Source organism: Talpa occidentalis, unplaced genomic scaffold, assembly GCF_014898055.3.
Source record: "Talpa occidentalis isolate TD23 unplaced genomic scaffold, MPIMG_talOcc4v2.1 talOcc4.15, whole genome shotgun sequence".
NCBI classification, from domain to species: Eukaryota; Metazoa; Chordata; class Mammalia; order Eulipotyphla; family Talpidae; genus Talpa; species Talpa occidentalis.
Window position 1 is genome coordinate 42,944,942 of NW_023601543.1, and position 72,089 is coordinate 43,017,030.

Consider the following 72,089-nt stretch of genomic DNA (forward strand, 5'->3'; position numbering starts at 1 on the left):
TACTTCTGCAGATACCAAACACTTTGTAATAATTTTAACTTCCTCATCTGGTTCAAAGAATAAGCCAGTGCCTAGCAGAGAGATGATGTGGCTCTTGAAAAACTGTACTTTTCCAAAAGAGAAATAAAGCACATCTTTCAATTCATCAGACCAATGAACTTCTCTGAGGACAATTCATAGGCCTAGGTAGGAGACATGTGGTATTTGCAAGTCCAAAACTTCTCAGACTATCAGTTCAGAATTCCTACATTCCAAGGAAGTAAAGATGTCCAATTCTGTAACTCCTTTCCAACTTTGCTTATGGTCAAAATGGTGCTACCAAGTAAACCATTTTTATTTCACAGCTTAGTTGTTTTTAGCAAGAAGCAGTTGACTTAGTCTGACAAGCAATCAAGTCCATTAAAAAATAATTAAGAGACTGCCAAGGGAATTTGGAAAGATGGGGGAAGGGAAGAGAGAAAATCATCGGAGCCCTTCTCCCCTCCCCCACCCACAAAGCTGGCCCACATGTAGAAGTAAGGGAGGAAAAGCTTGAAGACAAGAAGTCAGGAGAATCCTGAGACATCTGAAGGGTCAGGTCAACGAAAGGTGAGCAAGTGGGGCCTTCCCACAGACATACAGCACTGGGACAGGGCCCCTATTGTGATGCCTTCCTCTCCACCCCGTCCTGGAGACCAGTGGGACCATTTAACAGGTCGGTCGCATGGTCACACTTAAGCAGGAGGGATATCAGGGGGAACCTAATAGGGTTGGTCCCTATATTGGGGACATCTTGGTACCCCAAGCCTTCAGGTGAGGGAGGCTGCAGGAGCCCCATCACTCACCCAACTACTTCATGGGCCCAGAAAGTGTGCCCATCATCCCATACCCACAGCTGCAGTTCATTCCGGTCCCCCCTTTTGTGCTTCTTTTTTTCTCTCTCTTTGTCTACCGACCCTGGGGAGACTATCTTACTCAGCCCTACAGTGGTCCCCAGCAGACCAGACTAAAACAGCAACAACTAGCTCACTGGGAGCCACCAGATTCCAGAGAAGTAATTCTACTCCCATCTGTTTGTGCGTGCGTGTGTTTGTTTATCAGTCAGTTGGTTGTCTGTAATTCGTTTCCCTCTCTATTATTTCTGTTTTTTGTTTCTTCTATCTTTCTTCTTTCTCCCCTTCAACATTACTATCACTACTTTCTCTTCTCCTGCTACACCCCCCACCTCTTCCTCCTCTTCTTTCCTCTTCCCCCTATTTAGCCCCCTCCTCCTTCTCTCACCTTTGTTCCTTCCATATTTCCATATCATCTTCCCTTTCCTCTTATCCCTTCTTTCTCTCCTTATTCTCTTTTGATCCTGGGACATGCCTAGAGGGACCTAGCAGTTCAAGAGAGAAATACATCCCACCCAGACTGCAGGCACTTCCCAGTCGACTTGGGCTCAGCATGTGTCTGGAGGTGCAATATTCCACATAAGACTCTTGACTACCACAAGCTGAGATATCAGATTCCATCCTACACAGTTGGGGCTGGAAAAGCAGGAACTCCTGATGTAAATCACAGCTCAGAACAACACCTACCATAATAGAAGAGTGTCCAGATGTGTATTCAGCCACAGCAGCTCAGACACTAGGCAGACACATCCACGTCTCAGCAAGAGAAATCAGAAGTTATGCCTACCAGCACCAGAGGTACAGGGACACTATGAACAGAACAAAGCCAAAGGCTAACAACGGGAAGAAAGAAAATTACAAATGATCAAGCAGGCCCTTCCGGGATCAATACACCACAGAAAGAAAGACCACCTCCAGAACCCGATAACATGGACATGGAAGAAAATCTCTACCTAACAGACAAAGATTTCAAAAAGGCCATAATGAAAACAATTAAGGAGTTAAGAGAAAGAGCAGAAAGTGATAAGAATATAATCAATGAACTGAGGAAGAAATTGAAGGAACTGTAGGATTAGCACATGACAGGATTAGCTGTAGGATTAACTGTAGGATTAACAGAATTAACTGTAGGATTAGTACAGCCAGAGGTTAGCACAGGACCTCAAGAATTTGGAGAAAAGCCATGAAAGTAGAATGGAAGAATGAATCAGTATTCTCAAAGATACAGACATACAAAGAACCAAAAAAAAAAAAAAAAAAAAGGAAAGAGAAGTACAAATGAAAAAGAATAAAGAATTTCTTTGAGAAAAATCTGACACTATGAGGAAAAGAAATATGAGTCATATTGTAACAGGGTAGTCCCCAGGAAAAGGGGAGGTTCCAGGTTTCCTGCCCCACCCAAAAGGAGGATTGAGCTGAGCAGAGAGGAGAAGCTGAAGAGGAGACTGAGGAAGGATGCAGGATGGAGCCAGAAAGAGACCTGGAGATGGCGCATGGAGCCTAGAGACACGTGAAGAAACTGTGCTTGTCTTTTGGTCGTGGACTGGGTGACACAGATGTGGGTGAGATCCGTGGGGAGGTGACAATGGCAGCTTTTATCTTGATTTTGATTTTGCTCTTTTCCTTCCAGGCTTGTCTGGTTGTTTCTGACCCTTTTCTGTGGGTCCCCACTGGAAGATGCTTTAAACTTGTGGCATGCTTTGGGGCCTTGCTCTGGGCCAATACCATTTGGATGGAGTTTTACCCACGAGGGGACAAGTAACTTTGGGTGCTTGATTTAGAAACTAGATTCTTTGCCTTTCCTGTCTTGTTTCCTAGTTGTATTAAAGTTCCTTCCCATTAAAGTCTCATATGTTTTGTGTTGATGCGGCAGATGGCAGAACCCATTTACAATAGGCAGGTTTGCGGGGTTTGGGCTGCCCCTCTCCCTGCCCTGTAACAATAGGAATCCCAGAAGGTGAGGAGAAAGACAAAGGAACTGAGAAACTATTCAAGGACATAATTGAAGAGAACTTCCCAAGCATAAAGAAGAAAATGAAAACAGACATACAGGAAGCTAGAAGAACACCAAATTACCACAATGAAAGGAAAACTATAGCAACACACATAATAGTAAAGTTTTCAAAGGTCCAAGACAAGGAAAAAAATAATGAAACTGACAAGGGCAAAGAAACAGATAACCTATAAAGGAAAACCAATCAGGCTGACATCAGAATTCTCCAAAGATACATTACAGGCAAGAAGAAAATGGAGTGACATATTGAACAAACTCCAAGTCAACAAATTCCAACCAAGAATACTTTACCATGAAAAGCTCTCCTTCTATGAAGGAAAAACAAAATCTCCAGAAATTCATTACTACTAAACCCCCACTCTGAAAAATATTACAAGAAACCCTAAAGCCAAAACCAACAAAAGGATGGATAAGAAGAACAGAATAAGATAAGGAATAGAATCACAAAAAGGCAAACAAAATGGCTAATACAGATGCCACTGTATAAATATTAACTCTAAATGTAAATGGACTAAACTCATCAATAAAAAGATACAGAACAGCAGGCTGGAAGACCATTGTATCAATGAAGAATTCAAAGAAAGAAATTAAAAAATACCTTGAAATGAATGACAATGAGGACACAAATCTCCAGAATGTATGGGACACATCAAAAAGTAGTTATAAGAGGAAAATATATAGCAATGCAAGCTTACATCATGAAACAAGAAAGAACCCAAAGAAACAACCTAATCTTCCACCTTAAAGAAATGGAAAAAAAGCAACAAAAAAACCTAAAAGCCAGTAGAAGAAAGGAAATAATAAAAGATAATTCACCATGACCAAGTGGGATTTATTCCAGTGACACAAGGATGGTTCAACATCTGAAAACCAATTAATGTAATTCAACACATAAACAAAAAGAAAAACAAAAATCATATGATCATATCAACAGATGCTGAGAAAGCATTAGAAAAAGTTCAACATCCATTTATGATGAAGGCCCTCGATATTCTTGGGAGAGAAGGAACATACCTTAACATAATAAAGGCCATATATGACAAGCCCATAGCCAATATCATTCTCAATGGGGAAAAGCTGAAAGCCTTCCCATTAAGATCTGGAACAAGACAAGGATATCCACTCTCACCACTGCTCTTCAATATAATACTGGAAGTCCTAGACAGAGCAATGAGACAAGAGAAAGTCATACAAGGAATTCAAATAGGGAAAGAAGAAGTAAAACTCTCACCATTTGCAGATGACATGGTAATATACATAGAGAACCCTAAAAACTCCCCAGAAAAACTAATAAAAATAATCAACCAGTTTAGTAAAGTAGCAGGATAAAAAAATCAACACACAAAAATCAGTAGCCTTCCTATAGGCAATCAATCAATCTGAAGAAGAAATCAAGAAGACCATCCCTATTATAATTGAAAAAAAATCAACCTGGGAATATATCTAACAAAAGAAGTGAAGGACTTATACAAAGAAAATTATAAAACCTTGTTAAAAAAATATAAGAAGACACCAAAAAATGGAAAGACATCCACTGCTCATGGATTGGAAGAATTAACATTATCAAAATGGCCATCGTACCGAAAGCAATGTACAGATTCAATGCTATTCCAATAAGGATTTCAATGACATTCTTCAAAGAGAACAAATATTGATGAAATTCATATGGAAGCACAAAAAATATCGAATAGCCAAAGCTCTCCTGACCAAAAAGAAGAATACTCCCAGACCTCAAACTATATTACAAAGCCATAATAATTAAAACTGTATGGTACTGGAACAAAAACAGACACACAGATCAATGGAATCAAATAGAAAACCCAGAAATAAACCCATATACTTATGAACAACTAATCTTTGACAAGGGTGCAAAGAATTTGCAATGGAACAAGGACATATGTAATGGTGCTAGGAAAACTGGACTGCTACATGCAAAAAAAAAAAAAATAAGCTAGACTACTACCTTACACCATGCACTAACACCAACTCAAAATGGATAAAAGACTTGGACATAAGACCTGAAACTGTAAAATATATAGAAGAAAATATAGGCAAAACACTACATGACATACATTTCAGTAACATCTTTAAAGACAATCCCTAAAGCAAAGAAAGTGAGGGAAAAGATGAACAGCAGGGACTACATCAAATTAAAAAGCTTCTATACAGCAAAAGAGACAGTAACCAAAACAAAGAGCCACTCCACTGAGTGGGAGAAAATTTTTGCACACAACACTTATGATAAGGGACTGATCACAAAGATCTACAAAGAGCTCACACAACTCAACAAAAACAAAGTAAACAATTCAGTCAAAAAATGGGAAGAAGAGTGAAAAAGGCATTTCTCTAAAGAGGAAATGCAAATGGCCAACAGGTATATAAAGAAATGTTCAACATCACTTGTAATCAGGGAAATGAAAATCAAAACCACAATGAGATACCACCTTACACCAGCGAGAATGACACATACTGAAAAAAAAAAAAAACCCATAAAACAACAAATGTTGGTGAGGATATGGTGAAAAAGGAATTCTCCTACCCTGCTGGTGGGAATGCAAACTGGTGCAACCGCTATGGAAAGCTGTGTGGAGGTTCCTCAACTACTAAAAATGGAGCTTCCATATGACCCAGCAATTCCACTCCTAGGGATCTACCCAAAGGACACAAAACATTAATTCAGAAGGATACCTGCACCCCTATGTTTACTGCAGTACTATTTACAGTAGGTAAGATATGGAAACAACCCAAATGCCCCAAAACAGATGAGTGGATAAGAAGATGTGGTGTATATACACAATGGAATACTATTCCACAATCAAAAAAGATAAACTCATGCCATTCGCAGCAATGTGGATGTTGCTGGAAGGGATCATGCAGTAACCAGAAGGAAAAAGAAAAATATCAGATGGTTTCACTTATAGGAGGAATGTAGGTGAACCAAAGAAGGGACCAGGAAAAAAATTATAATAAATTAAAAAACAAAATTAACAGGCAACTATTAATCAGACACACTTTGCAGGAGAGGGGTAGGGAAAGGGATCAAAACAGGGGAGGGAATGTGTTCTTATACAAGGGACTGTGGTGATGGCGCATGGGTGAATTGGTAGTGGGAATTTCGTGGGGACTACACCTGAGAGGAGAAAGCAAATATTGTACAAAAATAAACAATCATGTAAAATATATATAAAATTAAATTAAAAAATAATAAATCAATTTGGTCAAGGATACAGTTTGCCAATTAATTTAATCAGTGGATTGATAATTCAGTGTAACAACAGATCTGCCCTGCCTCACAGCAAAATTCATTACAACCATTTATCAGTTCCATCAACCAACCAATTAATTCAACCTATCAAACAGCCAGATGTAATAGATTCTATTCACCCCACTGGATGAGCTGACTAAATAAAAATGCTTGCAAATGGGGAAGGTGACACAGAATTCCTGAAAGAGTCCCACATCTGAAGTAAGAGATTGTTCTCTTTCCCGGTATGTATTAAATGTTCCTAGCTAAAGCAAACTCATAGAAACTGTATACTAAGGGTTAATTTGTGGGGAAATGTAATGGCAAGTAATAATGTATCATAACATGATGTACTCAAAACGGTGGGAACATCTGCAGATCTGTCATTCACATCTAAATTGGTTCAAATGTTTTTGATCCACTGTCAGAACACGCCATTCCACTCTCTCTTCACCCTTAGTGTTTCTTTAGAGAAGTCTGATGTAAGCCTGATTGGGGTACCTAGCTAGGTTATCTGCTTCTTCCCTCTTGTCAGCTCCAGTATTATTTCCTTGTTCTGAATTTTTAGAAATTTGGCTACTATATCTCATTTTATGTAGGTATGCTGGGGTTCTTGGAGTCATACATTTATTTTCTTCTCTAGGTTTGGGAAGTTTCCCTCGATTATTGCTTTTAAAACACTTTTTGTTCCTTTCACTCCTATCCCTCTAGTATTCCCATTATACTTATGCTGACTTTTCTCATGGAGTCAGATTGTTTTAGGAGTTTCCTCATTTTTCAAAATTTGTTTCTTTCCTTCCTTCTCTACCCTGGTGCTCTGTATATCTGCATCTTCAGTTACACTGACTCGTTGCTCCATTTGATCTATTCTACTTCCACAACTTTCTACTGAATTTTTCATCTCCTTTATTTCTCTCTTTTCAAATCCTGAAACTCCATTTTTATCTTATTTAGGGCTTCATTTTCTGTCTTCAGCTCATTGATTTCATTTCTAAGGACATTCATTTATTTTTCTGAATTTTCTTCCATTTCTTTTAATTTCTTTGTCATTGCAGTTCTAAACTCTGTATCTAGTAGGGAGAACATAGTTTCCATGTCTATGACTTGGGATTCTGGAAATTCGTTCTCTCTGTGTGTTGTACTTTTCCCTTGACTACTCATATCGCTGTTTGGTGGGTTTTTCTTTCTGTCTGTTATTAGCTTTGGAATCCAGCTGCTGCATGTGGGGTTTCCTCTGGGCATGGTTCCTCCACCATCACTGGCCAGGGTTCTCACCTATCTGGCTGAGCTGCTGGTAGGATCTCATGGATGGTTGTGAGGCCTCTGGCCACTCTGGCTAACTCCCTGATGTCGGTCCAGGGTCTCACCAGACTGCACAGGTGCTGGTGGGGTTCTTCTGGGAAGTCTCAAGCCCTTTGTAGGTCCAGGTGGATGCTGGCAGGTTCCCATAGAAGGTATCAAGGCTTCTATTGGTCTGAGAAGGTATTGGCTGAATCCGTGGGAGGTTGGGAGACCACTGCTAGTCTGGGTGGGGGCTGGAGAGGTCTTGTGAGGCCTCTGGCCGCTGTGGCACAGTTCCCAACATGGGTCCATGGCCTCACCTGTTGCACACTGGCAGGCTCTCACAGCAAGTCATGAGAGTTCTGCAGTTTTGAGCAGGGGTTGATGGGGTCTTGTGAAAGTGTTTGAGACCTTTACTGGCCTGGGCAGGGGCGGGCAGCTTCTCCCAGAAGATCGTGAGGTCTCTGGCCCTTCTCACACCTCCCCACAAAGGGATTCCAGGGGCTCACCAGTCTGGTTGGGGGCTCATAAATTAACTTTACATCAATAAACATTATTTGAAAAATACTTCAATATGAAGAAACTCAATTTCTAATATTATTAAATATAATAATATAAACATGTCAAATGTCCTGCTTTACATTAAAAAAAAAGTCAGTCCTTTACTGTGTATAACTTTGGGGCTATTTTATTATTGCACCATAAGTACACACCCACACCCACCTTCCATCAAACCTCCATGGCAATGCCCTAACCACTTCCTTCCTCTGTTCCCTTCTCCCTTCTCTGATGTTTCTCTGGTAACCAGTAAATTTTTCGCTAAATCTGATTTGTATTTGCTATATTTTGCCAGTATATATATTTTTTATTTATACCCCACAGATATATGAAACCATCTGTTATCTTTCACATTCTGACTTATTTCACTTAGAATAATCACTTCAAAGTCAATCCATTTTGTCCCAATTGGCAGTATTTCATCTTTTTAAATTACTGAGCTGTATTCTACTGAGTATGTATGCCAACATTTCATTATCCAGTTGTCTGTAGATGGGTGCTAGGTGGGTTACATAACTTGGCCATTGTGGACAGTGCCGCAATGAACATAGGGGTACATAAATCATTTTGTAGTAGAATTTTGATATTCTTTGAATAAATATTTAACAGAAGCATTTATGGATTATATAAGATTTCCATTTTTATTTTTTCCAAGGTATCTCCATACAATTTTCCATAGAGTTTGAACCAAATTGCATTCCCACCAACAGTGGCATAGAGTTCCTTTTTCTCCACATCCTCACCAAAATTTATTATTTCCATTCTTTTTGATATGGGTCATTGTCACATGGGTGAGGTGATATCTCATTATGGTTTAGATTTGCATTTCCCTGATAATAAGGGATGCTGTATAGTTTGAAGTCAGGGAGCATGATTCTTCCCTCTTTCTTCTTTTCTCTCAGAATTTCTTTCACTATTTATGGCCCATTGTTGTTCCATACGAATTTCCTAATTGCTTGTTCTTATTTTTTTTGCAAAAAGTCATAGAAATTTTGTTAAGTATTGCTTTGAATCTGTTAATTGCTTTAGGTAATATGCCCATTTTAATGATGTTTGTTCTTCTATTTTTGAGCCAGGAATCTTTCCATTTCTGTGTGTCTTCTTTTACTTTCTTTAACATATTCTTATAGTTTTCAATATATAGGTCCTTTACCTCCTTCTTTATGTTTACTCTCAGGTGTTTCATTCTTTGTTGTACAATTATAAATGGGATTTTTTCAAATCCCCCTTCTGTTTCTGTTACAGTATTGTGTACTGAAATGCAACTGACTTTTGTGTATTGATTATTTATTCTGCCACTTTACTGTATTCATTTATTATTTTTGGTTGACTTTTTGGGTTCTTTCTCTACATATTATCATGTCAAATGCAAACAGTGACAGTTTCACTCTACTAATTTCATTTACTAAGATACATAGTGACTTTATAAAATGACAGTTGTTTTCTCCCCAGCAGAAAGAAAAATGAGAGAATATAAACAATTGGGACTACATCAAATTAAAAATCTTCTGCACAGCAAAAGAGACTATAACCAAAATGAAGAGACACCATACCAAATGGGAGACTACATTTGCACACCATACAACTGACAAGAGACCAATATTAAAGATCTACAAAGAACACATATAACTCAAGAAAAAGAGAAAAAATAAACCTAGTCTAAAAATGGGCAGAGGGGCTAAATAAGGGCTTCTTCAAATAAGAAATACAGATGACCAACAAGCACATCATAAAAATGTTTATCATTACTTATCACCAGGGAAATACAAATCAAAACCAAAATGAACTACCACTTTACATCAGTGAGAATGGCCCAAATCAAAAAGACCACAGACAAAAAGAGCTCGCGAGTGTGTACAGAAAAGGGAAATCTTTTACAATATTGGTGGCAATTAGACTGGCCCAACCCCCATTGAAAGCAGTGTGGAGTTTTCTCACTTCTTTCATACAATCCAACAATATCACTCCTTGGTATCTACCCCCAAAATACACTAATTTGAAAGGAAACCTGCACTCCTATATTTATAGCAGTACTATTTACAATAGCCAAGATATGGAAACCACCTAAATGCCCCCAAACAGATGAGTGGATCAAGAAGATGTGGTACATATAAACAATGGAATACTACTCAGTGATCTAAAAGATAAATTCATGCCATTTGCAGCAATATGGATGGAACTGGAAGGGATTATACTAAGTGAAATAAACCCAAAGCAGAAAGATAAATATCAGATAGTGTCACTTGTATGTTAAATATAGAGAAACCAAACAAAGGGTCAGACAAAGACAAGCTTTAAAATCAGTCCTTCAAAGGTGACCATAGATCTGCAACTTTCAGAGGGCAAGGAGTGAAAATGGGGTGGAGAGGATGAGAGCACAATGGACTGTGATGGAGGACTATTGGTGCTTTGGTGGTGGGACTGCTATGGTGACTACACCTGATGGGGAAATCCTATACTGTCAAAACACTACCAAGGATACAAAAAAATGGCGCTTTAATAAAAAAAAAAAATACAGGTGTTTCAATACTCCATGGACATAAAGGATTATTTAAAGCAATGAAGGCAGAATAGAATTAAATCATGCCTGGGGGGAGGAGAAGAGGGATTAGGGTCAGAATAAGGGGGTGGGAATTGTATGGGGAATATAACCAAAATGAAAATGCATACATTATGCAAAAATGAAAAAATGATGTAAGAATTATATAAAATAAAATAATTCATAAAAAATAAAAAAATAAAATGAGAAAAATAAATAAATAAGAAAAATAGATAAAATTTTAAAAACAGATAAGTTTTCATTTGTATGTATATTTTTGTGTTTATGTAAAACATACTCCACATTATATACTATGGCATATCAAGGGAAAATAAAGATTAATATTAAAGTTTTTATTTTACTCAACAAACAGTATGTAAATGATCTCCACATACAACTATTCCGTATTAGTGCATGTCTAGTTAGTGTGTCTTCATGGCAAATAACAAAATTCCATCATTCCCCTAATATTTTACTGATATTTTACCTAAATATCAGGAAAAACTAACCAGGGGCCAAGCTTATACACCTGATTTTATTTAGCAATGGTTCTTAGCTTTGGGAGGATTTCAGGTGCTTAGAGGATGTGATAAAAACTAAAGATTCCAGAAAAATGCTTGTGCATATGCATACATATTGATTTTTTGTCATATAATTTCTGGGAGTTTATAGACTTGAGGTAAGGGCCCCTGTCTTGGTTTCTTCTTGCCACAAGCACAGTGTGTCTTTTCCTGGCTGAAGATAACATTTTTACCAGGATGCTAGAAAGAGGTAGCTTTCCAGAATCATGCTCCTTGCTTTCTTTGTGCCTCAGATACTATGCTTATGAAGTGTGGATAGTGACATAGCTCAACTTAACTTGGAGTCCTTGGGAGACTGGCCTGTTGCCACAACTGCTAACCCTCTCTTGGAGGCTAATGTGTCAGCTCATGTGTAACAATAACATAGTAAAAATAACAGGACAGGAACTCCCCAAACCTTTCTTTCACCCAGCACATTGACAAGCATGCAAAACCTGACTGGAGGTGTAATTTTTTTTGCCTTAATCTACATTAATTTTTCTTCTTGATTTCAATTAGCCAAACTTGCATGGAGACATTACAGACAGTTCAACCCCACCTCAGAGCTGTGCAGACAGCTCTTGCTGCCAAGCTGTCTATCACCAAGACAACTAGGCCAATGTGCTTTGCTCTGGGTAAATACCTCATCAGGGCCAGTTGCTGGAGTCTCTCTGCAATGATCTTGTATCAGATCAAAAGTCCTTATTACTAGCCACACAAAATATTTTTGAAAGTACATGGGTTATTAATAATAAATAATCAGTAATATTTTAAAATAATTATTAATGATGATTAATAGGGTACTAACTTCCAGAGATACTCTCACATGAAGGCAGGTTGATTTGAGAGATCTAGAAAAACTCTCTCCTCCCCTCTAAGTCTGAAGTTCCTTTATTTGTGAGTCATTATTATTTTTTTCCTTTGCATTAATCATAACTTCCTTCCAACACTTTCTTCTAAGCCATAAATTTCCCTGAAGTGGTCATCATTAATAGAGTCTTTTCTTTCAAATATTTTCAATAATAAGAGATGATAAATGGTAAAATGGTTAGCAATTTTACCACCAAAGAAAAATGGAGAACATGGGTTAATTCTTCGGACCTAGTGGCATTTCACAAAGTGGTGTTTTGATAAGTTCAGTCCATCCAAATGGATCAAAAACAGAAAACACTCTACTGCTATCAAATCCAAAGAAAAAATTTAAATATCCCAGGGGAAAATGAGCTGAGCTTTTGGGTCCTGAGAGATTTTGCAGAGGTGCCAAATCATTGTATTCCTCCCATCTAGGCTCCATCGCTGCTGATCCTCCCTGAAGAGCTTCCTGAGCAGCCCCTCACAGCTTAATTGTTTGTTGGTCTCCTTGGCGGCAGGTGTCTACTAATCAAAGGCTTAAGAAGGTGTGGGGTTTAGGAGTCAGCCCTGACTGGAAGAAAAACTTTCCATTCAGCCTTGGGCAACAATATTAGAGCTTTTTTGAATGTTATAATCAACTCTGTGCCAAGTGGGGCCCATTCTCCCCCTACACAGCCCCAGGAATCCAAAGAAAGAAGTGTTTTCAATTCTCGTCAGAACGTCTGATCTCCCACACTGCAGACCAAATAAAAACAGTCTGGGCCAATTTTGCCTCCTCCTACCCCCATCTACTGTGGAATCCGCCTGGAAGAAACTCAGGAAAGTTGGCCTCAAGCCAGCACTGGCCTTTTGTAGAAGCAGAAAAATTCCCTCACCTTTCCTCCATGGACCATCCTGGACACCAAAGAAAGAGCTCCCACCTCAGATGAGGAAGGTCAGCTGTGGCTGACAGCAGAGCCTCAGATGGGATAACAGAACAAACAAGTTCTAACGCTTGGGTTGGTATTTTCTGTGTGCTTGTAACTCTGTCAGTTATATTTTCTTGTACCTTGTGGGAGGTAAAGTAGAAAGAGTTGCTTGAGAGTTGAATTGACCAGACATTGATCTCAACACCAATTTATATAGTTTACGAACTATAACATCAGACAACATATTTTACAGACCAAGGCTCTCATCCCAGTTTTCCCATCGACTCACTGTTTGATCTTAGGCAATTTCTTACCCCAAACTTCATACAAATGAGGAGGTTATACCAGAAGATCTCTAAGATCTTTAAGTCTCATAGTTTAAGTCACTTCTGGGACCCTGAATTTGGAAAACACTTCTGGGATTAGACACTTGGCAGTTATTATCCATCCCATCCCTGATCTCCACTAATCTCAACAGACTTTGGTCATAACTTCCCAAGTCATTTTTCTTGGGACCTTTTAGGCCTAGGAAGGGGAAGGAGGAATAGGCAATGCCAGGCCAGATCCATGCCAGAAATCCAGGTGGCCATGCTCAAAGTAAGAACAGCTCAAAACTGCAGGTGTCCAGGCCAGAAATGCCAGTTTATGAGCTGATAATAAGGCAATAGCAGTTTTTCCTTAAGAATTTTACCAAGCAAAGGCTTGTCAGATGGCTAAGGGATACCCTGGAGAACACAGCTTAAAACCACCACAGCCCTGGACCAGACTGGGGCTAGCTAATGTATCCTGAATATATTAAGGAAACAACTGCTCCGGAGCGGGAAAATCAGGGAAAGAGGATAGAAAAGTTGTTGGGAACAAAACTATGCAAGGAAATGCGTCTAAGACCTCAACAGAAGGACACAGGATAGGAAACCACTTCATGCAATAGGGTTATCAACTACGCACAACAGGAGATGATGTCAAAGGCCTGGATAAAACAGATAGATATTGGAATGAGGACTCTTCAAAGCTAAAATTCCTTTAAAGATCTAAATGAACAAAGGTTAAAAAGTGAATTATGAAGTTTCAGATACTCTCTAAAAGGGGAAAAAAACAAGAAAGTGGAATGGGATTTAATATTGTAAAGAATCCCATAGATTTTTGTGTGTGTGGTTTTAAGATAGACTAGTCAACACTGAAAGCTGTTTGAAAGAGGACTATGAAGGAGAATATAGTGGTATTTTAAGCAATAAGATGCTTACAGTAGAAATACAAGCTATGTCCATACTCAAAATATTTTCGTCTGAATTTATTGAAATAAAACTAAATTTATAAAGGACAGTTTTAAACTCAAAGTTGTGTTTTTGTGTTCATGACACCAAAGAAACAGATTTTAGTGAATTCTCCCTTTTTAACTAGTTGGTTGGTATTCTATAGATGCAGCCAGCATCTAATATGCTTTCGATTGTGTCCTCAGCCCTCAAGACCCTGGGGGTCTGAAATCTCAGCCAATTTTGCAATTTAATCCAAAACTCAAAGCAGTTCAGATTCCAAGTAACCTGTTAGCCTCTGCTAGCAAAACATCACTCGTGGTTTGAAAAATACCATTTTTAATAACCCCTTTTCATTTTCCTGGCAGGCCCCCAGCTTCACTTCAAAGTTGATTTTCCCCAGTGAGAGTACAGCTGGAAGAATCCAGAAGTTCACTGTGCCACACTCCCACTACCTTAGGCTGTGAAGGCCTAGCTCTAAGGCAGTGAAGGCTGGTGGAGGAGCAGACTGTGGATCATGAGGAAAAGGCTTCAGCTCAGTCCTTCCCAGAGACAAAGCAGTGCATCATTCTCAACAGTGAACAACTACTGAAATGGAATCCAAATTGAATTTTGGATTGTATCATTTTGGCTTATTTTTCAATAAATTTGATAAAAAAGAGCCACTATGATTTGGGCTTCCTCTTGAGCACCATGTTTTTGTTTTGTTTTGTTTTGTTTTTTTCTTCAATGACCCATATCTTCAGATGTCCACAAACAGATGCCAAGAAAACAATCTATGAAAAGAAAAGCACTTGAGGCAAGAGTAGAAACAAGGAAACAGAACTTCATCTTTGGAGACCTAGGAACTCTTTAGACAAGTACAGACTGAACTCTCCTTAAACTCCAAGACAGTAGCCTTGAAGTCCTGAATTTTCTCTTGTATTTCTTGCTCAGTACTAGTGAAGTTAAGGTTGCCAATAAAATGACCACTTTGCTCAAAATGTTGCATTTAAAATCCAAGTCTACTTAAAACAGTAGAGTAGGATTTTGGCCAGAAAGTGCTTTCTAGTACAAACACTAGTGCATTTTTACAAGGCAGGTAAAGCCCAAAATTATGTTACTAATTAATTTTATATTTCCTCCAGCTACCTAGAACCAACTGCAGCCCAACATTCCCCAGTTGGGATTTTGCCAAGAATTCAGATAATGCCATTTATGGACCATGCCAACAGCTGAGGTCATGCTTTCTGTCTAAAAGGAAAGAAAAATTAAATAGGGAGGGATTCATGGAAAGTACATATTAGGGGCCAGAGGCATAAGGGAGAGGAAAGAGACAAGAGGTTAAAATAAAAAAAGCATTCTATAGCAACCAAGCCCAAACAGACACACATACCAGAAGAGGGCTTGGAGGCTTTGAGTTTGTATAATTTTTGGGTAAAAGTAAAACAGGAGAACATAGTGATTGTAGGAAATTTTTAAGAAGTAACAATTTGATCTCAAAGAAATTACCTATCCCCACCCAAAAGTAAAGAATTTGTAAAGGGAAAGACCTGATCCAAATATTCTCTGTTATGTGTTTGCCAGGAATGTGAACTGCTTGCTACTGATTTTGGGTTCTGTAATTATGTCTTTTTAGTTTTTCAGCACAAACACATATTCCAAGGACTAGAAAGAACTGAAAGTTACAATATCCTAAACATTAGGGCTAGAAAGGACCTTGGGTCTTATCTAATCTAATTGCCCCCATTCTGGAGGGTTAGGAAACTGAATGAAATAGAGAAGAAACTTGGCCAAATGCCATACAGTAAATTAGTGACAGAGACAAGACTAGAACCCAGATCTAGTGGGGTGGTTTCTAAATATCAGTTCAAAATAAACATTTCACTGGTCCAAGAGGAAAATGAGAAAACAAAGCTTATGTTGTGCTTGTTTTATAGAAAGTTAAAATTTCAAACTATTTTTAATTTTGAGACTATGTCCATTCTGCTGTTGTCCCTTCTGTTCTGAAATTATAATCAAAGAGATTTTTGCGTTATTTTATAATGTCCTTAATAAGTAAAATAATACATTGGCACTCATGTGAAGCCTCAACATTTTTGGGAAAAGATTGGGGTGTGAAAACAGTAAGTCATCGACCACGAGACCAATCCCCTGGCATCGGGCAGGATATCGCCACTCAATATAAGGTCTTTTCTGACCTTAAGGGGTTCTGTGCCACTTAATATGCCTCGTAAGTATCACAGAGTGAACAAAGCATCAGAAAGAGACTGGTTTGTCTGGGATTTGGGATGAAGACAAACAAAAAGAAAAGAAAGGCAGGGCAGGACATGGAGAAACAAACTGGCTTGTGATCATTGCCTCATCCTGGTTTTTGTTATGGTACTTTCGAGTTACATTAATACCGTGATTTCATAGACAATATTTATCCTATTTATATTTTCTTTGTGGCCTCCTTTAAAATTTCTTCATGAGGAAAATAGTCACAGACACTCAATTTCTGTGAGATAGGTAAAATGTACATACAAATAGAGAGGTTAGATAACTTGCCCAAGAAAAATTAGTTCAAATAGGATTGAGACAGGACTAAATTCTAGAATTTCTTTGTAGATCTCATAATCCTTCTTTGAATCCACATTTCTATCCTGAGTGTGTATCTTCACTCAGTTCTGAGCACCACCCATCAGTTGGCTGATGATATTGTGCTATGCACCATCTACCACCAAATGACCAGCATCATCATTCTGGGTGCCTGGCCTGAGAAGCACCAGACTGCAAGACCCTAATAGATTACAAGGTTACTGAAAGTTTAAAGAGCTCTGGTTTCTGGCTACCCATTGTTGTGATTTTTGGTGGACTGGTGTCCCAACAGTAGCCACTTGTTTCTCCCAGGCTAGCAAAATAAGGTCCAGAGGGAGTGAACAGGTGTAATGAAGTGCACACCTAAGTATCACCATCATCATTGCCATCGTTATCCTCACCATTAAATTTTCAATGGGAAAGTTTTTAAATGAAGCTATTTGAGTTAGGAGTAAAAAAAAAATTCAATGATCCTCATTGAGCTGTCTTGACCTATGAATTATCTAGGTTAATTGTTTCATCTTAGTCACCACTCAATCAAGACCCAAACTGATAATACAAACAGACTAACATCATCCTAAGCCAAAACGAATTTGCAAATAAGACTAACCCAAAACACCACATAAGTTATTTCAAAGCCAAATTTAATGCCTTTGAGATTGCTGCTATCTGGAACTGTCAGTATTTGGGATCCTATTTGGGATTCTGGCTATTTGGCACAATCCCCATCTTGGTACCCCTATATGTGGGCAGGAGTCAAATGTTTTTTAATGCAAATGGCAAAGACTGCCTTCTAAGGTCCTACTTAGGTTTGTGGTTACCAACTTCCAGGGCCCTGATTAAACACAGTACTAGGAGGAGCTACATAATAGTGACTTGTCTGTGGATCCACCAGAAACTGCCTTCATTCATAATAAATAATCCCGAAAAGGAAACCAGTATTTCTATCTGGAAAGGCACACTCCAGTATTGATCTCAGACCTGGCCCATCAATAAATGTTTATCTCTTAGACCCTGGTAAAATAAAACAGAGCTCAGGAGCTTTGGATAAAACAGTCAGCTTCCCATAATCACACAGGGAAAAAAGTTAATATGGTGATAATGACCTATTTAAATACCTATCTGTCTATGTTACAATAACATGCCCTTTTCTTTCTTTCTTTTTTTTTAAGAGGCATGTATATTTATTTATTTGTTTGTTTGTGTACATGCACTGGGTACAGTCAGAAGCGCAGGAGGGTGAGAGAATTCACCAGAGCGGGGAGCAGAGCAGGCAGAAGGACCGAAGTACACTGCTGAGGGGAGCAGCGGGCGGCAGGAGAGGTCTGCGCACCATGTGGGACCCTCTTCCGGTGGCCGGGGAGCAGCCGGGGATCGAACCGGCGCTGCGGAGGCTGCGGGCAGCTTCGAAACCCAGCGCTCAACCGCTGCGCCACTGGGGAGGCCCAACATGCCCTTTTCATTACTTTCAACAGCACCCAAAGGGTACTGTGCACAGTCACATTTCATAGGTTCTTCTACCATTCCACACATTTACCTACAGAAAGCAAACTTACTCCTCTCAACTAAACTATGTTTTTCAAAGTAGTGGTTTTGCCATTTCTTTTTTTTTTTTAATAAATAATAAATTTATTTTATATTCCCCCATACAACTACACATGACCCATTCTGACCCCAATCCTCCCCTCCCGGCCCCCACCCCCAAAAAAGTGTCTCTGGTTCATAGTTTTTGTTGATTTTGATTTTCACTTTCTTATAGTTATTCATTTTCCTGGTCCCTTATTTAAGTTTTCTAGATTCCTGCTATGAGTGAGACCATCTGGTATTTTTCTTTTTCTTTTTGGCTTATTTCGCTGAGCATGATCCCTTCCAGTGCCATCCATGTTGCTGCAAATTGCATGTGTTTATCTTTTTTGAATGCTGAGTAATATTCCATGGTATATATGTACCACATCTTCTTGATCCAGTCATCTATTTTTGGGCATTTGGGCTGTTTCCAAAGCTTAGCTATTGTAAATAGTGCTGCTGTAAACATAGGGGTGCAGGTGTTCTTTGGAATTGATGTTTCTGTGTCCTTTGGGTAAATACCTAGGAGTGGAATTGCTGGATCATATGGAAGCTCTATGTTTAGTAGGTCCAGAAATCTCCACACAGCTCTCCATAGTGGTTGGACCAGTTTGCATTCCCACCAACAGTGCAGGAGAGTTCCTTTTTCTCCACAACCTCGCCAACATTTGTTGTTGCTAGTTTTTTAATATGTGCCATTCTCACTGGTGTGAGATGGTATCTCATGGTAGTTTTGATTTGCATTTCCCTGATGACAAGTGATGTTGAACATTTTTTCATATGTCTGTTGGCCATTTGCATTTCCTCTTCAGAGAAGTTTCTTTTTAGCTCTTCTGCCCATTTTTTGACTGGGTTATTTTCTTTGTTGTTGTTGAGTTTCATCAGCTCTTTGCAGATTTTTGTGATCAGTCCTTTATCATTAGTGTTGTGTGCAAAAATGTTCTCCCAGTTGGTGGGGTTTCTCTTTGTTTTGGTTTTGCCATTTTCAAGTTTTTTCTTTTTGTTTTGTTTTTCTTTTATATTTGTTGTCCTTTGGGTTTTTTTTTTCCTAACCTTTTAAGTGTTTCAGTATTTTTTCTTTATTTTGTTGCTGCTGCTACCATATAGTTTGCATTTTTCTACCTTTACTTTCCATGCTTTTTTTGGTTTGCATTTAGGATTTTATTGTCTTTTTTATTTTTTTGGACTTGGAGGATGGTTTTTTTTTTTTTTTAATAATTTAGGGTTTTCTTGGGCCTCCCCAGTGGCGCAGCGGTTGAGCGCTGGGTTGCAAAGCTGCCCGCAGCCTCTGCAGCACCAGTTCAATTCCCGGCCACTGGGCAATTGTCCCACGTGGCACGCAGACCTCTCCTGCAGCCCGCTGCTCCCCTCAGCAGTGTACTTCATCGGTCTGCCTGTTCTGCTCTCTGCTCTGGCTCTGGTGAATTCTCTCACCTTCCACACTTCTGACTGTATCCAGTGCTTGTATAAATAAATAAATCTTAAAAAAGTCTAATTTAGGGCTTTCTTTTTCTTTTTTCTTTTTTTTTTTTTTAATATTAAATTTTATTTTTATATTCCCCCATACAATTGCAAACGCCCCATTCTGACCCCAATCCTTCCCCTCCGCCGCCCCCACCCCCAAAAAGTGTCTCTGGTTCATAGTTTTTTGTTGATTTTGATTTTCACTTTCTTATATTCATTTTCCTGGTCCCTTATTTAAGTTTTCTAGATTCCTGCTATGAGTGAGACCATCCGGTATTTTTCTTTTTCTTTTTGGCTTATTTCGCTGAGCATGAGCCCTTCCAGTGCCATCCATGTTGCTGCAAATTGCATGTGTTTATCTTTTTTTGAATGCTGAGTAATATTCCATGGTATATATGTACCACATCTTCTTGATCCAGTCATCTATTTTTGGGCATTTGGGTTGTTTCCAAAGCTTAGCTATTGTAAACAGTGCTGCTATAAACATAGGAGTGCAGGTGCTCTTTGGAATTGATGTTTCTGTGTCCTTTGGGTAAATACCTAGGAGTGGAATTGCTGGATCATATGGAAGCTCTATGTTTAGTAGGTCCAGAAATCTCCACACAGCTCTCCATAGTGGTTGGACCAGTTTGCACTCCCACCAACAGTGCACAAGAGTTCCTTTTTCTCCACATCCTCGCCAACATTTGTTGTTGCTAGTTTTTTTAATATGTGCCATTCTCACTGGTGTGAGATGGTATCTCATGGTAGTTTTGATTTGCATTTCCCTGATGACAAGTGATGTTGAACATTTTTTCATATGTCTGTTGGCCATTTGCATTTCCTCTTCAGAGAAGTTTCTTTTAGCTCTTTCTGCCCATTTTTTGACTGGGTTATTTTCTTTGTTGTTGCTGAGTCTCATCAGCTCTTTGCAGATTTTTGTGATCAGTCCTTTATCATTAGTGTTGGGTGCAAAAATGTTCTCCCAGTTGGTGGGGTTTCTCTTTGTTTTTGTTATTGTCTCTAGGGCTTTCTTTTTCTTTTAAAGTTTTCTGTTTTTTCTATATTGTTAATTTTTAAAATCTCTTTCCTCTCCTCTTTGTCTTTTAACTGTTCTTTTAAGAGCATTGTTTTTTCACTTTTGCCTCTTCTTTTAATTTTTTTAGTAATATTTTTGCTTTGAAATAATTTTAGATATACAGAAAACTTGCAAAGATATTACAAAGGGTTCTCATATACTCAACACCTAGTTTTCCCTATATTAACATCTTATATTGGTTAGGTACATTTGTTACAATTAATGAAACATTAGAGTTTATTCAGATTTCCTTAATTTTTAACCTAGTCACTTTTCTCTGTTTCAGCATCCCATCCAGAATACCATATTGCATTCAGTTGTTATGTATTTTTAGGCTACTCTTGGCTCTGAAAGTTTTTCAATTTCTCAGACTGTCCTTGTTTTTGATGTTTTTTTTTTTTAAAGAGTTGTATAGACTTTTTTTTTTTTTTAAAGATTTATTTATTTATTTATACAAGCATTGGTACAGTCAGAACGCGGGAGAGGTGAGAGGATTCACCAGAGCCAGAGCGGGGAACAGAACAGGCAGACCGACGAAGTACACTGCTGAGGAGAGCAGCGGGCGAGGCAGGAGAGGTCTGTGCGCCATGTGGGACCCTCGCCAGTGGCCGGGGATCGAACCGGCGCTGCAGAGGCTGCGGGCAGCTTCGCAACCCAGTGCTCAACCACTGCGCCACCAGGGAGGCCCTGTTTTTGATGGTTTTGATTGGTTTGAGGTACTGGTCCATTAGGATTTTTCCCAACGGTCTTCTCCTTATTAGACCGGGCTAAAGTGTTTGGGAGAGGAAGACCACAGAGATGAAATGTTCTTATCATGTCAAAAAAGAAACACTTAACAACATGACATCATTCTTTTTGTTTGTTTTAATTTATTTTTTTACATCATTCTTCATTTTTGTACAGTGTATGCATTTTCATCTTGGTTATAGTCCCTGTGCAATTCCCACCACCCATTCACCTGTGCACTATCACCATAGCCCTTATACTCTTCTCTCCCCTGTTTTGATCCTACTCCCTTCTCCTGCCCTGCAGAATGTCTCTGGTTTATAGTTGCCTGTTGATTTTGATTTTTACTTTGCTATACTTTTTTTCTGATCCCTTATTTGAATCCTATACATTCCTCCTATAAATGAAACCACTCAATATTTTTCTTTTTCTTTCTGCCTTATTTCACTGAGCATGATCTCTTCCAGCAACATTCATGTTGCTGATAATGGTATGAGTCTATGTTTTTTTATTGCTGAATGGTATTCCATTGTGTATATGTACCACATCTTCTTGATCCAGTCATCAATTTTTGGGCATCTGGGTTGTTTCCATAGCTTACCTATAGTAAATAGTGATGCAATAAACATAACGGTGCAGGTGTCCTTTTGAATTAATGTTTTTGTGTCTTTTTTAAAAAAGATTTATTTATTTTTATAGAAGAGCTGAGGTACAGGCCAGAGGTGCAGGAGGGTGAGAGGATTCACCAGAGACAGAGCAGGGAGCAGAACAGGCAGACAACTGAAATACACTGCTGAGGGGTGTAGCGGGCACGACAGGAGAGGTCTGCCATGCAATGTGGGAATCTCCCTGGCCGGCTGGGAATAGAACCCGAGCTGCAGAGGCTGCACTTAGCTTCACAGCACTGCGCTTAACCCGCTGTACCAAAGGGGAGGCCCATGTTAGTGTGTCTTTTGGGTAGATACCTAGGAGTGGAATTGCTGGGTCATATGGAAGCTCCATTTTTAGAAGATTGAGGAACAGCTTTCCATAGTCGTTGGACCAGTTTGCATTCCCACCATCAGTTTAGGAGTTACTTTTTCTCCACATTCCTGTCAACATTTGTTGTTGCTAGTTTTTAAATATGTGCCATTCTCACTGGTGTAAGGTGGCATCTCATTGTGGTGTCGATTTGCATTTCCCTGATTACAAGTGATGTTGAACATTTTTTCATATATCTATTGTCCATTTTCATTTCCTCTTTGGAGAAGTGTCTTTTTAGCTCTTCTGCCCATTTTTTGACTGGTTATTTACTTTGTTTTTGTTGAGTCTTGTTAGCTCTTTGTAGATCTTTGTGATAGTCCCTTATAATTAGTATTTTGTGCAAAAATTTTCCCCCAATCAGTGGGGTGTCTCTTTGTTTTGGTTAATGTCTCTTTTGCTCTGCAGAAGCTCTTTAATTTGATGTAGTCCCAGCTGTTTATTCTTTCCTTCACTCTCTTTGCTTTGGGTGATGTGTCTTTAAAGATGTTACTGAGGTGTATGTCATGTAGTGTTTCACCTATATTTTCTTCTATATATTTTATCATTTCAGGTCTTATGTCTAGTTCTTTTTTTTTTTTTAAAAGATTTATTTATTCATACAAGAACTGGGGTACAGACCAGAGGTTTGGGTGGTGAGAGGATTTACCAGAGACAAAGTGGGGAACAGAACAGGCAGATCTACTGAAATACACTGCTGAGGGGAGCAGTGGGCAACTCAGGAGAGATCTGTTGTGCCATGTGTGTCACCTACCTGGCCAGGGATGGAACACGTGCTGCAGTGGCTGTGGATTGCTTCATAGTGCTGTGACTTAACCCCTTGCACCATCAGGGAGGCCCCTTACGTCTATTCTTTGATTCATTTTGAGTTGGTTTTTGTGCATGGTGTGAGGTCAAGCTTCAGTCAAGCTTCATTCTTTTGCATGTAGCAGCCCAGTATTCCCAGCACCATTTATTGAACAAACTTTCTTTGTTCCATTGCATTTTCTTTGCTCCTTTGTGAAAGATTAGTTGACCATAAATCTGTGGGTTTATTTCTGGGTTTTCTACTCAGTTCCATTGGTCTGTGTGTCTGTTCTTATTCCAGTACCATGCAGTTTTGATTATTATGGCTTTGTAGTATAGTCTGAAGTCTGGGAGTGTGATACCTCCATTCCCTTCCTTTTTTGTCAGGAGACCTTTGGCTATTCGGGGTTTTTGGTAGCTCCATATGAATTTCATCAATATTTGTTCTATTTCTTTGAAGAATGTCATTGAAATTTTTATTGGAATAGCATTGAATCTGTAAATTGCTTTTGGTAGGATGGACATTTTGATAATGTTAATTCTTCCAATCCATGAGCAGGGGATGTCTTTCCATATCTTTGTGCCTTCTTCTGTCTTTTAACAATGTTTTATAATTTTCTTTGTATAGGTCCTTAACCTCTTTTGTTAGGTTTATTCCCAAGTATTTTATTTTTTTTTTGTTGTTTCAATTATAAAATGTATGGTTTTCTTGATTTCTTCTTCTTCAGAATTATTGTTTGCATATAGGAAAGCTACTGATTTTTGTGTGTTGGTTTTGTATCCTGCTACTTTACTAAACTGGTTGATTAATTTGATTAGTTTTCCTGTGGAATTTTTGGGGTACTTAATGTATATTATCATATCATCTGTGAATAGTGAGTTTTACTTCTTCTTGCCCTATTTGGATTCCTTGTATGCATGACATCACTCTTGATGTTAACTGTGTTTGCCGGGTTTCCACTACATAGTTTCTCCCCCCGACCACTTTCATACTATACTGTTTAAAATTGGTTTGTTATGAGTCGTTAAGCCCAGCCTTCTCCTAGATATATTAAGCTTTATCTCCTGGGGGGGTGGGAGGAGGGGCAAGTATCCAAATAAATGATTTGGAATCCAATATTGCCTTACTTTTTTTTTTTTTGCTCTAATTGCTCCAGCTTTGGACATTCTTTCAGGTGTGTTCTCATGTTCCTTTCACATGCCCCCCCTTTTTCCTCCATTTATTTAACTTTTAAAAATAGCTTCCTGCACTTCTTTATTTTATGTGTTTCCTTTTTCATTTCAATTTTCTATTATTTTACCCCGCCTAATTTCTTTCCTCTGTTAGCTTTCAATTGTTTCTCCTTTCTTCATTTTCCTTTTTCTTCTTTGTATTGTTTTTAAAACAACACTCTCCTTTTTCAAAATTCTTTTCAATTTTTCCCCTTTTTTCATATTTTCTTTATTGAAAATTTTATTTATTTATTTTTAAAAAAGATTTATTTATTTATACAAGCATGGAGTACAGTCAGAAGCATGGGAGGGTGAGAGAATTCACCAGAGCCAGAGCGGGGAACAGAACAGGCAGACCAACGAAATACACTGCTGAGGGGAGCAGTGGGCGTGGCGGGAGAGGTCTGTGTGCCATATGGGATCCTCGCCAGTGGCCGGGATTAAACCGGCACTGCAGAGGCTGCAGGCAGCTTCGCAGCCCAGCTCACAACCACTGCGCCACCAGGGGAGGCCCTATTGAAAATTTTAAATGCATTCTATGTGATGTTGATTTCACTGGAAATTGTAAAATGACATAAAGATGCAGAAAGAAAACTACACCTTCATTCCCACCATTTCAGTCTCACTGCCAACATCTTTTATTATTTGCTGGATTTCATAGCACCTCTGTAACATTCTGTGCTCCATCACAGGAATGACCAGAGGCTCCTGTTTGGTAATTCCTGCTAACTTTCTTGACAACTCTATTGCTCCAAAATTCATAACCATGAAGCTGAAAATTGGCTAGGAAGTCAAAGCAATAATCAGATATGGAACACTTTTATTACACAGAAACATCTACATTAAAATCTCTTTGGTGATAACTAGAGTGGTTTACATGGTCCTTCTCTAAGTTAACTTGTAACTGTTGTCTGAATAGTATGAATATGTTTGCGCACATATTCCCAAATTTTCTGCCCCAAGCTCAGATAGCTACTGGGAAGCAGGAGTAAGAAGGAACTAGGAGCCTAGAGAACTTGAGGAGGAAGGCCTTGTGAGAAATGAGATATTCATATAGTTATAAGGCAGCAGGAAGACACCAGAAACTTTATAACTTGATCCTTAGACAGCACCTGTTTTAAGGTCCCATTTTTTGGTTTGTTTTTGGTTTAATAGACATTCCTTTACTCAAACAACCTCTACACATAATGGAAATATATGGTTTAAGATCTGAGTGGAATTTAGGCCTCAAGAAGTTTTGAGCCTACAGGTTTTCTTGAAAAAATTTAACTAGACCTTTTAAGATATCTAAATAGAAAAGTTGGCTCAAGAACAACAGCAATTACATTTTGAAATTTACTATTCTTAAATCAGCAAACTCAGATTTCATAAGGATTAGGGCAATTTCCAACACACTCGAATTCACCCTGGAATTAGAAGCCTGGTCTACTGGAAGACATGATATAAATAATTAATTCAACAAATTATGGTAGTATGTGTAATGTTAAAGTGGGCAGCTGATGGCCTAGCAAGTTTGTGGAATAGTAAGGATTTTTGAGGATAGTTTGACCAGGGACAAGAAAAATAACTGCATGCAATAATGGTTAGATTAGAAATGACATACTTGTGTTGACACCTACATCTATTACATGACTTTTCTTAATAGCCTTCTGGGAGCGGATGATGTGAGTTGACCCAAGATGACTTGTAAGGCTGATCAGAGTGAACAGTAATCTACTTCTAAATAAAGCCAACCATATTTCAGGTTCTTAGGGGTGTGGCAAACTAGATAAAAATTAGATGAAAGGTAAAGTATTCAAAATTTTGATCAAAGTGGATGTAAATTTTTTATCCTCACATTTGAAATATATCTGATGGTTATTGTTTTCCCAACCCATGGCATTAAGGATAATAATTTCCTTTTTGGTTTTCCATTTCCACCAGTTTAAATACCATTAATGACCACTTTGCACAAAATTCTGGATTCTACATATTCTTTGGAGTCATGGGATTAAATCAGAAGCCTTTACGACCTGTGATTTCAATGGTACTGTGGAGATAAATTTGTTTAAGTTAACCAGGATATTTCATTTATAAGACAGGTTTACTCAATTCTAGAATGTTGGCTTTTAAAGTTTGTTTTTTTCTAAAAGTAATTTTAATAAAGTAAAAATTAAAATCAACAGGCAACTATAAACCGGAGACATTCTGCAGTGGGGGAGAAGGGAGTAGGATCAAAACAAGGGAAGAGCACAAGGGACCATGGTGATAGTTCATGGGTGAATGGGTGGTGGGAATTACACGGGGACTATAGCTGAGATGAAAATGCATACATTGTACAAAAATGAAGAATGATGCAAAAAATACATAAAACAAAATATAATTCAACTAATCAATCAGTTCAGTAAAGTGGCAGGATACAAAATCAACATGCAAAAGTCAGTAGCCTTCCTATACACAAACAATAAATCTGAAGAAGAAGAAATCAAAAAAAACCCATCCCTTTTATTATTGAAACAAAAAAATCAAATATTTGGGAATAAATCTAACAAAAGAGGTAAAGGACCTATACAAAGAAAACTATAAAACACTGTTAAAAGAAATAGAAGAAGACACAAAGAAATGGAAAGACATCCCCTGCTCATGGATTGGAAGAATAAACATTATTAAAATGGCCATCCTACCAAAAGCAATATACAGATTCAATGCTATTCCAATCAAAATATCAATGTCATTCTTCAAAGAAATAGAACAATTATTGATGAAATTCATATGGAATCACAAAAAACCCCGAATAGCCAAAGCTCTCCTGAAAAAAAAAGAAGGGAATGGGGGCATCACACTCCCAGACTTCAAACTATACTACAAAGCCATAATCATCAAAACTGCATGGTATTGGAACAAGAACAGACATACAGACCAATGGAATCGAATAGAAAATCCAGAAATAAACCCACAGATCTATGGTCAACTAATCTTTGACAAAGGAGCAAAGACTATGCATTGGAGCAAAGAAAGTTTGTTCAATAAATGGTGCTGGGAAAACTGGGTCGCTACATGCAAAAGAATGAAGCTTGACCACAACCTCACACCATACACGAAAATCAACTCAAAATGGATTAAAGAACGAGACATAAGACCTGAAACCATAAAATATATAGAAGGAAATATAGGCGAAACACTACGTGATTTGCACATCAAAGACATCTTTACAGACACATCACCCAAAGCAGTGATAGTGAAGGCAAAGATAAACAGCTGGGACTACATCAAATTAAGAGCTTCTGCACAGCAAGAGACAATAACAAAAACAAAGAGAAACCCCACCAACTGGGAGAACATTTTTGCACCCAACACTAATGATAAAGGACTGATCACAAAAATCTGCAAAGAGCTGATGAGACTCAACAACAACAAAGAAAATAATCCAGTCAAAAAATGGGCAGAAGAGCTAAAAAGAAACTTCTCTGAAGAGGAAATGCAAATGGCCAACAGGCATATGAAAAAATGTTCACATCACTTGTAATCAGGGAAATGCAAATCAAAACTACCATGAGATACCATCTTACACCAGTGAGAATGGCACATATTAAAAAAACTAGCAACAACAAATGTTGGCGAGGGTGTGGAGAAAAAGGAACTCTTCTGCACTGTTGGTGGGAGTGCAAACTGGTCCAACCACTATGGAGAGCTGTGTGGAGATTTCTGGACCTACTAAACATAGAGCTTCCATATGATCCAGCAATTCCACTCCTAGGTATCTACCCAAAGGACACAGAAACATCAATTCCAAAGAACACCTGCACCCCTATGTTTATAGCAGCACTGTTTACAATAGCTAAGCTTTGGAAACAACCCAAATGCCCAAAAATAGATGACTGGATCAAGAAGATGTGGTACATATACACCATGGAATATTACTCAGCATTCAAAAAAGATAAGCACATGCAATTTGCAGCAACATGGATGGCGCTGGAAGGGATCATGCTCAGCGAAATAAGCCAGAAAGAAAAGAAAAATACCGGATGGTCTCACTCATAGCAGGAATCTAGAAAACTTAAATAAGGGACCAGGAAAATGAATAAGTATAAGAAAGTGAAAATCAGAATCAACAAAAAACTATGAAACAGAGACACTTTTGGGGGGGTGGCGGCAGGAGGGGAGGGATTGGGATCAGAAAGGGGGGGTTGCAACTGTATAGGGAATATAAAAATAAAATTTATTATTAAAAAACAAAACAAAACAAAACCAAAAAATAAATTAAAAACTTTTTAAAAATGAATTGAAAAGTTTGCTTTTTCAGAAGCAACAGTTAAATAAATGGAATATTAAGCCCTCATTAACTTTCATTTTTTTCTGTATACAATCACAACAAAAGATTAGTGTAAATTCACTCTTCAAGCAAAATCCAATTTAAGGGGGGGGATGCAATTGTATGGGGAATATAACCAAAATGAAAATGCATACAATGTACAAAGATGAAAAATGATGTAAGAATTATATAAAATAAAATATTTAAAAAATCTATTTAAATTTATTCTCACCAACTCCTAAAAACAGTTTGAGAGAAAAGCAGCAAAGCATCTTATCACCCTAGCAAAACTGTAGGTTTAATCACATGCACCAAGTATTCTACAGGGCTAGTTTCTGTGGTCCTGTTTTACAGAATTTATTTTACACCTATTATGCCTTATAGCATTTTAAATATTGATATATACCTCCCCAATAAGATAAAGCAAAGGCAAAGCTTTATCTTATTAGAAATACGATATACCATCACTTGGTCTTCAAATCTTACTGCATTTTAACTTCCATAATTTGATAATGCAATTATGAAAAACAGTCTGCAGAAGCTAGTTTTAACAGAAAAATTAAAAAACTTTTAAGCAGATGTGGCTGTCCTCAATTTTTTATTAGGTGAGAATTTTACAAACATGACATATTAGCAATAATAACAGTGGAGTTGGAGAGTATTGTGCCTTCTCCTTGCTGCAGGATGAGAACTATTAATAATGTGGTGGAACTTGTGGCCTTTCAAAGACCAAGACTCTTGTGGCCTGCAGATGTCAGTACCTGGATCTCCCTGTGTTGTGGACTGGTTCAGTCATCCTCTGGGTGTCAGAATTTCTTCTGATAGCTTATGGAATGGACGGATGAGTATATGAGTATAACCTCAAAGAATGTGTGGAATCTTTACCAACCCAGTCAGAATTCAGGACTCTCAGGGCCCTACAGTGGCATCCAGCTCACTCCTCAGCAACAGATTGAAGACTTCTAGCAAGCTTCAGCTGATTAACGCCACGACAGGGAGGCTTGCCATAGGTTGCACCCTTTGGAACTGGACACCTGCGCCATGAGGGCACACAGAAATCCAATATATGCGATGACCTCGCTTGGCTTTATATCGCAGTCTGTGCACTTTATCCAGCCGGGTGGGGCGAGGGACCCTCTGGAGGGCTAGCAACTGGCGGTACTGCCAGCAGCGCACTCTGAAAAGAAAGCAGATCTCATTGCACTGCTTCTTCCATAGCCCCTGTATGTTCTTGTAAGTGCCTGCTTTGGCTTACCTGATGACTGCCGCCAGATGGAAAGCAGAGTCCCTTAGCTTGAAGGCCCCATTCTGTCTCACTCTCTCATATTAATTGTTACATCTCTGTCCAGGTATGTTTTCTGGAAAGATGATATTCTAAGCTAAACCCATGTGCAACCATGCTGCCAGGTGAAACAGGGTTCATTTTCTTGTTTGCACTCCAATATCCCTAGGTAGAAATGGAAATAATAATCCTAGAGCCTTTCCTAAACAAGTCCTGACAAGTTCAGCGGTTTAGAATTTATTTCAGGTAATATCCTGCATGGAAGCTAGGGGTGAAGGGAAAATGAGGTGAATTACATGACTTCTAATGCCTCCTTCTGATGGTGTGACTCAGTCATCTCAGGGCATTTGCAGTTGCTGCCAATTGGGGTTGACACTAGAGGCAAAGAAGGTTCTGTGAGCCAGGGCAAAGCTGGATCACTTTGGAGGTAGAGAGAAGAAAGCATCATTCTAGATCCTATGAGAGCCTTCCACAGCTCTCCTTCATTATCACATATCATCTCTTTAGAGGAGAAACCAGAGACCATCCCATTAAATAAACATGTCCCATCCCTCCAAGCCAGAGATCTCCAACCCAGCTGGATTTGGAAAGGTGGTCCAGGTCAAAGACACTTGTCTGGAACAGTTTGATGACTGATAGAGACCGATGACACGGAGTCAGAGAGATGCAACTCCTGTCTTTTGCATTTCACTATGTAACAGCCAAGGTCATCTTATACTGGCACTGGAACTTGAGTCCATATGACTTTATCTTCTAGAAATGTGGTATTAATATAAACCAGAAAAAAAGAAAGTGGTTAATGGAAATCAGGCACTTAAGGTAACAAGAGGGAAAGAGTTTTGCTTTAGGGCAAAGCATAAGGGTTTGATTTTCCGAGAATTGTGAACCTGATTCTGAGGTCAGCAGCAACTAGTTTGGGAGTGATATAAACACATGAGGTAAAGACTTCAACCTAAGAGCTGTAAGAACCCAGGATTGCAAGAGCATAGTGGCTTAAGAGCCCACAAATTGGAGTTCTTAACAATGTGACTACAGTCAACATAGTGTCCAGATTGAGCAAGCCTGCTCTGGGAGGTAACCTCAAAAGAATAAAAGGGAATATTGAGGTGGGGAAGGCATAACAATAGAAGCGCCTCAGAAAATATGGAGTTTCTGCTCACTTGGTCCATTCCTTGCCTTGGGCGGAGGAAAAGCTCACTATTTACAAGAGTACTGAGACTGTTGTGATTTCTCCTCTTTCATTTATAATCCTATTTTTATGTGTTTTCTCCTGTTTTTTCTTTGTGAGCCTTGCTAGAGGTTTGTCTATTTTGCTTATTTTTTCAAGGAACCAACTTTTGGTTTCATTGATCTTTTGAATTGTTTTTTTAATTTCTAATTCATTTATTTCTGCTTTGATTTTTATTATTTCCTTTCTTCTGCTGGCTTTAGGGTTTTTTGTTGTTATTTTTCTAGTTCTTTGAGACGTGAGATTAGGTTGTTTCTTTGAGTTCTTTCTTGTTTGTTGATTTGAGCCTGTATTGCTATATATTTTCCTCTTATTACTGCTTTTGCTCTCCCCCACTTCCTAAACAATTTTCTTAAAATAACAGTCTATACTCACTATCTTTACTTCCTCTTCCTATATTTATACCTTGGCACACTGTAATCTGGGTCTATTTCTGGATGCATCACCTTCTAATCCTGTTTGTACCTCTGTCATAAAACTTATCACCCTACAATAACCACCATGAAACCTAGGCACCTCAAATATCAGGACCTTTTCTAATTTATCTATGTGGCCCCAGAGCCTAGAACAGTGCTTGATTGATAGGAGGTGCTCAATAAATGAATTATTTCACAAACACTTACTGAACACCTACTAGTAACCAAGTACTGTAGCGGCTCTGTTAGAATCCACAACAATTGGGCCCCCATAATCCATTGCCAAAACTATATTCAAGTACCCCTTTCTTCACAAAAACTTTCTCCCTTTCATGAAAGTCAAGTGAGTACATTTAATTGAACCATACAACCCTTGCCCTGTGGTGTGTCTTACTCACAGTATTCATTGAACATCTGTTAAAAGAATGACTGCTGTAGCTCAGCAGACCCAAGAGAACTTATTGTTAAGAGCTGCTGTTGGGAACTGCTTGTTCTGGGATCAGGGATCTAGATCCTTATAGAAGACTTTTTGGACTTTTAAGAGCCATTTCTGAACAGTTCTCTAGAAACACATTCATTTGCAACTCTATCTCAATATTGCTGATAATCTGGGTAAGCTACTAACCTATTTACAACCCATCTCTTTCCTTTGTTTCCAACTTCTCTCCAGGTTTCTTCCCCTTCACCTACAAACAGGTGTAAAAGTTCCTTCCAAACACAAATAAAGAAATACCTAAATTAGAAACTCTCTCTTGACCCCAAGGTCCCACTTTACCTAATACTCTTCTTTTTATCCATTGATCATTTGCCGGATTAGTCTACACTTGTTAGTTTTAATTTCCTTATTCTCATTGGTTACCGAATCAAGTGGTGAAAAATGATAGGATATGGGTTAGACTGACCAGGGGAAAGTTGGACATAAGACACAGGGAAACACTGTAATTCAAGTACAGTAGATTTAAATTATTGGAGGAATATAAGGCTTTACTCTTTGTTTCTAGTATGTTTTATAATTGGCTTATTTTAAGTAGGTAACACATACACATGACATGCAGATAAAAGGAACAGAGGGTACAAAGTGAAAAATATAATGTTCTTCCAATTCTCATCAAGTTCCCCTCTCTGGCATGAACACTATTACAAGTTCCTTGTAACTCTTTCCAGAGATTCAATGCACTTACAGATATTCACATATATGGGATTTCTATATTCAATGATAAAGCACATAGGAAGTATGAGAAAAGTAAACTGAGAAGCATAGTGGAAGGTGTGTAAGAACTATAGAATATCATCTTCCCTCCAGTATACTCTTCCTTCTGAGCCCCCAACTACTTTAATAGCCTTTCCATCTTCCCAAGTTGATCAAGCTCAAAGCCACTGAGCATCTTCCACTGATAACAGTGGTTGGCAGTTTTCAGAATAATGCCACAGTCCTATTTCCTCTAACCGTGACACAAACCCATGAAATAAGCAAAATCCCAATAGTTTCCGGCACATTATATTTACACTGATTAATAGATCCCTTCACCTCTGGTACCACTACATCTAATTTTAATTTCCAAAATGCAAATTATATACATATACTCCTTAGCACCTCCACTATCCCACCCTCTTTCAGGTCTCATCTGTAAAATTGGAATAACTGCCTCCTTTATGTGTTTAAGTACATTCCATAAAATTGAATAAGAGCTGTAACATAAACAAATTTTTGTTGAACACTTATATCTTTTCTTTCTCCAGTATCTCCCCACAACCACCATTCTTTTTTTTATTAAATAATAAATTTTATTTTTATATTCCCCCATACAACTGCACATGCCCCATTCTAACCCCAATCCCTCCCCTCCCGGCACCCACCCCCCAAAAAGTGTCTCTGGTTCATAGTTTTTGTTGATTTTGATTTTCACTTTCTTATAGTTATTCTTTTTCCTGATCCCTTATTTAAGTTTTCTAGATTCCTGCTATGAGTGAGACCATCCGGTATTTTTCTTTTTCTTTTTGGCTTATTTCGCTGAGCATGATCCCTTCCAGCGCCATCCATGTTGCTGCAAATTGCATGTGTTTATCTTTTTTGAATGCTGAGTAATATTCCATGGTGTATATGTACCACATCTTCTTGATCCAGTCATCTATTTTTGGGCATTTGGGCTGTTTCCAAAGCTTAGCTATTGTAAATAGTGCTGCTATAAACATAGGGGTGCAGGTGTTCTTTGGAATTGATGTTTCTGTGTCCTTTCATTCTTACTCCATTCTCCACATTACATAATTGATTCATCAAAATTATGTAGAATTCTTGAATTTTTTGTTTCAATTCTCTATTAATCCCAATTATAGGACATTAAAATATGACAACTTATTTGTACCAGAAGGAAAAAGCACTAGAAAATTCTAGGTGCAGTCATTTCAAAGGAAAATCATTCTTGGTGCCTTTCAGAGGCACTGATTTTATATTTTAGGAAAGCATCACTGACATTTTAAAGTTAAGAAGGTCAAGATCTGTCCTGGGAAAATGCCAGTTTTACATTTAGGAAAATTCAACATATCCTTTCACGATTCAGTTCAAATGCCACCTTCTGTGTTTGCTTCAGCAGCACACATACTAAAACTAGAATGATACAAAAGTAGATTAGCATAGTCCCTGAGAAAGGATGACATGCAAACTCATGGAGTCATGGAGCATTCCATAGTTTTATCTGCACCAAGACACATAGTTGTGAAAATACCAAGAATTCAATGCACAGAAAGATTAGTGGAACTCATTAGGGGGCAAAAACAGATAATGTATAAAGGAAAATCCCTAAAACTTATATCACACTTCTCAGAGGAAACCCTATAAGCCAGGATAGAATGGAATGACATATTCAAAATACTCTGTGAGAAAAATTGCCAGCCAATCCTGTAAGATTCTCCTTCAGTTAAGGGAGAAATGAAGCTCTCCTCAAACAAACAGAAACCCAAGGAGTTTGCTAACACCATACCTCTCCTACAAGAAATATTGAAAGGGACTCTCCCACCTAAATCAAAGAGAGGAAATATTACCAAAAACATATATAAGGAACTAGGTAGACACAGAAAACTAAAAACGAAATGGCAATAACAAATCCTCATATATCAATAAGCACCCTCGTTGAAAACAGACTGAATTCATTAATCAAAATGTATAGAGTGGCCAGTTGGAACAAAATACAAAACCCAACTTTCTGTTGCCTCCACAGACTAAACCCTGAACTCCAAGATAAACACAGACTCAAAGTGAAAGGTTGGGAAACAATCTTTTTTTTTTTTTAAAGATTTATTTATTTATTTACACATGCACTGGGTACAGTCAGAAGCATGGCAGGGTGAGAGAATTCCCCAGAGCCAGAGCGGGGAGCAGAACAGGCAGAAGGACTGAAGTACACTGCTGAGGGGAGCAGCAGGCGGCAGGAGAAGTCTGCGCGCCATGTGGGACCCTCGCTGGTGGCTGGGGATCGAACCGGCACTGCACAGGCTGCGGGCAGCTTCGCAGCCCAGCGCTCAACCGCTGCACCAACAGGGGAGGCCCTGGGAAACAATCTTACAAGCAAATGGGACTCAGAAAAAGTTAGGGACAGCCATACTTATATTAGATAAAATAGCTAAAAACAAAGGTAACCATTCACAGAGATGATACTATATAATGACTAAGGAATTAATACATCAGGAAGACATAGCCATAATATATATGGACTAAATGAAGACATATCAAATTACATATGGCAACTATTACCAAATTTGAAATCAGACATTAGCAGCAACACCAAAATCATCAGGGAATTCAATACCCCACTTTCACAAATGGACCGATCAACCAGACAGAAAATAAACCAAGAAATGATAGTCTCAAATGAGAAATTAGGCCAAATGAGTTTAATGAAAATTTATGGGGCACTACACCCCCAAAATCTGAGTAGACATTTTCTCAAGTGCACAAGGAACATTCTCCATGGTAGGCCACATGCTGGGTCACAAAACAAGTATCCATAAAATCATGATGATTGAAATCTTATCAAGTAATTTCTCTGATCACAATGGTATCAAGCTAGACATCAACCACAAATGGAAAGCAGGAAAAACCGTTAATATATGGAGACTAAAAAACACACTTCCAAATGATGATTGTACAAATGAGGAAATCAAAAAAGAATATCTAAAATACCTGGAGATGAATGAAAATAAAGACATGACCTATCAGCCTATGGGACACAGCAAAAGCAGTACTAAAACAAAAATATATAGCAATGCAGGCACATATCAAGAAACAAGGAAGAGTTCAAATAAACAACCTTGCATCTCACTTCAAAATAGTAGGAAAAAAAGAACAATTAAGACCAAAGGCTAGTAGAAGTATGGAACTAATAAAGATTAGAGCAGAAATAAATGAAATATAAATTTAAAAGACAGGCAATTCATGAATAAAACCAAAAACTTGTTCTTTGAAAAAAAATCAACAAAATAGACAAAAATCTAGCTAGACTCATTTTTTAAAAAGAGGAGAAATTACAACAGACATTTCAGAAATGCAGAAGATCATAAGAGACTACTATAAACACAGATATGCCAACAAATTGAATAACCTAGATGAAATGGAGAAATTCTTAGCAATTTACAACCCTCAGAGAAAGAACCAGAAGAAAATGAAAAACTTGAACAGAACAATTATGAGTAGGGAAATTGAAATAGTAATCAAAAATTTCCCCAAAAACTAAAGTCCAGGCCCACCCAGATGGTTTCACTAGTAAGTTCTACCAAACCTTCAAAGGATGAACTAATATCTATCAAACTCTTCCAAAATATAAAGAAAGAGGGAAAGCCTCCAAATATATTTTATAAGGCCAACATCACTTTGATACAAAACCTGACAAAAGACATCACAAAAGAGAATTACATGCCAATTTCTCTGATGAACATAGACACAAAAATCACCGACAAAATCTTAGTAACCCAAATCCAACAACACTTCAAAAGAATTATACATCATTACCAAGTGCAATTTATTCCAGGGACACAAAGATGATTCAACATCTGAAATCAGTTAGTGTAATTCATCACATCTGCAAAAGGAAATATAAAAATCAGATTATTATATCAATAGATGCAGAGAAAGTATTTGATAAGTTTCAACATCCATTTATGATAAAAGAAAAACCCTCAACAAATTTGGGATTGATGGTTCATTTCTCAATACACTAAAGGCCATATACAACAAACCCACAGCCAACATCACCCACAATAGTGAAAAACCGAAAGCCTTTCCTGTAAGATCTGGTACAGGTCTGTGGTATATTTATAAATGGAATATTACACAGCAATAAAAAAGACAAACTTATGCCATTTGCAGCAACATGGATGGATCTGGGAAGGATTATGCTAGCCAAAATTAGTCAGAAGGAAAAAGATAAATATCAGTTGGTCTCACTTTTTGTGGAATACAAAGAAACCAAACAAAAGGTTAAGAAAAAGTCAAAACTAGCAAGCTGACCATAGAACTGAGGCATACAGCAAAGAAGAGGGAGGGAGGGGGTCAAAACAGGGCAGGGATGAACACTTTATTCAATATATTATATTAAATATACAATATATATTATTTATTCATTAACATTGTACTTACAACCAATAACACTGTAAGTCATGCCTGGGTGAAGTTTATCTAACAGGTATTTTCTGCATAAGGCACATCAGAGCCTTCCAGCACTCAGGAACACTTAACAGCACTCCAGCACTACACTTGAGGGAATAGTTTTTTCACACCCTTCAAAAGTGATAAAGCACTTTTGAAGTGATAAAATCACATAAATGAGTTCAGTAGTTTATGCAGCATATAGTATCTGAGTACATTTTAGCCTGGTCAATACATGGCATGTAAATATGTTCAACACTATGCTTGATTCTCTCTCAAGCGCCATAATTATCTGATAGGAAATATAAAATGAAAAATCCAACTATAATATAAACACAATCCTCTCCTGCACGCCACATGCACAAGTATCAGAGGCAAGAAAATATATGTATACCACTATCACAAAACACATTCATACAGTGGAATGCTATTCAGCAATAAAAAGGAATGAACAGTGAATAGATGAAGCAATGTGAATTAATTGCAAATACATTATGCTAAATGAGAAAATGCAGATACAAGATGTTACATAATTTATGAATCCATTACATGACATTCTGAAAAGGACAAAATTAAAGGAACAGAAATCAGAACATTTGTGGAGATTGGGGATAAGGGAAGCAAATTGACTAAAAGGTATGTGAGGAATTGAGGGACATTTTAAGCATCAAAATCACTAAAAAATTGCCAAAAAATATGAAAAACATGGCCCCAAATAGAATAAGAAAAGTATACTTATTTATAGTATGAGAGCTGAAACAAGAACGCAGAGAATCACCTTGTTGCACCTCAACTAGGACCGGGGACATAGTGCAATTCAAAGTTTTTGCCACTCTGTGTAAATCCATAAATGACCACAAAAGTGCCACTAGTATTAATTTGGTGATTATGGATAAATTTTAGCAAGTAGGAGAACTCTCAAATACAGAATCCACAAATGAGGACTGACTGCATTTGTCATATTTGTTGCACAGTTTTCCAGCTTATAATGTATAATTTTATTTGTGTTTTAGATTTGGAGAGGTTTTCATTCTTACACATGCAAACATATGATCCTTCCCTTTGTGATATATATTACTTTAGGCCTTTGCAAAGAAAAATTAATTTATTTACCTACATTTTCTTCTATTTTTAACTCTTTAGTATTATGAATAAAACTCTTTAATACACCTGAAATTTAGTTTGGTATATGTTATGTAAAATCTTTGGGGGGAGGGCTAACAAGCCACCAACCAAAGAACCTCACCTCTTGAGTCCTGCATCATTCTGGCTCCTAATGTCAGCCTGTTCCAGAGTATCTAAGAAGCTTAAAAAAATGGAAAATCAAGGGGAAAAATGTCTTACCTTTTCTCACTAAATCCAGTGCTTGATATTAGGCAGTGATTGGGGCTAGTGACAGTCCGCAGTCACCTCGTGGTTGCATTCTTCAGTAAAGCAGATCCAGGTATGGGGCTTGAGGCCCTGTCTCTGGTAGGGATCAGAATGGGCCAAATGCAGTTCTCTCCATGCCTTGAGACATTATTTCTCAGAGTATAGTCAAGGACAACCTGCATCAGAGTCACCTGAAGTGTTTGTCAAAACAAAGCTTCCTGGGTCTGATCGCAGGCCTACTGAATCACAATACTGGTGACTGGGTGCCCAGAACCTGCATTTTTAACAAGCTTCCCAGGTGAAGCTTGTGCGTGTTAAGGTTTGGGACTCACTGCCATAGACATTCACTATTTCATGACTGGGGGCAGTAATATGACTTATCAATTGTCCCTGGTAAAAGACTTGGGAGATTTAGTCAATAATTGACATAATTTGAGTCAGTGGGTGAAATATAAAGACCAAAAATGAACTAATGTTAACTTAGGCCAAACAAAGTATAGCATCCAGAATAAAGGAGATAATGGTCTTGCTCTTACTCCACACCATACCAAAAGTATTGTGTTTAACTTTAGGATACCACACTTCAGAGAAACAAAACCAAAATTAATGTCCTCAAAATGATGATTAGACTGATGAAGAGGTTGGATTCCAACACAAATGCAGAATAATCAAAGATAATTCTGATATCTAGGGAAGTCAACCTTAGAAAATGGAATAATCTGGAAACAGAGCTGAAGAACTGTCATGTGAAAGAGATTCTTCTGCTTAGGCAATACTACTCATGTATATGACTTTATGTACCTTTCCCTGGGCTGTTGACTCTTAAATCTCTATTTCCAGACTGGGTCATTCTTCTAAACTTCATCCCTTCCTGGATCTCGACGCACGGAATTTCCATAATGACCTCAAACTGCACATGGCTAAAATCAAACTGTGATTATTCCCATTTCTCACAGATAATGAATCTGAGGCACAAACAAGTTATAGAATTTCCCATGGGTTCCAGAAAAGAAATTAAACTAGATCTGATGATAAAGCTATGTCCTTCCCATTTTTATTATGCTGGCTTCTATATTAGTGGAAAAAAAAAAAAGAAGAAAATGCTGTATCTACCTTGTAGTTCTGAAACTAAGTAGCAAGTTTCACAGAGGAGTTGGTAACTTCTAGAAAATCAAATCCGCTCTAAAAAACTCTAATACTAAATTTGTTATATTACATTTTAAAACAAATCCCTGGGAATATCAGGGGTAAAATTATTAATAGAAGAAGTTGTAGAAGTCTTTTCTCCTCTCTGAACTAATTCTGTGTTCTTTAAAATATTCTTGCTTGGACTTTGAAGATATTGACATCCTCATACTGCTGTGGATTCTGAGTCTACAGAAGACAGTATTCTGCATAAGGTACAGACATTATGAATAAGCAGTCATGCCATTTAGTTTGTGTAATAGCTCAGCTGTGTTCCAACACCATCCTCCAGGACCTGCTGAACTAAAGGCTGATCATATATCTTCATGATATTCTCATCTACTCCAGGCACCCAGCCCAGCATGACGCATTTGTCCACACAATCCTAACTCGCCTCTGGCAATACCCACTCTTTATTCAACTGGAGAAGTGATCAGGTAAAAAGTAGAAATTCTGCGATATTTTCCCTATGTAGGGTTCTGATGTCCTCCCCTGCAAAGTCACTTATTAAGTGCATGACCTTGGGCAAGTCATTTAACCTTTCTAAGTCTCAGTTTTCTCATTGTTAAAGAAACAAAATAAGATATAATTCACTTGATTGTTGTGAAAGGTAAGAGGAAATGTGTGTAAAAGCACCAAGCATATATACTAGGCACTTAGTAAATCTTTCTTTCCTTCAGTTTCATACTTGGTTGGATCATACCAGCTAACCCTAGGATGCCTTTTGATTCACTAGTTATTAGAAGGATTTACACTACACCTCTCCTTTCTGATCACTACTGTAGGGTAAAGAAAATATCAGGCTTTTCTGCCCTTCCGCCATCAGAATAGATGATGGATCCTTGTCCTGAATGCATGCCTGATGGCGGGCACCTGGAATAGGGTGTGGGCATAGGTAGATGGGATTCAGCTGAGCTAAGACTGCTTTTAAGGGCGGCGTCATGGGGACGCCAGCAGCAGAAGCTGAAGGAGAAGCCGAAGCAGAAGCAGAGAACGCCAGAGAGCCCAGATAGAGTGAAGATTTGCTGGGGGCTGGGAGGACTGCCAGCCTCCCAGCACCCCTGCCTGCCACATACCCACTGAACCCCAATAAAAACCTGCAAAACCACTGAGGACTCTGACTCCTCCTTTACCCGGTCTGCATGGGATCAGAAAACCTGCACTGTGTCCTGTCCTGCCTCTTACAATTGGCGTAAGTCGGCAAGATCCATGTAGACGGGTATTGGAGCCCTCCGAAGACCTGGAGGGACTAAGGAGAACAGACTGTGTGCCTGTGATGACGCTGGAGGCGCCATGGCGGCACAGAAGGTAGACACTGTCCAGAAGCTGCAGGACGGGACCTAGCATGAAGGAGACGTCCACGAGGACCAGCCGACGACACCCGAAAGGACCGGCCAATGACCCCTGAGGCAGCAGAATCATCGGCGAAAAGTGGACCACGATTCAGAGCTCGCCAGTGCTGATGCAGGGAGAGGCCAACAGACTTCGACTGCTGGACATGGACTGATAAACTTGGACTGACAATCCCGCCAGAAGGCGGAGGACCTTGGCAGGTTATGTTTTTTTTTTTTTTTTTTTGAGAATCTGGGGGTGGCCAGTGGGCCTTGATGGCCAAAAGCAGCCTGTGCATGCCCAGCAGCCAGGTGGAGGAGAAAAGCCAACTGAGAAGGCAAAAGCTGGTGCTGATGCTAAGTTGAGAAGCCCTGAGTGGCTGTTAAGCAGCCTGAGTATGCTGAAGCCCTGTGAGTCTCGTAAAATCACCTGTGGGTGATGCCCTGCTCATTCTTGAGTGAGGGTGAAGAGCTGAGGAACCCATCCTTGGGGGATGGGTGGGGAACGTGGCTTGGGGGGGAGCCCAAGCCGCATGTAGAGTTTGGATCCCCGACCCATGTGCTTGTGCAGTGGGTTGGCCTGAGCGCAGGGGTCTGCGAGTCCCATTGGGGGCTATGAAAGCCAAGTGTTGGAGCGACTGCAGACAGAAACCCTGAGGGTTGGCGATTACCCCCAACAGAATAAAATTGCCAATCCCAGAGCGAGTGCATCCAGGGGGTGGATGCTGTGTGTGGCTTGTAGCCGAGACTACAGCCAGAGAAGGCCAGGAAGCCTGACGGCTCCTGGCGTGTTGCAATAGATGTCGTGAGTGATTCCCCTCCCTCGTATGAGCAGTGCCTTCGGCAGCAGATTTGGTGGCTCATCTGCTGGTACCAATAATTGTCTTTTGCACTAGGTTGGTGCCCTGCCTGGACTTATTTGTGTTCTGTTGTATTTTGTTATATTGCATTTTGTTATATTTGATGTATTTGCTTTTGCTTTTGTGGGCCATGGCTGCATTGTTTGTTTGCTTAGAAAATTGTATATATATGTATAGACTGTATGGCAGAAAACCCTGAGGGGGTGGACTGTAGGGTAAAGAAAGTATCAGGCTTTTCTGCCCTTCCGCCATCAGAATAGATGATGGATCCTTGTCCTGAATGCATGCCTGATGGCGGGCACCTAGAATAGGGTGTGGGCATAGGTAGATGGGATTCAGCTGAGCTAAGACTGTGCTTTTTAAGGGCGGCGTCACGGGGACGCCAGCAGCAGAAGCTAAAGGAGAAGCCGAAGCAGAAGCAGAGAACGCCAGAGAGCCCAGATAGAGTGAAGATTTGCTGGGGGCTGGGAGGACTGCCAGCCTCCCAGCACCCCTGCCTGCCACATACCCGCTGAACCCCAATAAAAGCCTGCAAAACCACTGAGGACTCTGACCCAGTCTGCATGGGATCAGAAAACCTGCACTGTGGTCCAGTCCTGCCTTTACAACTACCCTTTCCCTGAACCAGGTAAAGATATTCAATAAATGATCATGGCCATTGTTTCAACCCACTGAACTATCGCATTCAGGGTAGCATTTGCAGTTTTGTAGTAACACTTATTCCCTAACAGTCAGCTAGCTTCTGCTTAAATGTTTCCTATGATAGGGAACTCATTCCCTTTCCTCGCCCCGCCCAGTCATGAAACAGTTTTATTTCACATTTGTTTCCTATGTATCTTCCTTGATAGGCACAGTGTAGCATCTGCTGCTACAGCTGTGCTCCACATCCAGGCTGTAGGGTAAGTAAAGTATCAGGCTTTTCTGCCCTCCCGCCATTAGGATTGATGATGGAACCCTGCGGTCCTGAATGCATGCCTGATGGCGGGCACCTGGAGTGTGGCCATACGTAGGTAGGTACACCTGGGCTGAGAGACTGGGCTCATAAGGGCGGCGTCACTGACGCCAGCAGAGCAAAAGAGAACAGGAAGAGAGAAGCAAGGCCGCAAGAGAATGCTGGAGAGCCCGGAAACAGTGAAGACTTGCCGGGGGCTGGCACCCCTGCCTGCCATGCACCTGGTAAATCCCAATAAAAGCCTGAAAAAGCCACCGAGGGCTCCAGGACTCCGCCTTTACCTGTCTGCTCGGTCATAGAGAACCTGCTCTGGGCTCATCCTGTGCTACGCAGGCCCAGCCTTCTCATTCTCTTCTAACAGCCCTCCAGCAACCCTACTGTGGTTTCAACCTGTAGGGTAAGTGAAATAGTATCAGGCTTTTCTGCCCTCCCATCATTAGGATAGATGAGGGAATCCTGCGGTACTGAATGCATGCCTGATGGCGGGCACCTGGAATAGGGTGTGGGCATATGTATAGATGGGATTCACCTGGACTAAGACTGGGCTTTTAAGGGCCGCATCACAGGAGCACGAGCAGGAGAAGCCGAGGGAGAAGCAGAACCACGAGAGGAGCAGAGAGCAGAGAACGCCGGAGAGCCCAGATAGAGTAAAGATTTGCTGGGGGCTTGGAGGCCTGCCAGCCCCCCAGCACCCCTGCCTGTTGTGTACCTGGTAAATCCCAATAAAAGCCTGAAAAGCCACTGAGGGCTCCAGGACTCTCCTCCTTCACCTCGTCTGCTGGAATCATAGAAAACCTGCACTGTGCCCATTCCTTCCTCTACACTTCCCAACAAGCCTAATTCTGTCCCTTAGGGTCACATAATAAAGATAAGATCCTCTTTCTTATGACAATCCTGTAGAAACAGAAACATAGCAATCATGCCCCACTCTGCCCTCCAGATTTCCATTTTTAACCTCTATTTTGTCTTTGTCTCTTTTTGAAAGATAACTGCCATAACTGAGCAAAATACAAGGTTCTACAAACTCAGAAAAGGGTAGAATAATCAATTCCCACATTCTAGGCCCTATACTATTAATGCAGTCTGAGTTCCCATTAACATGTTTGGCAGTCATATTAACCATCTACCCAATCTGTACAGTTAATTTTTTTTAAGTTTATGGAACTAATTCAAGATCTTACATTTATTCTTATTTTAAAGATTTATTTATTTATACAAGAGCTGGGGTACATGCCAGAGGAGCGGGAGGTTGAGAGGATTCACCAGAGACAGAGCGGGGAGCAGAACAGGCAGATTGACTGAAATACATTACTGAGGTGAGCAGTGGGCGTGTCAGGAGAGGTCTGTTGCACCACGTGGGTTGCTCCCTGGCTGGGGGATCAAACCCACACTGCAGAGGCTGTGGACAATTTCATAGCACTGCTCTCAACCCGCTGTGCCACCAGGGAGGCCTGATCTTACATTTATTCTTATCAACTAAATTTTGTTGCTTTTGAACCATCTTTGCAGTCTAGTAAAATTCTGCTTGGATTCTTGATCCTGTCCTCCAGTACATATCCGTCCCTCCCACTCTAGCTCTCAATATTTGATCAGAAGGTTTTTCTATATCTGCAACCAAGTCATTAATTAAAATGGTGAAACCAAGATAGAGCCAGGTCCAGAGCACTAGCGCCAAGGATCTCTCTCTGCAACAGTGAAGTTCAAACACTTTCCTGTCGCCAGTATACCTGAGGGTCTACCCTACCACCCATTCACATAAATCCCAGTAGTTCATAAAACATCAGATATCCAAGGAGAGGCAGGTCTTCTAAAGAGGAGTACTTTAATGGGGGTAAAGGCCTGCATGGTTTGGAATAACCCTCATCTAAGTCTTTGTCTCTTTTTAGAAGATAACTGCTCGTGGGTAAATGATTGTCAGGATTTTCTGCCCTCCCGGCCATTAGGATTGCTGATGGATCTCTGCTGGCCTGAATGCATGCCTGATGGTGGCACCTGGATTTTGTTACATTGTTATATTCAGCGTATTGTTCACTTTGTTGGCCATAGCTGTGGTATTTATATTCACCAAGGAAACTTGTAGAGAAGGGGAAAGTCCAGTAAAGAGTGAAGATTCCCCTCCTGCCTCCCCTTCAAACCCTCCCCCCGACACCTGCCTGCCTGCACCTGCCCCCCACACCTGGTTGCTGCACTACATGTAAAAGCTCAATGAAAGCCTGAAAAAGGCACCAAGGGCTCCAGGACTCTCCTTTACCCGTCTGCTTGGATCATAGAGAACCAGCTGTATGCCTTCCTGGCACTACAGCTGCCATAACTGAGAAACCCTCAGAGAATGTTCACTTACCCCTCCTACATACCTCTCACACATACACTTAAGACTTTCTGCTCCAGAGAAACATACAATCAATAATTTGCACCCTTTTCAAATAGCTTCCTCATGTATAAGGTGGAACTAATGACACATAGCTCATAAGGTTCTTGTGTGGTTTAAAATAATGCTGGGCCTCCCTGGTGGCGCAGGCAGTTGAGCGCAGCACTGTGAAGCTGTCCGCAGCCTCTGCAGTGCAGTTCGATCCCCGCCAGCTGAGGAGATACCCACATGGCGAGCAGACCTCTCCTGTCTCAGACCTCTCCTGCTCCCCTCAGCAGTGTATTTTGGTCGGTATGCCTGTTCTGTTCCCCACTCTGTCTCTGGTGAATCCTCTCACCCTCCCACACATCTGGCCTGTACCCTGGTTCTTGTATAAATAAATAAATCTTTTAAAAAATAAAATAAAATAATTAATGCATATAAAATACTTAGCACAAAGCCAATACATAGTAGGTGCTCAACAGAGTCACTGTCTTTTAAAAAAATCTATTTCAGTATCTAACTAAAGAAACAATGTTCTGGCTCATGTTTCTGCCATCTTACTTGCCAGGATGTCATAAAAGTAAAAATCTTTGTCACATGCCTTACTGCAACAAAGGTATACTGTAACTACCACTGTAAAGGCCGGACTGGGCACAGTGCAGGTTTTCTGATCCCATGCAGACCGGGTAAAGGAGGAGTCAGAGTCCTCAGTAGTTTTGCAGGTTTTTTATTTGGGGTTCACCAGGCATATGGCAGGCAGGGGTGCTGGCTGGGGGCTGGGAGGCTGGCAGGTCTGCCAGCCTCCCAGCCCCCAGCAAGTCTTCACTCTATCTGGGCTCTCTAGCGTTCGTTCTGCTGCTTCTCGGCTTCTCTTTCGGCTTCTGCTTCGGCTTCTACTGCTGCTACTGGTGCTGCTGCTGCTGCTGCTGCTGCTGCTGCTGCTGGCGTCCCATGACGCCGCCCTTAAAAGCACAATCTTAACTCAGCTGAATCCCATCTACCTATGCCCACACCCTATTCTAGGTGCCCGCCATCAGGCATGCATTCAGGACAAGGATCCATCATCTATCCTGATGGCGGAAGGGAAGAAAAGCCTGATATTTTCTTTACCCTACAACCACGTACTTGCATCTATGAGTCAAATGACTCCATCAAAAAAGTCCACATTTCCCAGAAAACAAATCTGAATACAGGACACAGCTTCCCAATGAAGCTATTAGGGCCACAAATATATTTACATTTTTTTTTTCAAGCTCAGGCTCTACTGCCTGACCTCACTCCTATCCCCCTCACTTACAAATGGCAGAATAACTTCCACATTCATGAAGGTACACATCATTGCCCTTCCTGGAGTACTTTTACCTGATCGTGCCACTTTGGGGGAACGTGACAGAATCCAAGTGAAGCATTCCAGGTTTGCCTTGCAATAAAGTAATTTCAAGACGTCTGTGGCTCAAGGACATATTGTCATACCCCACCCCATTTCAGTGCCAGGACACACACATAACTCACATCTCTGACAAGATGCCCCCATCTCCCATCCTCCCCGTTGGGGAACTGCAGTTTATGATGCCGCATACCGCTTCTCAGGGCTTCTAGTGGTCACAGGTCCAGGATGAAGGAGGATAAGAACGGACTCTGGAACCAGAGAGATCTGTGAGTCTGCAACACTGTGAGCCATTTAATGCTGTGGCTTTTCAGAGTGTCACTTTAATGATAACCAACATATTATTACAAACTTGACAGTGGTTCTCTTTCTACATTGTGCTTTATAGTTTATAAAGTACTTTTAACAATTACTCCTTGCTCCATTTAGGAGTATCAGCTTCATCAGGGGCATCATTGCTGAAAATTGAAAAATAAATTGTCTTTATGAAGCTAAATTATCTAATATTCCCCTACATATATACAAAAATAATCCCAGCCGCACAATCTAGTTTGAGCAAACAAAAATGTTGAATGGCAGCTTCTTTGCTCCAAAAGGCATTTGACTCTGAGGTTCTTGTTTTTAGGTAATATATTAACTTTATTTTACAAATGAGGAAAACAAGTTATTTGGAGCTTAGATAATTTGCTGAACATCCACATAGCAAATAGCAGAACCAGGATTCAAAGGCTGGGTTATATGATTTCAAATCGCCTGATTTTTTTCCTACCTCAAATTGGAAGTGCCATTCAACTGCCTTGACTAAAATGGCCACCATGCTCCCCTTAAGAAATAGGCAGTGGCTAACTACATTTATTTTCCTCAAAAACATCTTTCAAATGATAGGCTCCTAAGCCAAATTCTCTCATAAAAAGGTCAGAATAGTCAAAATCCCTCCTAGGAAGCTAAGTTGTTATGCCAGTCTAGAATCCTTCCTTTTTGACCTTACAGGTAAGTAGCTATAGAACCTCATCCAGCTACAGAAAAGATGTCAAGACATTCTGCACAAAACCAGAACTCCAGCCCCACCCTCTATCTTGCAGCATTCTTCCACTCACCATCAAAGCATTCAAGCTGCCCACTGTCCCACTGTAGAGATTTTGCACTAATGTTTATAAACATTTCATTTTTTCATCCCCGTGTTTTTTAGTTCCTACTCTTCCACTGCAGTCACCACAAAAAGACAGAAAGACAACCACGTGGGAGAAATCCAGACACACAGGCCAACTTCTACTTCTGCCCAGAATAATAAGGAGATAACCAGTCCCACAGGTGAAAGATTAGATACCGTTATCAGCCTACCACCTTCTCTTATACATCTCCCTAAAAAAAGTGCAAGTCCTCAATGCTAATTAACTGAGCCATTCACTTTGTGTCTTACTTATTGCAATTAACTCTTTTCTTCAAGGTTCATCAATCCCTTCTTCTAGCCCTAAATAGCTAATAGCATCATGACCATCCACAATTAAAGGATGGGAAGTTTGTCATTCATGGTTTGGAACTGGAATAATTGTGACCTAGGATGAGGCTAGACACAAAGACTGGCCCCAGGAGCTGGTGTGGAGAACCAGGCATCACTGGGGCCACATACAACTGTTTCATCTCCAGCAGGATGGGGCTGCTAGGTAATAACAGCTCCCATACTGCTTTCCAAACATACCAAAGCAGAGTCCAAAATCCTGCATTACCTCCTCAAAATGGCTCTCACCTCTCAAAAAAGAAAAGAAAAGAAAGGAAAAGAAAGGAAAAGAAAAGAAAAGAAAAGAAAAGAAAAGAAAAGAAAAAGAAAAGAAAAGAAAAGAAAAGAAAAGAAAAGAACAGGTTTGGGTGCAACTAATATCCTTTAAGCCTCTCCTCAACCAACCCTGGCTCCTGAATTTTCCTGTCTCGTTTTATCTGTTTTCTGTCCTAGTCCTGAGCTCACTTTCAATTTCTGTGAGTACCTGATTGCTTGCTTTGGCTTGAATCAACTTCATCTTCAGCCATCTTCCTGGATTTACCGACCTCAGGCTCTAGCTCTGCAGGAATAGTTTAAACTGGTCAAAATAGGGAACTGGTCAGAAATTATTTTTCCTTATGAGAAAAGATTTGAACTAGTCAAAAGAAGTTCTGACCACTTTAAGCCCATTTGGGCCAGTTTTACATTGTTAATGCAAGAATAAGCCACTGAAGGGATCAAGATGAATCAGGAATGAGATGAAGCTGCTTCAATCTCTTTAGGAGACCAGCAGGGGGTACAAAAAGGACCTGATGCTAAGGACCATACCATTTGTGTTGGTGATGCTGGAGGGGGAATCAGAAAGAACCTAAGAGTCTGTGCGGTAGGATCAAACCACTATGGACCCCGGGGGAGGAGCTAAAGGAAACTAATGCTCAATGACGCAGGATCAAATCACGGGTGTGGGAAAGGAGGGGCAAAGATGCTGATGCTCTCCAGACAAGAGCAAACCACGGACATGCATAGAGACTGAACAGGGATGCTTTTCTACCAGACGCCACCAAAGCACTCTGGGCTACGGATGGAAAGAAGAGGGGAGAGTAAGAACATAACAGATCTGGTCGTCTGTGAGACACAATCAGACCACAATGGCTGATTGGCAGAAAGGGGATGCTGTTCTAAGCCGCAGGATCAGACCATTGTGGAAGGGAGGGGAGGAAAAAAAATCTTGAAGCAAATTTAAATTCCTTTTAGTAAAGTAAAAATTATTATATTCTTTTAAATAGAATCAAGCTGCTTTATCGTTAATAGAGGGAACTTACCTGTATTCTCATTTGCTCTTTACTCTGCCCTAATTGTTGGGACAGACCATCTTCCTACAATGGCCTCTGCAGTAATTCCCAACAGCCCCTGATGGTTGCTAGGTAACGGTGAAGCTGCTCTCCGTTGAACTTTGCCCTTTTGACGTTAACCTCTGGGTTTGGGGAAGGGAAATAATATGTACATACATGAAAAAACTGGGGAGCAAATTGAGACTGTATCATTAAATATTAGGCAGGGAGGCTGGAAGACCACACAGAGCTTCAAAAATAAGACAGTAATTGGGAAATGATGGCTATGTGTAAGAAGAAAAACTGACCCCCTAAAAAGCACAGGTCTATTCACTTACAAGGCATTAAATTCAAGTCCCCACAAGGCCTTTGAGTCCTTCTATGACATCCTTAACCAGTGATGCTTACATACATTTGGTGAAAAAGATGGGTTCCAACTTCTTGGGAAATCTATTACCTTTCCTTAGAATTCTGATAATTTTTTAAAATTTAAGTCAGACTCTCTCCCCAAGTGTGTCTACCCAATAGTCTGGGTTCTGTCTTCTAGAGCAGAGGTTGACAAGCTAGGATTTGCAGACCATACCTAACCCATCTGTAGGGAAAAATGGTTTTCAGCCTTTTCTGCCCTCCTACCATTAGGATTACCTGGCTTGATGGGGCACCTGCAGTTGTTACATTGTTGTAAAATATCTTGTTTACTTCTGTGGGCCATGGGAGCAGTATTGAGATAGTCACCGAGAGAAGCAGGAGAGAGGAAGGAGAGAGAAGGGGCGAAAGAAGCCAGAGAAGCCCAGAGTGAAGACCTGCCGGGACTTGGAGGCTTACTGGCCTCCTGGCCCCGTGGCACTCCTGCCTGCCATGTGCTGCGATGCATGTAAAGCTCAATAAAAGCCTGAGAAAGCCACTGAGGGCTCCAAGACTCTCCTTTACCCATCTGCTGGATCATAGATAACCTGCTCTGTGGCCTTCCTGCCACTACACCATCACATATTTTTCTATAGCACATAAGCTAAGAATGGTTTTACATTTTAATGGTTAAAACAATTACATATTTTGTAACATGCAAAAATTATGTAAAATTCACATTCTAGCCCAAATATAAAGTTTCATTGGAACATGGCCACGTCATTCCTTTCCATATTTTCTATGGCATCTTTCCTGCCACCATGGCAGAACTGAGTAGATGCTTCAAAGTCCTTATAGTTTTCAAAGCCTAAAATATTTACAATGTGGCCCTTTACAGGATAATTTTTCTGACCTCTGATCTAGAGGAACAAAGAATCAATTTTCAATAAGAATATTCAAGTAAAAATGTAATTGGAATGATACATATGGGAGTGAAGAAATCTCACAATGAATCTGAAATTCTCCAATGGAAGGAGGGGACTGGTGCCAAAGTTCTCCGAGTCCACAGATAACTTTAAACCACTTATCGTGGGCTTCAGAGGATAAGATTTTCCCTGTAGGGAACTGCTTGGAGTCTCCAAGATAAATGAGAGACTAGCTGGAAAGGAGGGCTGCCTCACCGATAAAAGGCCTTGGATACCAAATACAGTTGCTTGGTCATCCTGAAAGCATTGAAAGAGCAATTCTTGGGTTTCAGGATAGGATAAAGCTGAGTGACAGGGTAAAAGCAGGACTTGAGAAAGATGATTCATGCATCCAGATAACGCTCTAGTTCTATTCTGGTCTGAGAAGTTCTTCTGTAACTCTGGTCACTCAAGTGCAGAACCACGAGTGTCCTGGTGTGAACACAATCTGGTTGGAGGACAAGATCTTACAGTAAATCAAAGATGTATGTTAGGTCAATTTCAAAGAATTTTTCTGCTTTAGGAGCACAAGAGAATACTCACCACATCTTTATCTGATTCCTATTCACATTTCAGGACCTACCTCTAATCAAAATTCCTCTTGTCAAGATTCTTGGCCGCCTCTAAACTCCTTCAGCATTTCTTTGTACCACTCACATGATCCTTATTCTACCCTGTCCAGTACTAAAAGTATCTCTTTGTGAAAATTATCTGTTTTCCCCAGAAACACCTGGAACCTTCACATTCCAGAGGAAAGGGATGGTAACAGATACTTCTCTATGTCCCCATTGTATCTGTTCGGTTAGTAAGGCTATTGATCCAGTGATCTAGTGACCCCTCAGTATGAGGAGGGCCCCACTTAAGGGACCTCGAGCACTTTGGCAGCTGTGTCAACTGTAGTCGCATATCCATCTTCTTGGAACAGATAGCTTGAAAAGGGGTGAGACCTCGTGATTCATTCCTACTTGTCCTGAGCTGCAATGACCACTCAAATTGCAGCTAGCTCTTTCTGGCCCTGATGCCACAAAGACCCTCCTTCCTCATCATTCGTGTCTTCATGGGTTCAGGGCTTCATGCCCTGGTCAGGAAGACAAAGCCCACAGTTCTGGCTGCCAGACATCTAGTCCCATTTTCCATGGCTTCTGTTGATACTGGATGCAGCCTTCAGGCTGGACTCAACAGATTCAGGACAAAAATAGGTCGTTGGCTGGGAAGGCTGGCTTTCCACAAAGTGCTCTTTTCCCTAGTGGCCAAAGCAAATGCTGCTGGCTGGAGCTGAAAAGCCAGCCAGCTGCTCCCAGACTCTGCCGGCCAGCACCAAGGAGGCCAAGAGTCAACAGTGCATGGATCGTCTGCTCTTTCATTCCTTGTCATTTCTTGAACATCAGATTTCCCTTCAGTGAATTCAGTACTAGCCTCTGAGGAAAATGTTAAAAATCCCCCATGGACCTCAATTACTAAGAGTTAAACTCAGCATAGTCTCCACCTCCACTCCTGTCAGCCTCTGAAGGGTACCTAAGCTCACAGGCCATGTTCTAGAGTCTTTCTGTTTAATTTTTTTCCTCTGCTCCCTTAGGGAAGAGGAAGGAGATATGCAAGAATAAGTTATCAGTGCCCACTGTTCTTACTGGTTCACAGGCCAAGCTGAGAACTCAAAACAGAGCTCAGCAAATCACTTTTCCTGAGTAACCAGCCTCCCTTCATCATCTTATGGGGGCAGAAGCCAGGTTTCAGATACTGGCCAAGAGGGACATGGAGAGAGGACAGGAGGAAGGGTAATGAATAGGAAAGTAGGGGAGGCCAGGCAGAGACAGAAGAAAGTATATTTGATCTAACATATAGAAGTATCTCTTGAGAGAGTGACTTTTGGCTGATGAGCGAGGGTAGGGAATTGGGAAAATATTGGGGGTAGTAAAGCTAGGAAATGGTACTGCTTTGAGAACGAGATTTCTTATCTGTGTGCATAGAAATCTCCCCTTCTAGACTCGGGTGAGTTGGTGTTGACTTAGAAGATACTGGGACTAGAAGAGGTTACTCCCCAAAAAGAAGTTATCCCTCTTCAGGGATATTCAACAACTGTCTCAAACTACTAGATCAGCATCCTCTTTGATACCCAGGTTGTCCATATATTTTACAATAATGATAAATGTCATGTACTTAGCACCAACTATGTGTCTGGCGATGTTCTATTTCCAAACTGTGTACCAATGTTCCCCAAGGGTACCATAGCTAACTCACTGGGGTATTACAAGATATTTTCAACTTTTGAGGAAAACACAACAACATCTGTCAGACTTGGAATGAACTATTGCTATTTTTTGGGGGGCGGGGTGCTTGCACCTAATTGCTTAATGCAGAAATGTTACGTATGTATTTTGGCACAGGGGCACTGTGAAAACAACTACTGAGACCCTAAGGACATAATGAACCAAGAAACTTCGGGAACCTTTACTATATATATTCCATGGATCATCTAAAATTATCTTCAAATCTATGAAGAAGGCGTTAATATTATTTCCATTTTAATGGTATATTCTAAATTCTATTTTCTGAATAAGAAATGCATAAATATGATTCAAATTTCAAAATATCCCACCTATATCCCCCAAGTACTCAGCTTTCTCAATGGCAGTAGCCATTTTTACTAGTTCTCATGGAATCTTCTGAGGATGTGCTATGGTTACACTTTTATGACTATACTTGTATGTATTCTTTTTTATCCTTATATGGAACCTTAGCTTTCTTTTTTTCCATGTAAAATGCTTCCTAAGAATCATTCCTTATCAGGCCTCCCTGGTGCCACAGGGGTTAAAGAAAGTGCTATCAAGCTACTGCCAGCCACTACAGCATGGGTTTGATCCCCAGGGAGCAACCCACATGGCTCAGCAGACCTCTCCTGTCTTGTCCTCTACTCCCCTCAGCAGTGTATTTCAGTGCATCTGCCTGTTCTGTTCCCCCCTTTCTCTGGTGAATCCTCTCTCACACACACACCCCCGCTGCACCTCTGGCTTACACCCCAGTTCTTGTATGCATAAATAAATAAATCTTTAAAAAAAGAATCATTCCTTATCAAAGGACTGATCACGAAGATCTACAAAGAACTCACACGACTCAACAAAAACTAAGTAAATAAGCCAGTCAAAAAATGGGCAGAAGAGCAAAAAAGACACTTCTCCAAAGAGGAAATGCAAATGGACAACAGGTATATGAAGAAATGTTTAACATCACTTATAATCAGGGAAATGCAAATCAAAACCACAATGAGATACCAGATTACACCAGTGAGAATGGCACATATTTAAAGAAACTAACAACAACTGTTGGCAAGGATGTGAAGAAAAAGAAACTCTCCTACACTGCTAGTGGGAATGCAAACTGGTCCAAACACTATAGAAAATTGTGTGGAGGTTCCTCAAACTACAAAAAAATGGAGCTACCATATGACCTGGCAATTCCACTCCTAGGAATCTACCCTAAGGACACAAAAACATTAATTCAAAAGAAAACCTGCATGCCTATGTTTATTGCAGCACTATTTATAATAGGTAAGCTACGGAAACAATCCAAAAGACCAAAAATACATGACTGGATCAAAAAGATGTGGTGTATATATACACAATAGAATACTATTCTGCAATCAAAAAAGATAAACTCAGCCATTCACAGAAACATGATTGGAGCTGGAAGGGATTATGCTCAGTGAAATGAGTCAGAAGGAAAAAGAAAAATACTGGATGGTTTCACTTATAGGAGGAATATAGGGGAACCAATTAAGGGATCAGGGGAAAAAAAACAATTAAAAAAATTAATAGGTAACTATAAATTGGAGATGTTCTGCAGGGGAGGTGGAGAAAGAAGGATCAAAACAGGGGAGGGAAGAGCACAAGGGACTATGGTGAATTGGTGGTGGGAATTCTATAGGGCCTACATCTGATTAAAGAAAGCAAACATTGTACAAAAATGAACAATGATGGATCGAGGGGCGGAGCAACATGGCGGCGAGGAGACGCTGCGAGTAAGATCTCCCATTCAAAAAAGTGAATAGGGAGGAAAAGCGGCAGGTCCCAGTGAGAACTGGGACACGGAAGATAAACGGGTGACGCCAGCGAACTGCCCGAAGAATAAAGTGGCCATAAATGAGGACTAGAGGGGAGGGAAGCGCAGAACCCTGCTCCCCTCCCCCGCCCACAGAGGCGGCACTCTCCGACCCGCAGAGAGGAGGAAACAACAAACCAAAACGGCCAACAAAAAACAAACGAGGCAGCAAGAGGGACTGTGAGTGGAAAGGAACTATTGCAGCCACCACACCCCATGAACGGGAGCTGAGGCGAACCCTGCAGGATCCGCCGCTGCGGTGAGGGAACGGCTCCGGGCGCCATTAGAGAAGAACAAAGACCCCGGGAGACGCGCACACAGCCCGGGCTGCCGGTAAGCTGGCGCGGGAAAGCAGCGCACTCGGGGAGCTTGAAAAGCAAGTGCAGACCGGGATCGCGGCTGCCCAGGTCCCCGCGCCTGCGACCTAGGCTTGCGGGGAGACGACCTAGGCTTGCGGGGAGACGCACGGAGGTCCTCACTGAGGTGAAGGTCCCTCCCTGAGTGAGCAGGAACCAGGCGCCCAGGCACGGGAGCGGTGCAAAAGGCGCCATTCCCGCGCCACTGAACTGGGCTACAGCCCGCGTCCTGGAACTGAGGGCTTTGAACTGAGACCCGGGGCACGAAAATTCGGGGCGTGGTTTCTCCACGACGGTGGGGCACAAGGCAGACACAGCACCCCAAAGCTATTGAGGTGTACCCTACCATTCCCGCTCTGTTCTCTGTCCCACGGGGTGGGGGAGGCGAAAAACAGCCCCCAAGGACAATAGGAGAGATCTCTGGCGCCACCTAGCGACCAGGAAAAAAAAAGTCACTAACACCCTATAAAACAGGACATTTCTTAAGACTGCTTGAAAAGGGCAGAAGGTTTCTGGAGGACCCAGTGGCCAGCTGGGAAGTTATCCCACGCCAGGCCCCTTCCGACCAGCAGTCTGAGCCCACAGAGGGAGCAGGCACCCACGTCCGGGGCAGACCGGGTGCGCAGAAGAGTGTGCCTGAAACCAGAGGCGCAGGGACTGCATCCCGCTTCGCCATTTGAGAACAGGGACACTTCTTCAGTAAAAACTGCCTAAAACCAGCAGAAAGCTCCCCCAGAAGACAGAGATGGCTCCTGGAAGAGCCAGAGGGGAGCGGAGAAGTTCACCCAAGATGTCAGTCAGTCCGAGCAACACAGTGTCCCAACGCATACGACAAATTAGAAAACAGACAGTAGGGAATAGAAGAACCACACGCAACCTAACAACTCCTCAGGAAAGAAGCACACCACAAAAAGAAAACCACTCCCCAGATTGCAACGACAGCAACTTGGAAGAACTTCTGAGCCTTCCAGAAAGAGAATTTAAAATTGCCATGATTAAAAAAGTGATAGATCAGAAGAAGGAAATTGAGTCCCTAAAGAGGGAAGTAAGAGAAATGCAGGAGATCAAAGAATTAATGGAGGAACTAAAGAACTCTGGGAAAAGCAATGAAAGCAGAATAGATGAAATGGAAGAACGAATAAGTAATCTTGAAGACACAGAAATAAAAAGAACCAAAACAGAAAAGGAAAGAGAAGTACGAAGGAAAAAGAATGAAGAAAGACTTCGGGAACTATCTGACTCCATGAGGAAAGGAAATATAAGAGTTATAGGAATTCCAGAAGGAGAGGAGAGAGATGTAGGAACAGAGAAAATATTCATGGATATAATTGAAGAGAACTTCCCAAATGAGAAGAAGGAGCTGAAAATTGATATACAAGAAGCAAGAAGAACACCAAACTTCCACGACGAAAGGAAAAACACAGCAAGACACATAATAGTAAAGCTCCCAAGAATCCAGGACAAGGAAAAAATAATGAAGCTGACAAGAGGGAAGAAACAGATAACATTCAAAGGAAAACCAATCAGGCTGACATCAGACTTCTCTGAAGAAACACTACGGGCAAGGAGAGAGTGGAGGGACATAGTCAACAGACTCCAAGAAAACAGATGCCAACCAAGAATACTCTATCCCGCAAAGCTCTCTTTCCTCCATGAAGAAAGAATATGGACCTTCCCAGACAAAGAGAAACTCCGGAATTTCATTGCGACTAAACCCCCACTCCAAAAAATACTACAAGGAATCCTAAAGCCAGAACCTCAGAGGGACGAATAACAACGAAAGAAGACCAAAAAAAAAAAAAAGTTATTAAAAGAATAAATAAATAAAATCAAAGGAAAGACAAACATAATGGCAAATACAGATGCTAACATATCAATATTAACTCTAAATGTAAATGGACTAAACTCTTCAATAAAAAGACACAGAGTTGCAGCCTGGATTAAGAAACAAAACCCAACCTTTTGCTGTCTCCAGGAAACACATTTAGCTACAAAAGATAAAAATAGGCTCAAAGTCAAAGGATGGAAAACAATCCTACAAGCAAATGGGCCAAAAAAGAAAGCAGGAACAGCTATACTTATATCAGATAAAACAGACTTCAAACTCAAAAAAATAAAAAGAGACCCCAATGGTCACTACATTATGATTAAGGGGACAATACTTCAAGAAGAAATAACACTCATTAACATATACTCACCAAACGAAAGAGCACCAAAATATATCAGACAACTGTTGTCCTCTCTGAAAACAGACATCAGAGAAAACACATATGTAGTGGGAGACTTCAACACACCACTATCAACAATGGATAGATCAACAAGACAAAAAATAAGTAAAGAAACTAAAGCTCTAAATAAGGACCTAGAGCATTTGGGCTTAACAGACATCTATAGAACACTAAACCCAAAAAAAACGGAGTACACATTTTTCTCAAGCGCACACGGATCATTCTCCAGGATCGATCACATACTGGGGCACAAGACAAACATCAACAGATACACCAAGATTGAAATCATACCAACCATCTTTTCTGACCACGAAGGCATCAAACTAGAAATAAATCATAAAAAGAAGGCAAGGAACTATCCTACCTCATGGAAATTAAAAGCCACACTACTGGAAGACCACTGGACTAACGAGGAGATCAAAGAAGAAATTAAAAAATTCTTTGAATTGAATGACAAGGAGGACACCAATATCCTAAATGTATGGGATGCAGCAAAAGCAGTAATAAGAGGAAAATATATAGCAATAGAAGCTCACATCAAAAAACAAGAAAGAACTCAAAGAAACAACCTAATCTCGAAGCTCAAAGATCTAGAAAAAGAACAACAAAAAAACCCCAGAACCAGTAGAAGAAAAGAAATAATAAAAACCAAAGCAGAAATAAATGAAATTGAAACTAAAAAAACAATCCAAAAGATCAATGAAACCAAGAGCTGGTTCTTTGAAAAAATCAATAAAATAGACAAACCCCTAGCCAGGCTCACAAAGGAAAAAAGGGAGAAAGCACAAATACACAGAATCATAAATGAAAGAGGAGAAATCACAACGGACACAGCAGAAATCAAAAGAATAATCAGTAACTACTATGAACAGTTATATGGAAACAAGTTCAACAATCTAGAGGAGATGGACAAATTCCTACAACTCTACAATCACCCAAAGCTAGATAAAGAAGAAATAGAACACCTAAACAGACCAATTACAAGCAGCGAAATTGAAATGGTAATTAAAAACCTTCCCAAAAACAAAAGCCCAGGACCTGATGGATTTACAAATGAATTCTACCAAACATTCAGAGACGAATTAGTGCCTATCCTTCACAAACTCTTCCAAAAAATTGAGAAGGAAGGGACAATACCAAACACGTTCTATGAAGCCAATATTACACTAATACCAAAACCGAATAAGGACAACACAAAAAAGGAAAACTATAGGCCAATCTCCCTAATGAACACGGATGCAAAAATCCTCAATAAAATTTTAGCTATCAGAATCCAACAATGTATCCATAAGATAATTCACCACGACCAAGTTGGATTCATTCCAGGGGCACAAGGATGGTTTAACATCCGAAAATCAATCAACGTTATCCAACACATCAACAAAAAGAAATATAAAAACCATACGATAATATCAATAGATGCTGAGAAAGCTTTCGACAAAGTGCAACACCCATTCATGATAAAATCCCTTGAAATTCTTGGGATACAAGGAACATACCTCAACATCATAAAGGCCATCTATGACAAGCCAACAGCCAGTATCATTCTCAATGGTGAAAAGCTGAAAGCAATTCCATTAAGATCTGGAACAAGGCAAGGATGTCCACTCTCACCACTGCTTTTCAATATAATACTGGAAGTCCTAGCCAGAGCAATAAGACAAGAGAAAGACATCCAAGGAATCCAAATAGGAAAAGAAGAAGTCAAACTATCACTATTTGCAGATGATATGATAATATACATAGAGAACCCCAAAATCTCCACAGAAAAACTAATTCAACTCATCAATCAATTCAGTAAAGTGGCAGGATACAAAATCAACACGCAAAAGTCAGTAGCCTTCCTATACACAAACAATAAATCTGAAGAAGAAGAAATCAAAAAAACCACCCCTTTTATTATCGAAACAAAAAAAATCAAATATTTGGGAATAAATCTAACAAAAGAGGTAAAGGACCTATACAAAGAAAACTATAAAACACTGTTAAAAGAAATAGAAGAAGACACAAAGAAATGGAAAGACATCCCCTGCTCATGGATTGGAAGAATAAACATTATTAAAATGGCCATCCTACCAAAAGCAATATACAGATTCAATGCTATTCCAATCAAAATCTCAATGGCATTCTTCAAAAAATAGAACAATTATTGATGAAATTCATATGAAATCACCAAAAACCCCGAATAGCCAAAGCTCTACTGAAAAAAAAAGGAAATGGAGGCATCACACTCCCAGACTTCAAACTATACTACAAAGCCATAATCATCAAAACTGCATGGTATTGGAACAAGAACAGACATACAGACCAATGGAATCGAATAGAAAATCCAGAAATAAACCCACAGATTTATGGTCAACTAATCTTTGACAAAGGAGCAAAGACTATGCATTGGAGCAAAGAAAGTTTGTTCAATAAATGGTGCTGGGAAAACTGGGTCGCTACATGCAAAAGAATGAAGCTTGACCACTACCTCACACCATACACAAAAATCAACTCAAAATGGATTAAAGAACTAGACATAAGACCTGAAACCATAAAATACATAGAAGGAAATATAGGCGAAACACTACGGGATTTGCACATCAAAGACATCTTTACAGACACATCACCCAAAGCAGTGATAGTGAAGAGAAAGATAAACAGCTGGGACTACATCAAATTAAAGAGCTTCTGCACAGCAAAAGAGACAATAACAAAAACAAAGAGAAACCCCACCAACTGGGAGAACATTTTTGCACCCAACACTAATGATAAAGGACTGATCACAAAAATCTGCAAAGAGCTGATGAGACTCAGCAACAACAAAGAAAATAATCCAGTCAAAAAATGGGCAGAAGAGCTAAAAAGAAACTTCTCTGAAGAGGAAATGCAAATGGCCAACAGACATATGAAAAAATGTTCAACATCACTTGTAATCAGGGAAATGCAAATCAAAACTACCATGAGATACCATCTCACACCAGTGAGAATGGCACATATTAAAAAACTAGCAACAACAAATGTTGGCGAGGATGTGGAGAAAAAGGAACTCTTGTGCACTGTTGGTGGGAGTGCAAACTGGTCCAACCACTATGGAGAGCTGTGTGGAGATTTCTGGACCTACTAAACATAGAGCTTCCATATGATCCAGCAATTCCACTCCTAGGTATTTACCCAAGGACACAGAAACATCAATTCCAAAGAGCACCTGCACTCCTATGTTTATAGCAGCACTGTTTACAATAGCTAAGCTTTGGAAACAACCCAAATGCCCAAAAATAGATGACTGGATCAAGAAGATGTGGTACATATACACCATGGAATATTACTCAGCATTCAAAAAAGATAAACACATGCAATTTGCAGCAACATGGATGGCACTGGAAGGGATCATGCTCAGCGAAATAAGCCAAAAAGAAAAAGAAAAATACCGGATGGTATCACTCATAGCAGGAATCTAGAAAACTTAAATAAGGGACCAGGAAAATGAATATAAGAAAGTGAAAATCAAAATCAACAAAAAACTATGAACCAGAGACACTTTTTGGGGGTGGGGGGCGGGAGGGGAAGGATTGGGGTCAGAATGGGGCGTTTGCAATTGTATGGGGGAATATAAAAATAAAATTTAATATTTAAAAAAAAAAAAATGAACAATTTTGTAAAATATATATAAATAAATTATATAATTTTAAAAAAGATTTATTTATTTATACAAGCACTGGGTACAGTCAGAAGCGCGGGAGGGTGAGAGAATTCACCAGAGCCATAGCGGGTAGCAGAGCAGGCAGAAGGACCGAAGCACATTGCTGAGGGGAGCAGCGGCGGCAGGAGAGTCTGCGCGCCATGTGGGACCTTCCTCTGGTGGCCGGGAGCAGCTGGGGATCGAACCAGTGCTGCAGAGGCTGCGGGCAGCTTCGCAACCCAGCACTCAACCGCTGCGCCACCAGGGACGCCCTATATAAAATTTTTTAAAAATCATTCCTTATCAGGCAGTTTTTTAGTTTACTCATTTCTTAGATGACTATGACCCATTTCATTGTATGTAAAGATTTCCCATTATTTATTTATGTTGTTTCCATTTTATAGTAAAAAAAAATTAAGGTTCCAAAAGATTAAGTAATTTGCCCAAGATACCTAGCTAAGTAACAGCAAAGCCAGGGTGATTACCCAGATGTGGCAGACTTAAGAGACTGTGTACTTTACACCTTTCACAACAGGTATATGAAGAAATGTTCAACATCACTTATAATCAGGGAAATGCAAATCAAAACCACAATGAGATACCAGCTTACACCAACCTTCCCATAATGAGCTTTTCCCATTATCCTCCTTGTGTATACAGTCTGTGAAGAATATCTTGATAGGACAAGTGACCTCTCCATCATGGGAATAGTGTTACTATTTTAAAAGTCCAGAATTTAGTATCTAAATCAACACACATACCATCAGAGGAATAGGAAAAGGAACGTCATGTAAAAGAAAGAGCTAAAAAAAATGAAACATAAAACAAATTGTAGCTGCCTTCAAGCTATTTGAACTCTGTTTGAACTGTTCAACTGCTCTTGAACTAATTCTTGGGAGACCACCCATCCTTAATATAATATAACCCTAAATTTTACTTATCCCAAGCCACTAAGGCCCACTGCTGTGTGAGGGTATGCGCACTACCGCACTGGCTCTAAAGGAAGCATCAGCTGTGTTTGCCACTGGTTTTCTTCTAACCATGAGGAAAACTGGTCTGTGGACAAGGCCAAGTTACAGAGGAGGAGAGTCAAGAGACTCACAGGGAAAAAGAGCAGAGTCATGACTGAACCAAGCTTGAAATCTGTTCTAACTCTAGACTTATGTTATAGCATCCTGATTTGTTTCAGCCAGTTTAAGTTGGGTTTTCTGTAACTTGCAGCCAAAATCATCCTCAGTAATATTCTCCTAAAAGCTCCTAGCCACAAGGCTTGGCATATTCATTTATCAGAATGCAGTCCCAATGTCAGTTTCCTGGTGAAGCTTGTTCTGAACCCCCAAACAGAATCTATTGCTCTATTCCTTGTGTACCCATAGCTCATTATACATAACATATCACATTGGAATTTTTTTCAGGTGCTCAGCCAATCATAGCACTTATTATGGAACTAGTTTCTCCTATAAATTTCTGGTAAGCATCAACTTCAGGTGTTTCTGACTCTTGAGGAAAGAATGGAGATCAGCTGTCAAGTAACTTTCCAAACAGGAAAATATTAACATGAAGATAATTATAACACATGAAAATATTTGCAAATTAAACCACAAATAAATCATAATCCAAGGAAGAACCGAGGAGAAACCCCCCCCCCCAAAAAAAAATCAAAGCTTGTAGGGTACAGATAGACTTGTATTTAGAAAGAAGTTGGGAAAAGATTAGCAATTTCTATTTATTTATTTATTTATTTATATTTATTGAGCTAAAATTAATTTAAAATTTCATATATGATGCGGAAGCATAGGCTCACGCCTCTTCAGATACATGTCCTCACACCACACTTACTACTAAGGCAACCATAATCCACTACCATACTCCATTAAGCCCCTATCACCACTGTGTCCCCCAACCCCCATTCTTGTAGTCTAGATTCCAAAGTCATTTTGCTATGGCTTATTACTTGTTTGTTTTTATTTGACCCTTTCTGCAGTTTCTCTATATTAATCATATAAGTGAAATCATATGGTATTTGCCTCTCTTCTTCTGACTTATTTCACCTAAGGTTATCCCCTCCAGTTTGATCCTTGTTGTAAACAGCAAGAGTTCATCTTTTTTTAAAAGGTGAGTAGTATTGCATTGTGTATATATATACATGTGCATATTTCTAATCCACTCCTGTTCTTGGGCACTTACGTTGTTTCCATAACTTAGTTATTGTAAATAGTGCAGCAATGAACACAGGAGTGTGTATACTCCTTCATATTAGTGTTTTTGCATTTCTTGGGTACATTCATAGGAGTGGAATAATATGGCAGATCTACTTGTAATATTTTGTGAAGCTTCCATATTGTTTTTCTAGGACCAGTCTATAATCCCACCAACAATGTACAGGGTACCCTTTCTCCACATCTTTTCTAACATTTGTTCTCTCTGTTTTGTTTCTATTTTTTTCCATATGAGCCATTCTCACAGATGTAAGATGGTATCTCACTGCGGTTTTGATTTGCATTTCCCTGAAAAAAAGTGTTGATGAGCCTTTTTATATGTGCCTATTGACCACCTCTGTCTTTTTGAAGAAGTGTCAATTTACCTCGTTGACCCATTTTTTTATTGGTTTATTTTTGTTTTGTTGAGTGGTATGAGTTCTTTGTAGATCTTGGATACCAGCCCTTTATCAAATATGTGATGTGCAAATATTTTCTCCCATTCACTGGGTGTCTTTTTGTTTTACTGATAGTTTCTTTCACTGTGCAGACATTTTTTAGTTTGACAAATTACCATTTATTTGTATTTACTTTTGTTTTCTTTACGATTAGAGTTAAGTCCCCAAAGCCATTACTGAAGACAATGTCATAGAGTATTTTGCCTGTTTTCATCAATGTATTTTATGGTTTTGCATATTATATACATGTCTTTAATCTATTTTGAGTTGATTTTGGTGTAAGGTGTGAGATGGTGAAAGAGTTTAGTTCTTTTGCATTTGTCTATCCAGCTTTTACAATACTATTTGTTGAAGAAATTCTCCTTAGAGGGCCTCCCTGGTGGCGCAGCAGGTTGAGCGCAGGGCTGTGAAGCTGTCCGCAGCCTCTGCAGTGTGGGTTTGATTCCTGGCTGGCCAGGGAGATTCCCACATGGCACAGCAGACCTCTCCTGTCTCACCCACTGCTCCCCTCAGCAGTGTGTTTCAGTCAGTCTGCCTGTTCTGCTCTGCACTCTGTCTCTGGTGAGTGAGTCCTCTCATCCCCCACACCTGTGGCCTTTACCCCAGTTCCAGTATAAAAATAAATAAAAATCTTAAAAAAAAATTCTCCTTAGAGTACTATTCATAGATGTGCATATTTTGGACTCTCAATTCTAGTCCATTGGTCTGTGTGCCTGTTTTTGTCCCAATACCATACTTTTTGATTACAGTTGCCTTGTAATTCAGTTTAAAGTCTGGGAATTGATACCTCTACCCCTCTTCTTTTGTTTAGGATTATTTAGCTCTCCAGGATCTTTTGTAGTTCCATATGAATTTCAGTGATGTTTCTTCTTTTTCATTGAAGAATGTCACTTGAGCTTTGATAGGGATTGCCTTTGGGTAAGATGGCATTTGTGTTTTCTTCTATTTCTTTTAATAATGTCTTATAGTTTTCATTATAGAGGTCCTTCACCTCCTTTATTTACTCCTTGGTATTTAATTCATTTAGTTGCATTTGTGAATGGTATTGTTTTCTTGATTTCTTTCTCTTCTGGCTTGTTGCTTACATATAGAAATACAACTGATTTCTGTAAATTGATTTTATACCCTGCCTCTTTACTTTATTTGTTTTATTTAGCTTTTTAGTGGAGTTTTTAGGACTTTCTACATATATTATCATGTCACCTGCAAGTAGTGATATGTTTGATTCTTCTTTCCCAGGCTGGATTCTTTTTATATCTTTCTCTTCCCTATTTGTTCAACATAGAAGGATGGGTATTAGTGCATCTTAGAAAATTTGGTAGAACTCAGTAGTGAACCCAGCTGGTCCTATACTTTTGTTTTTAGAGAGATGCTTAATTACTGCGTCAATTTCTATGTTGAACAGTAGTAGTGAAAGTGGACATCCTTATCTTGTTTCCAAGCTTAGTGGGAGAACATTCAGTCTTTCACAATTGCATATGATGTTGGCTGTGGGTTTGTCACAAATGGCCTTTATTATGTTGAAGAGTGCTTCTTCTATTCTCTGTTTTTTTAAATCATAAATGGATGTTGAATTTTATCTAATGCTTTCTCTGCATCTATTAATATAATCAAATGATTTTTATATTTCCTTTTGTTGTGGTGGTGAATTACATTGATTGATTTTCAGATGTTGAACCATCCCTGTGTTCCTGGAATAAATCCCACTTGGTCATGATATATGATCCTTTTAATGTGTCATTGAATTCTGTTTGCTAAGATTTTGTTAAGGATTTGGTATCTATGCTCATTAGGGTATTGATCTGTAATTTTCTTTTTTGTGATGTCTTTGTCAGGTTTTGGTATCAGAGTGATGCTGGCCTCCTATAATGTGTTTGGAAGTATCCCCTCTTAATTTTTTGAAGAGTTTGAGAAGAATGGGTGTTAGTGCATCTTAGAAAATTTGGTAGAACTCAGTAGTGAACCCAGCTGGTCCTATACTTTTGTTTTTAGAGAGACTTTTAATTACTGTGTCAATTTCCTCATTTGTGGTTGGTCTGTTCAGGTTTTCTATTTCTTCCTGATTCTGTCATGGAGGGCTACAAATTTATAAGTGGCTGTCCATTTCATCTATATTATTGAATTTGCTGGCATATGTTCATAGTACTTTCTATGTTCATAGTACTTTCTTATGATCCTCTATATTTCTGAAATGTCTGCTGTAACTTCTCTTTCATTTATTATTCTATTTATTAGATTTTACTGTTTTTTTCTTAGTGAGTCTAGCTAAAGATTTTTCTATTTTCTTGATTATTTGAAAGAACCAATTTCATTTATCCTTTGGACTGTCTTTTTTATTTCTATTTCATTCTCTTCTCATTTTTATTATTTCCTTCCTTCTACTGATTTTTATTTTGTTTGTTTTTTTTCTAGTACATTAAGGTGAGAGGTAATAAGATTAGCAATTTTTAAATTATTCCTTTATAGTAAGTTTTTAACCTTTAATCTCTCCCCAGTAAAATAAATCTGTAGTACCTTATAATATGCTTTCTCACACAGTAAAGTCTCCGTAAGTGTGGTTTTGTCTGAACTTAATGAAATATTAAGCATTGAATCAACGTCTCAATTCAATTCTTCTTCCAGTGGCAGAATGATTCCTGACAGACTCTAATCTTTTTTATTAATATTTTATTTTATATAATTCTTACATCATTTTTCATTTTTGCACAATGTATGCATTTTCATTTTGGTTATATTCCCCATAAAATTTCACCCCCCCCTTATTTTGACCTTAGGCCTTCCTCTCCCCTTCCCTCCTCCCCCACATCCCCGTAGTATGTCTCTGGTTTATAGTTGCTTGTTGATTTTGATTTTTACTTTGTATTAATTAGTCTTTTTCCTGGTCCCTTGTTTAGGTTTTCTAAATTCCTGCTATGAGTGAGACCATCTGGTATTTTTCTTTTTCTTTCTGACTTATTTCGTTGAGCATGATCCCTTCTAGCTCCATCCATGTTGCTGCAAACTGCATGTGTTTATCTTTTTTGATTGCTGAGTAATATTCCATTGTGTATCTGTACCACATCTTCTTGATCCAGTCATCTATTTTTGGGCATTTGGGTTGTTTCCATAGCTTAGCTATTGTAAATAGTGCTGCTATGAACATAGGGATGCAGGTGCCCTTTGGAATTACTGTTTCTGTGTCCTTTGGGTAAATACCTAGGAGTGCAATTGCTGGATCATATGGAAGCTCTATGTTTAGTAGGTCCAGAAATCTCCACACAGCTCTCCATAGTGGTTGGACCAGTTTGCACTCCCACCAACAGTGCAGAAGAGTTCCTTTTTCTCCACACCCTCGCCAACATTTGTTGTTGCTAGTTTTTTTAATATGTGCCATTCTCACTGGTGTAAGATGGTATCTCATGGTAGTTTTGATTTGCATTTCCCTGATTACAAGTGATGTTGAACATTTTTTCATATGCCTGTTGGCCATTTGCATTTCCTCTTCGGAGAAGTTTCTTTTTAGCTCTTCTACCCATTTTTGCACTGGATTATTTTCTTTGTTTTTGTTGAGTCTCATCAGCTCTTTGCAGATTTTTGTGATCAGTCCTTTATCATTAGTGTTGTGTGCAAAAATGTTCTCCCAGTTGGTGGGGTTTCTCTTTGTTTTGGTTATTGTCTCTTTTGCTGTGCAGAAGATCTTTGATGTAGACCCAGCTGTTTATCTTTGCCTTCACTATCACTGCTTTGGGCAATGTGTCTGTAAAGATGTCTTTGAGGTGTATGTCATGTAGTGTTTCACCTATATTTTCTTCTATGTATTTTATGGTTTCAGGTCTTATGTGACAAACTCTATTCTTACTGTAAACTCTAAGGACTCAGGGATCCAACCTACTTCAAACCCAGACATATGCAGAACAACTAAAAATGGCAATATTCAGTCTATTGTCCCAGCATCCAATACCCTGCACAAGACCTGGCAGAAGTCTATTAAATAGAGGTTACTGGAACAAGCTGTGGGTTCCACCGAACCCAGCCCTAACAGTAGCAGCGCAATAATGACCACCACAAATGCAGCCAACTCTCCATTCAGAGGAATACAAAGGTATTTTCTGGAAGGCCTCCATGATATACCCATTCACTTCTCTCTTTTCTGCACATCTCCAAGTCTGCAATTCTATTACAGGAATTTAATTATGTTTACTGAGGACTTTGACCTTTTCCAACTGTCAAGTCTTCTCTCTTCAGTAGTTCTACCCTTCTTCTAAATGTCCGCAATGCTTTGCATATTCTTCTATATTTGCTTTTCTTATTGTTTTGTGATTATCTGTATTGTATGTGTGTTCCCTACTAGACTATGAGCTCCTTGAGGATCAGAATTGCATCTTCTTAGTCTCTGCATCCGGTAGGTCTAGTATAGTGCCTAAAAAGGATATGTGCTCCACAACACTAATGATAAAGGACTGATCACAAAAATCTGTAAAGAGCTGATGAGACTCAACAGCAAAGAAAATAATCCAGTGCAAAAATGGGCAGAAGAGCTAAAAAGAAACTTCTCTGAAGAGGAAATGCAAATGGCCAACAGGCATATGAAAAAATGTTCAACATCACTTGTAATCAGGGAAATGCAAATCAAAACTACCATGAGATACCATCTTACACCAGTGAGAATGGCACATATTAAAAAAACTAGCAACAACAAATGTTGGCGAGGGTGTGGAGAAAAAGGAACTCTCCTCCACTGCTGGTGGGAATGCAAACTGGTCCAACACTATGGAGAGCTGTGTGGAGATTTCTGGACCTACTAATCATAGAGCTTCCATATGATCCAGCAATTGCACTCCTAGGTATTTAACCAAAGGACACAGAAACATCAATTCCAAAGAGCACCCGCACCCTATGTTTATAGCAGCATGTTTACAATAGCTAAGCTTGGAAACAACCCAAATGCCCAAAAATAGATGACTGGATCAAGAAGATGTGGTACATATACACCATGGAATATTACTCAGCATTCAAAAAGATAAACACATGCAATTTGCAGCAACATGGATGGTGCTGGAGGGGATCATGCTCAGCGAAATAAGCCAGAAAGAAAAAGAAAAATACCGGATGGTCTCACTCATAGCAGGAATCTAGAAAACTTAAATAGGGACCAGGAAAATGAATAACTATAGAAAGTGAAAATCAAAATCAACAAAAAACTATGAACCAGAGACACTCTATGGGGGGTAGGGGGGCGGGAGGGGAGGGATTGGGGTCAAAATAAGGGGGTTGCAATTGTATGGGGAATATAAAAATAAAATTATTATTAAAAAAAAATAAAATAAAGGAAAAAAAAAAGGATATGTGCTCAAAAAGTGTTTTTGAAAGGAATTATTATTGACTCCTCACAAAATTGGGTTAGATTTGATGCCATTTCTCTTTTTTTCCTTATTTTTTTAAATTTTTTACATCAATCACTGTCCATTTTTTAATATTTTATTTTATATAATTCTTATATCATTTTTCATTTTTACACAATGTATACATTTTCATTTTGGTTTATCCCCATACAATTGCACCCCCCTTTATTTTGACCCCAATCCTTCCTCTCCCCACCCTCCTCCCCCGTACTGTGTCTCTGGTTTATAGTTGCTTGCTGATTTTGATTTTTACTTTGTATTAATTTGTCTTTTTCCTGGTCCCTTATTTAGGCTTTCTAAATTCCTGCTCATCATTGTTTATTTTTAAACAATATTTGCTTCCCCCCACCCCCTCAGGTTAATCCCCATAGAATTTCCTTTACCAATGCACCCATGCACCATCACTACAGTCCCCTGTGGTCCTCCCTCCCTCTGATCCCTCTCCCCCCCCCACACTGTATGTCTCTGATTTATAATTGTCTGTTTTTGCTTTGTTGTGTTTTGTACTGTTATTATGTTTTCACACTGATGTCTTATTTGGTTCCCCTATATTCCTGCTATAAGTGAAACTATCCAATATTTTTCTTTTCCCTTCTGGCTTATTTCACTGAGCATAATTCCTTCTAGATCCAGTGATGCCATTTTCAATCCTTGATACCTCCTTGTGCAGTGGGAAAGTGTAGGGTTTGAAGATGGCAGAAGGCATAGATTTGAGCCTGGCTTTGCTTAGTCAATTATCAGCCTTACATCCTATATCCCTATATCCTTGCTCAAGTATTTAACCTCGCAGAACTTCAATTTCTCCACTCTGATAATGAAGGAAACTATAGACATATTTCAGAAGGTTATTGAAAGAGGAAAATGAACTGTCTGAAGCAGCACTTTGTAAATGCAATATCCTGTAGAAAAGTCAAATTAATATTTAATGTAATTTAATTTGAGAAAGGAGGAGTTAGTCATGCTAGATCTCTCCCAGGTTGATAGAGTATACATGTTATTATTAAACTTCTATATGGCTTTTTCTTTTATCAAAAAATTAAAAGAGGAGTATTTTTGCCCAGGGATAGATGGGGTCCTTCAGAGAGTTGCAGACATTTCCGTTATAAGTGTGGAATTGCTCTAAATGTGATGAATAGTCTATAGGCCTATCTTCCCCTCACCTGACAATTAGATAATAAATAGCTTTCATCCTTTCTTAGCAATCTTCCCTCAGCAGTGTTTAAGGCTGGCAAATGGTAGTGGAAACAGCCCAGAGCTATACAGAAACTACAGGACTTTTAGAATCAGCACTAGAATGATATTTTTGCAGATGAGAGGTTTTCTGCACTCAAACACACTTCAGTTAATTAACATCTATTTATGTTTCTTGAGCACCTATATGCTGTGTGGTGAGAAAAGTAACAGGAATGATGAAGAGAGAAAAATTTACTTCTGAATGCCAAACTAAACCTTGCCAAATAGAACTACTCACTGACCCTCATGTGTGTCCCATATTTTTTGTATTGATACTTCTGGATCTGTGTTCTTCTGCTCCAAGAATTCTGAAATAACCTTTCACCCCTATTGCAATGTCAAGTGTTAACTATCCTTCAAAGTCTGGATCAAAGTCTATCCTTACGAATATTTACCCATACCCCAGCCACTCCCTCTTCATCTATAACTTACTTCTTCCTCTTTGATATTTCCTCAAAGTACCAAGCTTCTGGAATTTAGTTTGTATTATCTGTCTGAGTCTCTCTAATTCATTCTCTCCTATGAGATACTCAGCATTTCTTGTCTGAAATATTATAATTACATACTAATCAGTCTTTCTGCTACCAGTTTTTCCTTCCTTCAGTCCATGTTCCATGGCATTGACAAAGGCAGATTTCAGAAATACAGATCACTCCTGATTTACAACTTCAGATGGCATGAGAAAAATATAAATTCAATAACATCATATAGCACAGTAGCTACCAAATACAGATCCATGAACTCACTACACAAGAATCATGGTGGGGCCGCTTGTTAAAAATTTAGATTCCCAGTGATGTCTGTCCTAAAAATCTGTAACTTTAAAAGCATTGCAGGTCAACCAAAGATGGCAAGTGTGTTTCATCTCTTGAATCAATTCAAATGGACTGCAATTAACTATTTGGAATATTGTATTTAGTAGGACTCTAAAGTCATATCCAGGCTCATGGGAAAGGACATTTATGTCTGATAAACAGTTTCTGCCATGGGCATGGGGGGAGCTGATAGTTGTGATTAAGCCAGGCATTTACCATACCTACCTTCTTACCTACCTTAGAATATTCATCTTTTTTTTCTAAGCCCCAGCACAGTGTCTGGTACCCACAAGGTGCTTAGTAAACATGTACTGAACAAAGAGCAGATTCTGTTGGGGAGGAGGGCAGGGGGGAGCTTATAATGACATCAGACACAATTGCATCAAACACAATATTTTCCAGTAGTGAACTAAGTTCACAGCAGAGGTAGTCTAAACTCAGGTGCCCTACATCTCTGCCCCACACCCTTTCTGCTATCATCAAGCTGCCTTGTTTAATCTAGGGTTGCACAACCACTTTTCTCATTTGATCATTTGCACCAACAGGTCTTATATGTACTCACAGCTACATCCTTTTGTTATAGGGCAGCCCTGATATTGAACGGGTTCCTGGCTGTGGGTCCTCACCCACGTGCTTACAAGGGACTTATGAATACTCCACTACAGGCATACACAAAAGGTTAATGAAAGGTTTATTTACAAGGGAAAAGGAAATAAGGAAAATGCACAACTCAGGGAGAAAATAGGGAAATAAAGTCTTTAATGCGTCCTACCCGATCCGC

General features: G+C 39.6%; 1 long non-coding RNA gene and 2 pseudogenes across 1 annotated transcript; 1 reads left to right on the top strand and 2 right to left on the bottom strand.

Moving 5' to 3' along the window:
* Positions 1-29,359: 29,359 nt before the first annotated feature.
* Positions 29,360-39,595, bottom strand: LOC119245607 (60S ribosomal protein L15-like; annotated as a pseudogene).
* Positions 34,264-34,379, top strand: LOC119246812 (U6 spliceosomal RNA; annotated as a pseudogene).
* Positions 39,596-46,801: 7,206 nt separating the features above from the next.
* Positions 46,802-49,600, bottom strand: LOC129145872 (uncharacterized). Its single transcript, XR_008551992.1, has 3 exons — positions 49,562-49,600; positions 48,745-48,819; positions 46,802-47,013 (listed from the first exon to the last, which is right to left on the bottom strand). It is a non-coding gene; the product is annotated as an uncharacterized LOC129145872 (long non-coding RNA).
* Between the last annotated feature and the right edge of the window lie 22,489 nt (positions 49,601-72,089).